The sequence below is a fragment of the Archocentrus centrarchus genome, chromosome 13, assembly GCF_007364275.1.
Source record: "Archocentrus centrarchus isolate MPI-CPG fArcCen1 chromosome 13, fArcCen1, whole genome shotgun sequence".
NCBI classification, from domain to species: Eukaryota; Metazoa; Chordata; class Actinopteri; order Cichliformes; family Cichlidae; genus Archocentrus; species Archocentrus centrarchus.
Genome location: NC_044358.1, coordinates 6,536,344 through 6,607,868, shown reverse-complemented (window position 1 = coordinate 6,607,868; position 71,525 = coordinate 6,536,344). Strand labels below are relative to the sequence as shown.

General features: G+C 42.5%; 3 protein-coding genes across 4 annotated transcripts; all 3 read right to left on the bottom strand.

Moving 5' to 3' along the window:
• Nucleotides 1–30,378: 30,378 nt before the first annotated feature.
• LOC115790659 (protein transport protein SEC31) lies at nt 30,379–42,801 on the bottom strand. The gene is made up of 7 exons (XM_030744529.1): nt 42,699–42,801; nt 40,064–40,333; nt 38,613–38,707; nt 34,820–34,976; nt 33,165–33,344; nt 32,872–32,919; nt 30,379–32,094 (listed from the first exon to the last, which is right to left on the bottom strand). Exons 2-7 carry the CDS (start codon nt 40,203–40,205, stop codon nt 31,205–31,207), a joined length of 1,512 nt encoding a protein of 503 aa, XP_030600389.1. The 5' UTR covers nt 40,206–40,333; nt 42,699–42,801; the 3' UTR covers nt 30,379–31,204.
• A 274-nt stretch (nt 42,802–43,075) lies between these two features.
• On the bottom strand, nt 43,076–58,700 carry LOC115790803 (synaptosomal-associated protein 25). 2 transcript variants are annotated; one of them, XM_030744751.1, is made up of 8 exons: nt 58,608–58,700; nt 55,036–55,188; nt 49,590–49,631; nt 48,807–48,855; nt 48,380–48,497; nt 45,738–45,884; nt 45,352–45,496; nt 43,076–44,404 (listed from the first exon to the last, which is right to left on the bottom strand). In XM_030744751.1, exons 2-8 carry the CDS (start codon nt 55,117–55,119, stop codon nt 44,339–44,341), a joined length of 651 nt encoding a protein of 216 aa, XP_030600611.1. In that variant the 5' UTR covers nt 55,120–55,188; nt 58,608–58,700; the 3' UTR covers nt 43,076–44,338. The 2 variants fall into 2 exon arrangements, with proteins under 2 accessions (XP_030600611.1, XP_030600610.1); XM_030744750.1 differs by lacking the exon at nt 48,380–48,497 and adding an exon at nt 47,116–47,227.
• Nucleotides 58,701–60,937: 2,237 nt separating this feature from the next.
• Nucleotides 60,938–69,936, bottom strand: capns1b (calpain, small subunit 1 b). Its single transcript, XM_030744056.1, has 11 exons — nt 69,799–69,936; nt 68,709–68,767; nt 68,547–68,583; nt 68,055–68,147; nt 64,016–64,073; nt 63,851–63,915; nt 63,633–63,701; nt 63,348–63,426; nt 63,115–63,231; nt 62,382–62,440; nt 60,938–61,246 (listed from the first exon to the last, which is right to left on the bottom strand). The coding sequence occupies exons 2-11, from the start codon at nt 68,753–68,755 to the stop codon at nt 61,220–61,222; spliced, it is 651 nt and encodes a 216-aa protein (XP_030599916.1). The 5' UTR covers nt 68,756–68,767; nt 69,799–69,936; the 3' UTR covers nt 60,938–61,219.
• Nucleotides 69,937–71,525: the final 1,589 nt, after the last annotated feature.

Below are 71,525 nucleotides of genomic sequence, written 5' to 3'. Positions count from 1 at the left end.
GAATCAACTAGTGAATATAAAGTAGAGTGGTGTGTTAAAGGTTTACAGCAAATTACAAATCTTAATGTCCCACGATAACAACAGATGGCGAGAATGAGCAGGGGCGTTCATGTAAATTATATCACCATAGTCCAGGAGGGGTAAAAAAAAGGTGGCAGCAACAAGTCTTTTCCTTGCAATAAAAGAGAAACATGATGTTTCTAAAAAAGAACTCCAACTTCAGCCCAGTGCATTTATGTAAGGCCACAGTTTCCTTGTTTTTTTCTGCATTTAAAACTAACCTGAGCTGAAACAGCTGTGACTGGATACTACCAAAAACCAACTGTAAGTGTTACATAAACCATGTCGATGGTACGAGCACAACAATAAATAATCGTGTCATCTGCATAAAAATGGCCAGATGCATTTAGTGTTTGTTTTTACACAGGCCTGGTTCCTCACATGTAAGAGACCGGCCAGTTCAGAACTAAACCAAACTTTTACTCTGATTTGTCCACAAAGTAGATGAAATAATAGAACCCCAACTAAAATTCATGAAGTCGTAAAGAAAAGCTTGCTCATTAAAAGGTTTTGTTATGATGCAGGGCTTATTGTTGTGTTCTTCACAGCACCAACGACGCACTCAAATTGTTGGGAAACACTATTGATTACAATAAGATCAATAAGAGTAGATATATCTGGGGGGTTGGGATTAAGGGGTGTGGGGCTTTGAATAATTTGTGTTAGATTTAAAAAGAAACTGTGTGGTTAAAATTCAGACAGAAGAAAGCCAGTCCCAATTAAAATCACCTACCAGAAAAATTTCATTAAACTTAAATTCAGATAAACCAAACAGGATAGAGTGTCAGGAGACGCAGACGGGGGCCGACAGCAGCCAGCAACAGCTGAAGACTGGTTTCCAAACAGAATAATACTTAAGGCCAAATTTTTAAATTGCTCAGGTGCAGATCTAAAGAACAAGACCTGAACAGCAAGACAAGCCTTCACATAAACTGTCACACCACCTTTTCTGGGACGGTGTGAGCAATGAATGTTAAATACATCAACTGTCGCATGTTTATTAAATAAGGATTTGGAAAGCCGAGTCTCAGAAACAATTACATCAGCACCAGCTGAACGGGTGAGATTTGAATCATATCCATTTATGAGAAGGATGTGTAACCCAGGCAGCTTTGAAAATGAGCTGCTGTATCACATAAAGCCAGAGGGCCAGGCTTAGGTTAAATACCAGACATCAATAAAACCATCATTATTAGACACTTATGTGTAAATTTTCTGGTAAACAGGCAAATACTAAAACTAGTATTATAGCTGATAACATGTTGAATTTAAATAGACACAGGGAGAAAAACATTTATCTAAAACACAGGCAATAAGACCTAAGAAAAGTGTTGGATTCAGCCACAGTAATAGAGCGAGGCCTGCCAGGAAACTAAGTGTCCAGTGCAGAGGGCCAGTAACGGAAGCCCCACAACAGCTGGAAAGGGAGACAGTCCCCCAAAGAGCGTCAGACTGGGCTCAGCAAGGAGCAGCAGGCCCCAGTAGCAACCAAAACCACAGCCCAACATGCAATGAGGAACAGGGGACCAATGAGGCAAACTCTGGAGACTCCTGGCACCCGCAGCTCAGCTCAACTTTAATTGCCGGTTGTTGCAAAAGAATCCGCTTAATGGTCCAATTAGAGATTCCTGAATTTTGTCTCCTTTTTTTCCCCCCACAAGATCTAAAATGACTTAGCTCCCGGTTTTCTTATATTTGAGATGCAGCTGTGTGTCTCTCAAACAGCAGCAAGGCAGACAATAACATTAGCCAATCAGGACAAAACATGCAATCACCTTGCGATCGACAGCAGAGGTTGTGTGACTGAGCCAGAACAAACAGAAAGAGGTGTGTAGTTCTCAGGGGACTTCTCTAGTAGGTGTGTACTCCCAGGTAGTTGCTAAAAATGATTTTGTTTGAAAGTTATATAAACAGCTTTGCATGTTTGGTTCTCTGCTATCATTGTGTTCAGTGCTAGTCCCACCAGTGAGATTGCTTTCATGTACTGATTTATGCAATCATTCCCCACTTTGGTTTGCATTCAGCATTAGGGCCGGTTTGTGGGCTTTCAGAACATGTTGATGTTGGAAATCCAAATGTTTCTTTCAGAGGCAGCTGAGGGATCTTAATAGTGTTAAATAAATGTTCCAACAAAAGTGCCACAAACAGTCATGCAGCAAAATGACAAAAGAGGGAGAAGTATGTCCTCCTCACAGCTGGCCAATCAGACTGTGAGACAGACACAGCCTCTCCAACTCTGGAAAGGTGTGGGCGGTATGGGTTTGCACAGTTATCCATCATCCAATAAGTTCAGAAATATAAAGCAATCATTATTCACACTCAGAGATCCAAAAAGTAGTTTGTGGATAAATTTGTCATCATTTTCACCAGATTCACACAGACAGTTTTCAGTTTGGAGTTTGACATTTCATATATCAAATAATCTTCTAGCCAGTTACTTTTATTGGGGCCTAAATTTAATCATCAACCAGCTGCAAATTCACTTTTTCTCTTCCTTCAATCTTCCTCAGCTTCTACGTAAAGGGAAGAGAAGATGGTGGTTTAGCAGACACGTGGAGGATGTGGGCTTTGGTAGATCAGGACTATTGTTGCCAAAGTATGTGTTAAGTTTCACTATTAAAATAAGTATTTATTGCTTGGTAGAGTCATCATAGCAGTGTTACTGTCTGAGGTTCAATTTCAAACGTGCGAGAGAAAGACAAAAAAAGGGTGAGCAGTTTTTATAAGAATGCATATCTGCAGGTACAGTATGTGTCCTGTTTCATTCTCACAGCTTACCAAAATTAACGTGCATTTCCTGCACAGGAACCGAGGAGGTTCACTGGAGACCCTGGGAGCATGTTTGGAGCTCACAACACAGAACTGGTCCAGAGGGGGAGCAGTTTCTCTTATCAGTGCAAGGTGACCCTTTGTCTGCCAAGTTGGTGGGTAATGACTCCCGACAGATCCCACAGTTAGTCAAACACACATCATGAGAAGGTGAGGATTGTCTGGCATCTTTACTGACTGCCGTGCCTGACCACTGACTGGAATATGTTAGCATGCAGGCACAAAGCCAAAGCCATCACCAGCTATGGTCAGTGGTCTGAGGTCAGTGGTTTCCTGTATGCTCAGCATATAAAGAAAATAGCAATGCTTCGTTATGTAACTTAAAAGACGATTTGTCCTTTGCAACTCCCATGACATGCACCAAGCAGTTTGTCTATGTTGCTAACATAGCTATAATTCCAACTGCCAAATGTGTTACACTGCAGTTTGTGTTGGTGGTGCAAATTCAACCAAAAAACAGTCTTAAAGGTAAATTAAAAGAGTTTAAAGCCTTTCTGAATGAACTAATGCTATCAACAGAATACAAAGAGACAACATCTACAACATAATGTCCAAAACACCTTTGCATTTTGAAACTGGCACAGAATAACTGAATTCATTTTCAGAGTACACAGTGGACATTTGTGGAACACCAGTTTGTACCATAAGATGGCGATAGAGTCAGTGCAGGGTCATCATGAAAGACGGATGTAGCTTCCATGTCTGAAAAGTGAAGTCAACACAAAGGTGCCTTAAACCCCCATCCTGCATTATTTTTGATGGTCACCAGGGGGCGATGCCTGTGGCTGCAAAACAACTTCTGCCCCCATAAAAACATCCCTCAGCCCTGACCTCAGTAAACACTTTCCCTGTGACTTTATGGTCTCAATCACTCATTCTGAATCATATTGAATAAAACATTGAGTCCATTTTTTAAATTTTGGTCATTCTAAGAGTCAGAAAGGAGGATATGCTCTTTGCCTAATGACAAGTTGTTAGCTAATGCTTCACATCCAGTTCTAAAAACACCAAAAAGGTAATGACAGAAAAGTTTATGTCAAGGGTTCAGAACAGGACTTCACAAACCAATGGGTGACGTCATGGTGACTACATCCATGGTATGTATGCTCTATGGAAACAACAGGTATTCTACTGGACAGCAAACAGTAGCTAAAACCTGTGGAAGCGACTCTTGTGACCACCAGCACAAAAACTCCCAGATAGAAACTATACAGAGTTTTGGGGTGGTGGCTGCTTTGCACCTGATTAATGCAGCCTTAATTACTGAACGTAAGTGGACAGACATCAGCTGAATGGGTGAAAGAGCTTTAAGTAAGTTTCCCAGTATCCTCTTCCTTTTTAAAAATGTATTTATTAGGTTTTTGGGGGACGAAGATGATGTCATAAACAGTAGTTAAAAATTATATTTTTATTAAAAGTTGTAGTTTGTCTATAAAAAAAAAAAAAAAAAGCATTTAGTCAGTGGGGTTAAGTTGCAGTGATAATACCATTGTATATGATTAGCCATCTACCAAACTGTCATCTGAGGGGATTTCAGACCAATCTTAACTGCTTCAGAGCTGAAACTGATCCCAGCTGTCAGAGTGAGAGAGACAGGGTCCTCGTCCATCACAGGACCTTCACAGACGCACTCCTTAGAATCTCCAGTTAACCTAACAAGCATGTCTTTGCTCTGTGGGACATGCAAGCTGCACAGGAAGCTTGAAATCAGACGCTTCCTGCAGTAAATAGTGCTAACTGCTGCACCTACCCAGTCTCAGGGCAAATATTTTATTGTTTCTAACTGCAGGGGCAACTAGACCAACAATTTCTGGTAAAACACTGTCACCTAGTGGTGAAATGATTACTTACATTTTTGAAAAATCTAATTACGCTTCGTCATTTTAAACGTGTGTCATTACCAGGCACCTCCCCAGGGGGCAGTTACCATTAGAGTCTCCCTGGAACTGTCCTGCTGAGAAGCGTTTTAAATAAAGGCCAAACTGGAGAGCCACACATTTCTTGAATCCCTGAGGTGTGCATGCTGGTTTTTAAGCTTCTCTGGCACAGAGTGAAACACACATGCACACAGTGAATCTGCACAACACCTTCTGACCTTCTTGTTAACCCTGAATATTTTCTTCATTTTTGCTCTAACCTAACAAACAAGCTGGATCTCAGAGGTCAGGGGGTCATGTTTTCTTCTGTTCATTTGAATTAATCTGCATCTTTTTTTTCCAGTACAGTTATTTTGCCTCCAGCAAATTCAGCTTTAATGATTCATCTTTTACACAAACATGCGACTATATAAAATTAAACATATGTTGCATTTTCATAAGACTTGTGCTCATCATGAATGAGTGAGCAACAGTTAGGGGCCATTCTGATCTCAAGTGTCATTAATGAGATTATTAGAGTCTATTAAGTGTTTCCACTGAAGACTGCAAATCAAGTTTATAAAATTTTGATAAAGATGCTCCGTGAGGCTGAGTTTTAGCCCTCTGCTGTGTGCATCCCACATGTGTCTAAGTTAAACAGCAGAAGCTGCAGCCACACACAAACACCCTACAGAGAAGACAAACACCCCTGAATCAGATGTTTAAGCCTCAGTTTTCAGCATTTTCACTGCTACCATCTCTGTTTTTTAGAGCAAGTACCACCATAATTACATGACAGGTATCTGCTAATGCTATCAAGCTTATCAACTTGCAAGCATAAACTTTATGGCTCTCCTGCTAATTAACAAAATCCTATATTTTCCCCTCACCAAAACTGAAGCTCAGAGTTCTTGGATGGTTTGTTAGTGCAATGAAGCACACAGCAGTCATATTACTGGTCACATAATTGCATTAAAAATGCTCCAAAAGGCTCTAACAGCACAAACACAGTCCAGAGGTGAAGCCTAGCAGACAGGTAGCAGCTACCTGTCTGCTAGATGCAGCCATGCTCCAAACTTTATGCTTCACCAGCATCCAGTTATAAAATGAATCATCTCCATACAGCTGTTACACAGGAGGAAATTAGCTGCAGAGACCACAACTGTTTCTGTGGGAGGCTGAAAACATGTTTGTTACTGCTGTAAAGGTGGACATTGGACACCACTTTTGGAGCCAGCCTCCTAGTGCTTGACGTTTATTTTGAAATAAATGGATGGATAGATGGATCACAGGCACAGAGTGCAAAACTATACATTTACAACAGTGATAAAACAAAACAAAATATAAAAATGTAGGGAAACAAGAGTAATAGTAAGACTGGCACTGTGCAACAGGGTGGTGCAAATTTCATTCATAAGTAATATGTACAGTAGGAATCTGAAAGACAAGATATAATTTTAAAAAAAGAAACTGTGTGGACCTGGATTTATTGGACGGACAGGCAGTCACAGCTCCGTGAGCTTCCACTCTGTTAACGGGGGAAGCTCAGGGTGCACGCAGCACACAAACCCCTCTGCTTTGGAAAAAGATAATTGAAAACGTTGTGACAGCAAAGCACAGAAAAGTGACACCGTAGTGACAGCAGAGAAGCAAAAGGAGATTGAAACTGAGACCCTCAGATCCACGCGCCTGTTTTTTCTGATCTGACCAGCAGATACAACATTTATTAAGGTCAGGATTTTCCTCCTCGCCTTCATAAAACATTAAATACAAGTTGTTTTTATTGAACCTATCTGGATAAGTGTACTACTACAGACTGTCTGTAGTTGTACACTTATCCAGCATGCTTTTCCTTTCTGCTCTCCACACCTGGCTGCTGTTTGAAGGATGCACAGCAGGCAGCAGCAGCAGCTACGTTTCATCTGTTTTCTTAAATGAATATTCTGTTTAACAGAAATGCATAGAAATGACAGATAAATGATTACAAGTTTTCCCATCTGCTGTTTCTGACTTAAAAAAAAAAAAATGGGGGGAAAGATAGCTCCCCCCAAAACAGTGGTATAGTTTGCTCACTAAGATCTGAATTTGGTCAGAGTACAAAAGAGACGTACAGCAGGGCTTCTTCTGCTGAGATGTGTTTGTCTTTGCAAATAAAAGTTTTTTTTAAAAAAAAGGAAACTAAACACACCTGCCAGCTGGGATGTGAGCCGTAGTCTCTCCTCTCTACCACCTATTTTTCTGCTCTATTTACACAGGTACAGATGCAGCACCTCTGCCTGAAACGGTCGCGGGAACATGTATGAGTGATAACTGTTCTCAGCTTTGCTGAATCACATTAATCGCGGTTTTTGTTGAGACGTGTTCCGGTGCTGTTTCCAGGCTGCGGTCACTGCAGGTGAGTCCTGGGAGTGGCTCATGCTTCCCAGAGTTTGGCGATAAAAACTTGAGTTTCAAGATGAGAAAAGCTGTCGGCGCAGTGCAGCCGCTTGGAAAGAAAAGTGCTGACGGACATGGAAAAAACTCAGGCGCTGTGCTAAAGAACACCTACGATGGAAAAGCGGAAAGGGAACATCCTGGACTGAGACAGACCTGGTGCCATGTTGCAGCAGTGTGAAGGAAGTTAGACAAGAGAGTTAAAAGGCGGGTGTTTATTCACCCACATGCAGCAGAAATAAAGCGCTGCTCGCTTGTTTTAAGACGTCCAGCTGGATGATGAACAGCAGCTAAATGTAATGAGATTTACAAAGTGACGATGACCCCGAAAGGGAAAGTAATTAAAACTGTAATTGGGTTGAACTCTCTCAGATGTGTGTGTTGCATGTGCCAAACCTTCATGTGTGGAAGAGGAGACCCTTCATCAGCAGCTAATGAGCAGATCCTGCTGAGAGATCTGTCTGTAACCCACAATCTGAGGCCCTAGAAATAATCACAAATACATATTCAGCATACGTGCGTGCTTTCATTCGTCACACAGAAACGTGACATGAAACACACATTGCCCTTTTACACATCTATTAAAAATGAATGAAAGGTACTCGGTGGGGTATTTGCATAATAGAAACATTTAGCGTTGGCTGTCTTCCAGATGCTATTAACGCGCGCGCGGCTTCACACAACTGCCGGTGTCACGGCTCAGTTCCGGGTTTGTGTGTAAACCATGTAAAAGCTTTCTTTGATAGACAACATGCATCAGCAGTTGACAGGACTGACGCTAACGGGATGTAAAAAGTCACAGACACACAAACACAAACAGTGCTCAGTGCGTGTGGTATGTGCGCTTGAAGGATAATAGTCTAATTTGTTAGATATATAATAGGCCATTTGCATACTGCATACATAATGCGGTCTACACCTTGCTTCATTTGCAGCACGTGCCACTTTTAATTACATGAAACTGCGGTTAACTAACAAATGACCGCCGGAACAAGAAGACGCGACTGTGACAGTTTGACGTCGTCTTGAGGGATTATTTCCTCGTGAGACTCCCGCTGCATGGCTAAAAAGTATAATAATAAAAAATACATATTGGCAACTTGATTCGTGTCTGATCGGACAGGCTAATACACCGTGTAACACAAAGAGGTGTTTGTACATGTAAATAACCTTCCTCACTGCAGAATGATGGAAGTGGCCTTATAACCGTTCCCAGGCTGATGGACAGCTGATGTTAACACACCTGAATGCCAAAACTTGTGCTTTTACAGAGGAGCTCACATTTCTTCATAATCAGTTCATCAGCTGCGTCTGATTAGCAGCACCTGGCTGCTGCTTAGCCTCTTAATTCCTGTGGAAGCAGCAAAGGTGCGCGTAGTTTTTCACGCACTGCTTCTCCAGTTTGGCTTCGCTTTTTGTTAAATAAATGTTGACAGTGTAACGTGTTGTGTGCTGTTGTTCATTTGAGGTTGTATTTCCCTCATTTGCAGTCTTGTTAAGGACCAAATTATTTTCTCATTATGTCCTGATATGTAAAAGTGTAGAATTTTAACAGGCTGTTTTCTTTTAACTGTAAGACTGTAAGTCTCAGGGAGCCTAGTGACATCACTAATACTTTAACTTGGAATAGTTAGGGTACCACCACAACTGGACATTAAAAAACAAAGAAATGTTTTTTTGTCTACAGTCGCCTACCCAAACACTTTCTGACTGCAGCATGATGCGTCCTGACAATAATCAACATTTAATGAGGTTTGCTTTATAAAAAATGCAGCTTTTTTTGTGTGTGTGTGACACTCTCCTGAACACGTCTGTGCGGGTGAAACGTGTGCTGGTGTTCCTCTGTGTGAGCACACTATCAGGACATGACATCTCAAACAAACTAATAAAAAATGGATGTGATGGCGTTATATAAATGCTTCTGTGCACTGCAAGAGAGCAAACTTGATGTCACTGAGGAATGATGTTTTTCTCACTCAGGTTTACTGAACAGAAATTTTCAAAGAGGAACAAAAGAAAAGAAAAAAAAGGGTTTCTTATTCGTCAGTTCCTTCAAACCAAAGACAGGCTGAGTGCAGTCATGAGGAAACGTTCACTGTGGGACACAAAGAGCAGAGGAACTATAAACAGATTGATCTGGGCCCTTTACCTCCACTAAGTGATAATGTCTAATTTAAAGGTTTATAGTATAATCAGCTGATTTCTGCCCAAGAAGGCTCTGTGAGGGATGTCCATCATACAGCTTGTGTCATGAGACTTGGATGACAGGAGTCAAGAAACACAAAAGAGACACAACGTGAAGAAAAAAGATTAATCAGAGAAAACGAGTAATTAAAAATGTATATTTGTAAATGATATTAGGAATACATTCACAAAGCATCAGTGGCATTACAGAGCTCTCTTCAGCCAATGAGCCGCAGGGCTACTGTGCTTCAACCAAACCATCTGTCATAATACAACCTTGTTGGCTAACTAGCTAACTAGCTATTTAAAGCCATATGTCACACTGGCTCTCTGCTGCTTACTGCGAGGCTTTTATTGACTGACCATATGTGCTGTAAATGGCTCCATTAACTCAGAGTCACAGATTATTTTTCTCTGCTGATGGCAGCTTTTATTTTCAGTCATTTCCAAATCATTTTCCCCCAATAAATCCTTATATCCTGGTATTGTTTCACTTATACACCTCATCTGATTCAATCTCAGGCTAAGTGCTTGGATGATTTCTCAGAAAATCCAGTACTTTGTACTTTGACAATAACAGTGTGTACTTTCAGCATCTTTAAATAACAGGTTGGTGCTCTGAAAGCCTGGAACAGCATTTGACTCTTAAAAACAGCTCATTCAAAAGAAAGCGACCGAATGAATCTGTTATATGGGTTTTCAGTAACAGGCAACAATGCCATGATGTAGTTGCCATTAGTCATTACTTAAAGCACGCTGGTTTAACTGGGGAAGTGAAATTGCAGCCACTTAGCTGTGGGATCATTAAACTGGATCTTGGTGATACAATCCCACACTGCTGGACTTCCTTGAAGGCTTCAGCTAAAGTGACAAGGATGGGGTTGCTTCATTTATTCATTTTGTAAACTATAATATTTCTCTCAGATGATTTTACTAATACTAGACCACAACCAACAGTGACTGTATCCTGCTAACAAGTACTAGTAACACCGTGGCATCCTGGAACTTTTTCCAGAGAAGCAAGTGAGAAAGAAACACTCCCCGCGCCCCCAAAACACCGATCGTCCACCACTTTTTAACACACCAATCAGATAAATCTGACCAGACGAAAACACTGTTTTATAGTTTTGTTCTGCCTGCCTTTGATTATTTGACTGTTTCCTGCATGTTGCTGCACTCTGCCATGATGTCTTCCACACTGTTCTCCCTCCTGCATGAACAGGTTTCATGGTTATTACTTCTGATCATCCATAAGTTTCTGTTAACTTCCAATGACCAGTGGTGGAAGAATTTTTAAAACAATTCCTTTAGTAAAAGTAGCATTAAAGCTCAGTGCTATGTGTTGTTGGCAAACTGTTCTTAAACAATCAAAAGTAAAAGTAATTATTCTGCAGAAAAATGTTCCCCATCAGCACTCAAAGTGCTTTATACAGCATGTCCCATTCACCTGTTCATATAAGTACTTTATGCCACATCTAAGTGCTAACAGTCGCACACAGATTCACACTCTGATGAATGCAGCAGGAGCAACTCAGGTTTCAGTACCCTGTCCAAGGATACTTTGGCATGAAGACAGGAGCAGCCAGGAATTGAACCACCAACCTTCCAATCAGTGGATGACCTGCACTACCTCCTGAGCCAGAGGCACCCGCTAAAGGAGCAGTATTACTGTGTATGTGTAAGGGTGAGCTCATTTTAGATATTTCATATTCTGTTTCATCTGCAGTAATGTATCATATTTTATAAAATCATATGTTTATAGAGCCCAGCACACTGGTCTCCCATCAGAGACTTCAGATTAATCCACAGTGTGAATGACACCAAAAAGATGAAGGAAAAAAAGCAGCTTCCCCCTCAGCTTACACAGTCCAGCTGCTGTTAATGGGACAAGGGAAGTCACAGACGCTATAGATCCCAGAGCCTCCGAGTCAAGCCAGCTCCCAGAGACAGGAGCCAACTGCAGCCACAAGATGGCAGTAATTTACCAGAGAGATGCAGAAGACCGAGAGAGCCTTTAGTGGGCAGAATGCTGCTCCACAATATAAGTGGATGGATTGCTCTCACTTTGTTAGGTTTTAGTTGGTGTCTGTCTTTAGATTTCTGAAGGGAAGTGCTGCTTGCTGTGCCTGCCCTGACCCACACTCACACCTTTACATTTTTCATTCCTCTGAACAGAAATGCTTTGGTTTCCAGAAAATGTAAATGAGAAATAGGAATGCTCCTTGTGAGTGATCTACCAGATGAATGATGAATGTGAGAGAAAAAAATCAGACTTCTCAACCTGTCTAGATGTAAGAAAACACATTTGTCAGATCTGAGCTCATTGTATGGACACGTGTGTATTCATGTGTATATCTGTGAAACGATTGCTGTGAATCGAAACTATATAAATAAGATTCTAATTAAACTGTTTACAACCTTCCATAAGAGAGAGCATGCAGCTTCAGCTGGTGCAGGTGGCTTACAACCAACAGCTGCAACAACTGGATTGTGCCTAAATAAATAATGACTGGTTTAACTTGGTGTGAGCAGCAAGGTTTCAGTGTAAGCACTCAGGGCTCTGTGCTATTACAACAGACAAACAACCAGAGGTGGGAAGTGATGAAGTACAAATACTTTGTTACTGTACTGAAGTAGAAGTTTCAGGTATCTGTACTTTACTTGAGTATTTATTTTTCTGACTACTTTTTACTTTTACTCCCGACATTTTTACACAAATATCTGTACAGTCTACTTTTTACATTTTCAAAACAGACTCGTTACTTTAGGTTTCAGACGTCTGAGAGAAGTTTTTATTTCCAGTCACTGCGCCATCAAGTATCAAACAGATATGAGCCTGAATGAAGGAGCAATAACACATAAGGGACAATCGTGTATCGTATTCTTTTTTTTTTTCAGGTATTGGATCTGTGTATGATGTGAAGTTGTGTTTTTTCATATTGTGAAATGTCCTGCAAAACAAACAGAGGTACATTAACTTAATGTTATTCAAAGATTGCATGAAAATACTGCAGTTTAGTGCAGGACAAACTGGTTGGTTTGCTGTATTGTGGTGAGTTTACAGTATAGCAGGTATAAGCAGTATACTGTCAGTGTGGGTGATGGAAATCAGCTAAGATAGTTTGTGAAACACTGGGTTACATCTTGTTGAATTCAGTTGTGTAAATCCACACAGAGCAGCAGCAGCTGATCACAGCCTGACACAAAGAAAATCTACTGGATCTCACAGTAGAAATTATTTTGAACTGGAATTATTTTCCCCACACTGACTCACTACAACTGATCTTAGGGTCCCTCCCACCTGCTGAGTCCCACTGTGACCTCAGACTGCTCATTTTTCTGTTTAGATGAGGCCTGAAGGCTTTTTTTTTTTAATTCTCTTTTTTCTGCTCACGTTCTACATAACAGTGTTCAAGTTGAGAGCATTCATTAGGATTTAGGTTGAAATAAAGTTTGTATTCTCATGTAATATTGTTTTATTATTACATTAATATGGCACAAGGTTCAGTTATCTTTGCTCAAAAATAGAAAGAAACGTCCTCCAAACAGCTACTTTTACTTTCTTACTCTGAGTACATATCAGAACCTGTACTTTTTAGCTTTTACTTGAGTAAAGAAGTTGAATCAGTACTTACGTTTTTACTAGAGTATTTTTTAACACAAGTATCTGTACTTCTACTTAAGTACAGAGTGTCTGTACATTTGCCACCTCTGCACCCAACATTACTCAGATTTATCCACTTTAAACCCGTGACTGTTCAGTCCCGTGCACACCTCTCTGGTATCTAAGGTCACAGCACTGATGTGTTGGAGCGTTGCTGTGTTGGTCAGTGAAGCGAAAAGTCATCAGTCCTGCCCACAGAGACTAGAGGATGAATCGACAGCATGTTATGTTGCCGTTCTGTGCAAAGATAAGAAATGACGTCAGACCGGCGGAGCAGAGCCGAGGCCATCTGACTGAAGGGACGCCTCATTGTTAGGTCAGCTCATTAAAGCACCTCGTTAGGAAACGTCCTGCATCATTAACTCGGGTGGCCTCCGGACAGAGATAAATGGAAGAAGTTAGCTTTGTTAGAGGAAAGCATGGCTTCCCTCTAACTCTGTTACAGATCTGTGTGTGTGTGTGTGGGTGTGTGTGTGTGCGTGTGTGTGTGTGTGCGCGTTTTGGACCCCATTAGGTGATGCCCGGTGGCGACTGAACAAGTGGAGAGAGAGATAATCAGACCAATTTGACAATCATCTGTTTTGACCTTTGACCTTTGACCAAACAAATGACTCAGACAGCTAATAAACATGGAAGCATCAAAATTTCACTTTAATTTATTCATTCTTACAAATTTATTGGCCATTTTCATAAAATCTTAATTTCTTTTAGTACTAGCTTTTAGTTGTTGTATATACATTAAAAATGATGAAGTTCAAAGACTTTTGCTTAATTACTGTAATTGTGTCATTTAGCTGATTAACTACCTAAATGCAGGTATTCATAGAAAGGGTTGAGCATTGTAACAAAGTAATGATTTTTTTAGACCATCAGACCAACCTACAGCTTGTTTAGACTTCAGGAATACTGGGCATTGGGCCTCAGGCTACTCAGTCCCGGCACAACAAGCAAGCCACATTTGTTCCCAAGGGCTGCCCTTTGTCACTTATTCTGTTCATAATTTTTGTAGGTCCAGCCAAGGGGTGGAGGGTGTCCACTTTGGTGGTCTCGGGCAGCAGAGTGTGAAGCGGTAGGAATGAGATTTAGCACTTCCAAGTCTGAGATGATCGTCCTCTGACATTAAAGGGTGGAGTTCCCACTCTGGGTTGGGAATGAGTTGCTGCCTCAAGTGAAGGAGTTCAAGTATCTAGCAGCTTGTTCTTAAGAGAGGAGTGAGGAGGGAGTGAGAGATTGGCAGTCAGATTACAGCAGCATGTGCAGCAAAGCAGATGTTTAAAAACCATTGTGGTAAAGCAAAAGATGAGCATGAAAGCAAAGCTGTGGACTTATCAACCTTGCGTTCCTACCCTCAGTTATAGCCACAAGCTGTGATTAGTGACCGAAAGAATGAGATCATGAATACAAGCAGTGGAAATGAGCTTCCTCTGAAGAGTGTCAAGTCTCAGCCTTAAGAATGGGATGAGGAACTTGAGCCATCAAAAGGAGCCAGTTCAGGTGGTCTGGGTGTCTGAGCAGGATGCTTCCTGGACAATTCCTAGGTGAGGTTTTTCAGGTGTATCCAACTGAGAGGAAAACCTGGGGCAAACCCAGGACACGCTGGAGAGATTGTGTTTCAGCTGGCTTGAAAACGCCTCAGTGTCCACCCAGAAGAGCTGGAGGAGGTGGCTAGGGAGAGGAAGATCTGAGTATCTCTGCTTAGACTGTTGCCACCACAACATGGACCAGGATAAGCAGCATTGGATGGATGGATGGATGGATGTCTAGTAAGAAACCTTTACTTTTTCCTCCCTGACATGAATGTGTCCTACTGCAAATGAAGATGACAAGGTCTTTATGAGGCACAAAAATTACTCTTCCTCTAATGTCAGGATTCTAATCATGAGAAGAAGAGAGAATAGAGAAGGTAGTGTCTGATAGAATCCTGGGAATGAGTGAAAATCCATGCTCTTCCCTTGAAAGTTCAGCCACTGCCTGTGTAACTGCTGCAGGAGCTGCTGCTACCAGCTGCTGATGACTGTTTAATGTGAACATATCAAAGTGAAGACACGATATGGTAAATCAAACCATCCCCAGATGATACGGACAAAGGATGTTCAAATGTTGGTGGATATGAACCCAAACCATAAGTAACATGCTTTCTGTTACCCAGACTGGAGACTCTGATACATATAAGAGAGCAAAATGACTGGGATGACATTTGAGCTTGACACGTGATGTAAATCAGATGAAGGGATCCTGCAGTTCTGCAGCTTAACATCCTGTATGCCAGTGGAAATATTGCTGGGATAATGAGGAGGGAGGCCTGGGATGTGAGCGCTCAGAGAGCATGAAGAAGAAAAGGAGAAACGATGAACTAAAGGTGGTACGCTTTGCCGTATAATCCAACAAAAACAGAGAAGTCTACCACCAGAAATATATTTTGAGAGTCTTTGCAGTTTCAGCGTAATAGCACACAGTTTGACACAACCTTTAACTCCTGCAGAAGTTCTGATCTGGCTTTCCCTCTGGCACGTGCACATTTGTCAAATCACTGTATGAAGTTGGCATGGCTGGTTAACCTTTCCTGGCTGCCCGCTATTTGGATTGATTTTTGTGTTTTAGGAAAAGCAGCTGTGATACTGAGAGGCCAAAACATACCCTGCACAGTCATATTCCTATGAAATAGCATTGAGCTAAGTTGAGATGGATGAACCCTCAGACTCAGAAAGACATGTCCGGTCATGCAAAGGCTAAATACATTCAGTAAGTCATTATCTTAGTAAACCAGCAGTGAGGTGAGTAAGGTGCAGAAGCAAAGTGCAGCCTCTGAGTTAACTAGGAAAGAAGAGTAATAAGAGTTTTTTAAAGAGCCAAGGTGACAGCTAGAAAGGATTTCTAAAGGGATTATATCAGAATACACTTTATAAATTCTGTCATCCACATGGCTGCTTCCCTTTACATTTGTCATGCTGCTGTTGGCTTGGTTAAAAAAATATCAGGGTTCATTCCACAGGAAGTCATTAGCTGCAACTTATAACATCACCAGATATTACCCAACTTCCTGTTTTTCCATTTTCACTGAGTCAGTGTTTCCTCAGTCACACGTTCTTTGTTTATGACAAAATACAAAATCCTGCTTACAGGAAAGCAGAAGATGTCGTCTTGTTTTCTGTCATATATGTTCTGATGGGGGATGTTCATACTAAAGGTGGCCAACGTTTCAAGCAGTGAGGCTGGAACCTGAGCTAAATTCTCAGCCATCCGCCTGCTCTAAACACTCAGTTTCAGACGTTTTTCCCACTCTTGGCTCTTGATATCATGGAGAGAGGATACGTCTTTAATTGTGGTCATCTCCACTTGAGCCCTGTGCTGTGATGCAAGCTCAGCACGCTGAGGATATCTTTCAGTTACCATGGCAATGTACCATAGTAAGCGGTGAACCACCTTCATAATACTGAAAGCCTCAAAGTTACCCTGATAAGCCCCAAATCCTGCCCTCTAGTCCGGGCATGTGCGGCTCTGCTGTGGCTCTGGTCCTCTGGGAGTGGGGAAGAGGGTGTGACTCTTTTTTGGTTTCCTCTTAAGGGTCCATTCAGTTTGGCTTTAACGCAGTGACCGGCTGCGTGTGCAGACATTTGGCAGTAGGTTTTCATTCTTTGCCTTCTTCTGTCAGATTTTACATGCACAAATAAGTGCAACTCAAATAAATGTACCAGCTATCATTTTTTTTCCTTCCAGCATGTTATTGTGGGCAAACTCCCACCTTGAACAGCCCAGAATTGCTGGTTTATATTCTGATCTGCAAAGATTTGGTTCCATAAACCATCTGAATAAGTGTTAAAGTCGTGTCATTCTGGAGGTTTGTATTTGACTGACTGAATTCAGACTCCAGGACAGGAACCTCTGCAGCTCAACTACAGCTGAAAAAAAGAGGTCACCCTGAAAGAGGATTAGAGGTTTCTTCCATCACTTTCTGATAACAAATGAAAATGAAATGTTAGCCTTTACTTTAAAATTTCCTGCATATAAGCAGGAAATTTAAAAGTAAAGGCTAAATTTGATACGAGGTTTTCCTGTCAGCCAGGAGGGAGGAACTTCGGAGAACTGGGTGACACAGGAGAGTTTGGGGAGGCAGTAAAGGAGGCAGCTTTCTGGATAAGTTGTTGTGACTGAGGTGAGTATTTTAGGACGTGAGTGGGGGAGTACAGCAGTACAACAGATGAGGGTTGGACTGATTCCCCAGGAGAAAGTCTGTTTTTTTTTTTTTTTTGAAGGTTTTCAGCCCTGCAGTGGCTCAGACAAGAGAAGATGATGGAGGGCTGGTGCTGTATAATGCATGCTCTCCTAAAACAGGTCATGGAGTGTCTCATCTCAACTCAGCCGCCCTCTTGTGAGGGTTCATCACCCACCTCTTGCATAATGCAGTAACTCTGCCCCCCAAACAACAACACACACAAACAGATAAGATCCTGCAGAGAGATGGAAACTCATTCTCTCTCCTCTCTGATGTCTTGAATACCAGTTTGAAAACACAAAGGGGATGTTAGGAGTGTCTGCATATGCTCGTATAATGAATTATCTTAGGTGACCTCCAGACCTCTGTTTGGTTCTAGAAGCCAATTATGTAGAAGAAAAGCACAGGTTCATGTGGAGCCACAACTCGGGCAGTGATTTCTATGGTGTCTGGTTACAGAGTGAGGTTGTCTCTCTTTTTCCTCACTTTCATTTCTCTCTCTTCCCTCATTGGACCCGGTGCATGAAGCTCTGTAGAAACCTCTGAAAGGACTCATTAAATGGTTATGTATAAGATATATTTCTCGAGGTGTCGGCTGAGAAAGATTGCTTACTCTAACCAGCTGCAGATGAGACATGTCAACACCAAGGCCACTCCCATGGCAAAATCTGAAATATCACTGGTACATTTTTTTGTACGGGCACATGACACAAAAATGTCTCTTTTTCAACTAATGTGTTTCACTAAGGGGAGATCATTTGAAAGACCTGAACACTAAAGTGCAGGGTTTGATTAATGAACTATTAGTTCAATACAGCAGCAGAGCCGAGTTCAACAATGGTAGGAAGTAGCACAGGATGCTGGTGGCAGTGGAGATGAAGCAGGTGGAGACTTGGATCAGGATCTCTGAGTGATTAGGTGGAGATGTGGGAGGAGGCGAGTCACATCAATGAGTCTGAAAAGCAGAAGGGCAGAAGTGCACTGAGATTTACAGAGCCCCTGACTAACAAGTGCTCAGCAACAGACTAATAAAAGAATTTCAGTCACCAAAACTGAAGCACAGACTTCATGGATGGTCATGATGTTAGATAACTGAAAATAAATAACTGCTTGAAAAGACTTCAAGAGAACAAATGTGGCTGAGACGTCCAGTTTAGTGAGGTGAGGCCTAGCAGATGCTTCTCCAGCTCCCTGTGCCAGGATACCTGTCAGTCAAAACTACAGTATCCAGACGAGTTATATAAAAATACACCCTGCTCAGAGTTTTAATCAAGGGGGAACGGTCCATGCAGGCCAAAGCTGCTTTTGTAGCAGCTCAAAACATGTTTGTATTCGCTGTAAAGTCTGTGGGGACTGCCTCACTTTTGCATTCAGCCTGAAGTGGACATCAGAAGAACTGCAGTCACTTCCCTGCTGGCTTCATTCTTCAGCTCTGGAGGTTGCTGTCTGGTTCCTTCCTTCTGCGAGTTCAGCTGAGGCAGCACCCTCATTTGAAACAGGGTTTTCAGTAGTGTGAACTGGTCTGATGCAAACTCTCTCCTGCTCTGGACTGCATGTGATAAAGGACAAATTTGGGCAACAGCCCAGCCTAACTCCCCATATTCTCCTCTGTGAAAACATCTATAATGTGCACAGCCAACACATACTTCAGTGCAGCATACATGTTTGCTTTTAAATGAGGAAGGTAATAATTACATAATTACAGCAGTCATAATAAAAATGGAAAATAAGATTGAAATGAAAACAACATAAACACAAGGAAAGAAACTGGTGCCCCCAATCTAAGTAAAACAACTGGGACTGCAAAAGTAATTAAGTTCAGAAATGAACTTAATTATAGATTCATGTAAAGCAGCAGGAAAAACACAACTACTGAAGCTGGCAAAAAAATCTAAACTACTCTGTTGTGTATGTTTGACAAGGGTACATACTTTGATTTTATTTAGCTTTGAAGCGACAAATTTAGTTTTACCCAGTGGGAGATCTGTGTGTGTGTGTGTGTGTGTGTGTGTGTGTGTGTGTGTGTGTGTGTGTGTGTGTGTGTGTGTGTGTGTGTGTGTGTGTGTGTGTGTGTGTGTTTTGTTTTGCCTTGTACACATATTATGAAGTCATTTTGTTTCTCTTTGTGTCAGTGGAGATAAAATACTCACAGCAAAATGATGACTCTCAATTTCACAGGTATTGACTTTACAACAAGCTGCCTGCAGGCAACAACCTGCTAGTTGATTGTTGTTTGTTCAGTGGCAATCCAACCTGTACACACACACACACACACACACACACACGCAGAAGGTGGGTGTACAAAGATTCAGCCTAAAGGAATTGAATATTTGCAATCTCAAGTGGGAGGTTTCTATCTGTCTCAGGACCCCCTAGCAGAGTGATTGGGCTGTGTCTACTTTAACTTCACACCAGTGCTCATTTCTTTTAATATGCACCTGCACTCAGTGGGAATGTTTTTTGGGGGGCAATTTTGTCTCCAACACCCCACAGCCTCCCTGTAGTAGTTTCTGATGCCTCGGTTGCCACCTTGGTGGCTCTGCACCCACAGGTCCCTGTGAGTGTTGGTCCTGCAGAGGGACTGGCCTGCAAACTTTGTGGATCCCACTCACTGGGCTTGCACTTTATTCACAACCTTTTGCTTTGGCGTTCTTCCATTAGCTCAGCTGACACTTCCTCTCACTGGCCTCCTCAGTAAGCTTTAAGAGAGTGATCTGCTTGGATGCTAAGTTCCATTGTCTGCTCTGTTTTGTTGCCGCAGCAGTGTCTCTGAACTGCAGTTGCTTTCCCAAGTCAACACTCAGCTCCCAGTGTCGTGCAGTTGCTTGTTTGTCAGAGGTAGTCCCGCCAGCGGGTGTTAGCTACCCCTAAAAAAAGAAAAAAAAAAAAAAAAAAAAAGCAATTGTCTTCTTCATATGGCGGCGGTGCTTTAGTTGTGCTGCTGATTGTGTCCGCTGTGGCCTTCAGGACTTGGTCGTGGCATTAGCAGTACTCATCCATCTCCGGGGGTTTTTGGACTGCCAAGCCACCATTGTGTGATATCCATGGGTGCCAAGCTGTGGCACCAATGTCACAGGGCACCCATGGATATCACACAAAGGTGCCCTGTGATATTGGTGCCAAGCTGTGGCAGCAATCACCTCCAACTCTTCACATATGGATGGTTGTAAAAGCACCCCTTGACCTCACAGTAAAATAAGGGGTTGATGTTGTGAAAGGGTGTATTAGGAAACTAATCAACAAGTGATGAAAAGCAGACCGAAGCTCCAAAGGGGATAAAAACCACAGTCTCCTGACTGACAGACCTGTGACTAACTCCATCCACAACCCTCCAATCTCCTAACATTCACTTTAAAGGAGCACAGCTGTATCACAGCTTCTCATAATGCAACGACCGATGCCTTAAGCCACGATACATATCACTGCACTGCCAGCAGCATCTGACAAAACAGCAATATTTGATGCACAGGGATGAGAGCATGTTTTCTCATCTCTCCCCAGCACCTTCTCCCAGCAGAACAAATTGGATGAACTTGGCAAAACACAGTAGATGGCCTGGATTAAGAATTTAGTTGAGTGGGTCTCTGTTTTGAAAGCTCAGCCCATGAGACCCAAACCCTAACCTTATTAGCTCAGAATGCATAGACATCACACGCCTTGAAATGTGCTTGAAGCAAAGAGCTATTTATTTCCAATCCCGTGATATCCCATTCATTAAAGACAACAGCTGTGCTGTGTAATGGACTACATTAAGATTTAAAACTGGTGATCACAGAGAAAGTTAGAGGTGACGTTTTTATCTGAATGAACAGTTACAGGGTCCCTGCTACCACAGCCGAATGGACATGTGCATTGATTCTGCTTGTAAAACATAAAAAATACTGACTATTCAATTAGAAACTAAATTAAAAGTAAAATGGTCAACAGTTCAATAGAATTCAGTTTTATTTATATAGCACCCATTCAGCAGCAGTGGCCTGTGAACACATGGGGAGTGGAGTACAAGGGCTCAGTGCATCATGGGAACCCCCCCAGCAGTCTAGGCCTATTGCAGCAAAACTCAGGGATGGTTCAGGGTCACCTGATCCAGCCCTAACTATAAGCTTGATCATAAAGGAAAGTTTTAAGCCTAATCTTAAAAATAGAGAGGGTGTCTGTCTCCTGAATCCAAGCTGGGAGCTGGTTCCACAGAAGAGGGGCCTGAAAGCTGAAGGCTCTGCCTCCCAGTCTACTTTTAGAAACTCCGGGAACCACAGAAGCAAAGTGAGAATAATCATTCAGGACCTTGTATGTGAGGAAAAGAATTTTAAATAAAATTTTGGATTTAACAGGGAGCAAATGAAGAGAAGTTAGTATAGGAGAAATGTCAGAACTCTAGCTTAACAAATTGAAATCCTAGTCCAAAATGACCAAGTAATGCCATCCAGAGTATCTGGTTAGACACATTTCAGAGATTTTTAGGACCTCAGCTTAGTTTGGATTTAGAAAATTCAGAAAATTTTAGGTCATCCAGGCGGCTGCTTGGGTTTCCACCCACAGTCTAAAGGTGTGCATGTTTCTAAATTGGCCATGAATGTGAGGGAGAGAGTTAAATATGGCTTGTAGTCTAAAGCACTTTGAGTGGTCAGTTAGATTAGCTAAAGCACTATAGAAATGCCAGGCTGTTCCCATTATGTATTGCAGCTTTTGCATTTGTGGCATCTTGTGTCAGTGGAGCTCCCACTCTACTGGATACTGATGTGACGGAGCTCTGAGTGAGCCTGAGCACAGCAACAAAGAGACAAATCTGGACCTAATGAGATTTGTTAAAGTCTGAAACCATAAAGCTCTGAGCGACATGCACACAGTGTACTGGTTTGAAGCCTGAGCTGAGGCTGAGTTTTGGAAATGACTGTAAGAATCAGCGTCTTCTTTCCCAGATCCAGCTGAAGAGTTCATTTTGTAAATGCTACACAGCATATTGATTTTGGTCTGAACAATAATCAAGTTAATTATTTGATGTTGTAAAATAACAAGAATCATACGAGTTGTGTTATCAGAAACTCACAAAGTTACTCACCAACCTCGAATGAGTTTCATTTTGTATTATCAGTGGTTTGTTGAGGGAGGTGTCACTGGTGGATATGACGGCTTTAAAGAAAAAAAATCTCATTACCGCTTGTCTTTTCTCTCTCATCCAAATATAGAAAGTGAAGACAATAAGGAGCAAACAGAGGCAGGAGGAAGAGAAAGAAACAATGTGAATTATGAAAACAAGAAGTCTGTAAGTGAGCCAGTGAAGAATTCAAGAGGAAAAGATTCTTTTTGTTTGTTCATTCTTAACATTTCAAAGAGGAAAGCAGGAGACTGTTTATCACTGTCAGAGCAGAGAGGGACACAAACCCTGCTTATCCTTTTGGAAGATGAGAGAGACGAGTAGAGGGATTGATTATTAGCATTCCTGTTGAAAGAGAAGGTTTATCAGTGATCCAGATAAGGCAAGTTAATCGGCACCTTAAAATACACAAAAACTGAGTTATCTGTTTAAGAAGAGGCGAAAGGACGAGTGCTGGTTTTATCTGTTTTTTTCCAAATAGAAGGGAACACAAAGGTTGAGAGGCAGGAGATGGGGAAAGCCGGAGATCGGAGGGTCGATTTAAAAATAAAAATATTGGATTTTACGTGTCAGCAACAAAAAAAAAACAACAAAAAAAAGGCAAATTATGAAGTGCAATCATCTTTGTTTCACAGTTGTTTTCAACCTCAGTAAAAATGATAAAATCAGGAGACATTCATTAAGCTTTTTACTTTGCAGCAAAAAAAATAATCATAAAACTTCTCTTTAAGAGCTGGACATTCATAAAACATACTTCATACAAATTAAACACAATTACTTTAATTAATGGGATATTTTTCCTGCACCTGCACTAATCTAAATACAGTATATCCCTACAAAGACAGTGCTTATAAAATCATATCAGTGTAGCTGTGCATGATTCCCAGTTCAGACTAATCCTATGCTGACCCTTGGCATCTGAAACAAGCTGTTGTTTCTCTGGGGTTACTGGAGCACACCGTGACCTCTTGTCTGAAACTGTGGCCATGTTTAATGTGAACATCCAGCACTGAAACAGGAGAACGTGAAAAAGGCTCAATTCAATCAAGGATGTGTAAAATTTGTCCTGGTGTTCAAAAGCAATTTTAATACAAATATATGTGACCAAATCACTGAGCAGCTGAAAGGGTATTTTCAGATTGACTGATTGGTTCATCCTGTGATATTTTATCCTGAATGAGGACTGCGAGCATCTCCTTTTTCCATCTTGAGGAGGGATTCCCAAACTGTACCATACCAGGCCCCGAATCCAGAGCCAGAGAGGGGCTGGGACTGACCTCACATCCAGAAAATACTGAGTACTTCTTGTTAATGCAGCTGCCAGTTAAATAATACAAGCAGCAGAGGGGGAAAGGGCCTGCTTGGGATCTTGCCTTGAGTGTGAAAGCAGTGACAGAGAATTGCTAAGAAGCTGTGTAATTTACAGCCTGCGCTGTGCTGTTGTTAGCCAGCTAGTCGCATGATCTGGCACATTTTCCTCACAACCCTCGCCACGCAATTTCCTGCCCTGTTTGCTTTTTACATTAGCACAAAATCAGATTCCTGCCACATAAAATCCTGTGTGGCTGCAGCTTTAATCAGTACAGCTGTGGTGGCTCTATGTCACACCTCAGCAGGTGTAAAAATCCACCAGATGAGCTCTCATTTCAACTGGATCAGTACTTGGAAGGTAGAGACTCCCCATCTGCTGCCTCTGACACTCCTGAATAGCAGGAGGAGCATCCATATGTTTCATGGTTCTTATTTCTCAATAAACACCTACTGCAAGTTTCCTGTGAACCTCCAACTACCCAAATTAGAGTTATTCATTTCAGGAATAAAACAATCTTCCTCCTATCTCAGCCGCAGCTCACACCGGTTTGCTCTCAACAGTTTCCTCGGGCACTGAAATGGGTCCCATGATGAAAGATATGCTGACCCTTCTACACAAGCATCAATCTGCCTTGTTATCTCGACCGCTGTGTGCCTCCTGAAGGAAAAGTAATATCTAACTGCTCGTATTGAAAAAGCTGCTGCTAAAGCACTTTTCTGTTCATCTGCCTCAATACTCATACTCCCAGCACTGACTTCTGGGCCCCTATTTTCCAAAAATACTCATCTGCAGGGAGCTCATTTGAACAACTTTGCAGAAAACAGGAAAGAAGAAACTGAATCTGTCACCAAGTTTAAAGAACAGAACTTGGACCACTTTCCTACACTTTTCACCAATCAAATAAGTAGTACATCATGTTTGTGCATTAAAGAAAAATAATGTAGTTCTAACCCAGTACAGCCTGGGCTTCAAGAGATTATTTCTCTTCGATGCCCTTTGGGATTTCTTGAGGTGATGCAGCATTTCAGAGTGCTTTAAAATAGTTGTATGTCTTCTATATAATGTCTGAATGATAGTCAACCACACCACTCAGATGGTATTGATCGTACAGGGACAGGTCCCCAGCACTCTTGACTGCTCAACTATTCTTAGCAGTAATTATGGTCTAAACATTAAAATACAGCCACTGTGGTGTTAGCGTTTTGTCAGTAGATTCAATTGTGAGTCCTCCCACCCCAACATCCAACTGGGGCTTCAGTGGGAAATCTGCAAAGAAGTGGGAAAACTAGAGGGACAAATATGTTTGCAACTAAAAAAACAAACAAACTGACCACTACAAAGAGCGAAGACCCAGGAGGGGAAAAAAGTCCCAGCATTTTATTAGTTTCTATCAGCCGGCACCACATATAAAACACAGGACACACGAGGTAATTAACACATAATGCACCTAACACGAGCATAAATGCCGGCAATGACGTCAGCGACTTATATAGGTTATGTCACAGGCCTCAGTTATACAAACCTAGATACTGATTGGCAAGTGCCCGGTAACCACCAGTCACTAGGGAATGATGCACCTGACTGGATGGCGAGTGGTGGCTGGCTGTCACAGGGTAAAAGAGCGTGCTGGACTGAAACCCTTCCTGTGATTGCTTCGGTCACAAGCAGACTGTCGTGGTCACCAGTAGTTTGCATGGAAGATGTCAACTCGTCTGCAAACACTCACCAAGTAAATCCCAAGTGGTATGACCCAACTACAAAGCAAACCAGAAATGGAGATGTTCACCTTCAAAGTAAAAGTTGTGCCTTCTGTTTTTACTTTAAAAGTAGACAGTTTGACTGGTACTGTATTTGCAGACAAGCTGGGGTCTTCTTTACAATCAACAGGCAAGAACAGCAACCTGCTGGCAACCAATTTCACACTAGTGACAGCCAGCAACCACTCACCAACTGGTGGTTGCCGGGAGGTCACAGACTGGTCTCTAGGCCTGAGCGAATGGGGCTTTAGCAATCAATTTCACAGCAACTTCCATCAAGATCGAGCAACCAGGAATCTTGGCCATAATCTCTCCAGCAAGTGCCCCCGGGTTTCCTACTGTTAGGACATACCTGAAACATCCTGGGCAAATGCCTGAGACACTTTAGCCGGCTCCTTTCAGTGTGTTGTTTGCAGAGATGTATAGTAACGAAGTAGAACTACTTAAGTACTGTACTTAAGTACTAAAATGCAGTATCTGTACTTTATTGGAGTACATATTTTCCCCCCTACTTTCACTTTTACTCCACTATATATTTTTGATCAATTTAATACTTTTACTCCGATACATTTTTCACGTGCTGAATCGTTACTCGTTACTATTATGAAAACATTATTAATCATCCCCAAGCCATAGTATCAATGCCAGAGCGGTAGATGGCGCTGTCACGGTTTATGAAGCTGGCTCATCATTGGGCGATTTGAGTGATCAAGCCTATAAAAAAACGCAGGCTTCGTCTCCGCCTTTTGCGCTGTTGCTTGCAAGTATTAAGGACAGAACGCGTCAGCTTACTGTCCGATATCGAGATGGACGTCCCAGGAACACGTTGTCCAGGTTTGTCTTTTAGCTGCTCTGTGGACTGCCCCTCTGGCCTTTTGAGATGTTTTATTTGTGTTTGTTTTTTTGTAAACACTTTTATGGCCTTTTATCATTGTACTCCAGCTTCAGCCAAATACATTGTGCCTTTCAAATGTTTGAAATAATATAAACAATGATAATCAAACTTTTGACTGCCTTTCTTTAATATACACAGTACTTGTACTTTTACTTGTACTTGTACTTTCGGTACTTGAGTAGCAATTTTTGAAATACGTCTACTTGCAATACTTAAGTACCAAAAAAATTGAGTACTTCTGTACTTCCACTTGAGTATGGTGTTGAAAGAACACTTCAACTTTTACTCAAGTCAATTTTTTTATATAGTACTTGTACTTCTACTCCACTCCTCTACTCCAGTACTTTATACATCTCTGGTAGTTTGTGTATTCTAAAATCACAAATATGTGGAGCACATCCTGCCTGCCATACACAACACTGACTTAAGATTACACCCCTCTCTCACTTGCTAATGTGAGAGGTTTTTGCTACATCAAAAGTGCCAGTTTCTGTTGGTACTGTTCCATTTAAAGGGTCGGTTCAGCCCCCTGCTTCCAAATTACCTCTGGTAGTACACAAAAGGCCATAGAAAAATGAAATGGCTGTCCTTTCTGTAAGTGCTCATCAGGAAAAGCCAAATAGTTTTGCCAGCCTCTGCATTCCTTAGAAACCCTTTCACATTCTTCCATCCAGCTCCATGGGATCTTCTACAATCGGTGAGGCCATTTTCCAAGGAAGCTGATGGATCATTCTTCTGTTAAGATAACCTAACCAGACCAGGTTAAGTGTTAGTATACCCCTGTAAGAAGTAACCTACAGCTGTCACCGTGAAACATAAATTCTGCTGCATGGTCGAGGCTGTATGCCTGTGCACACACTGTGAGGAACTCCCTGCATCAATTCCTGAAGATAAAACAGAGCCAAGAACTGCTGTGGCAGGAAAAATCAACTCAGGAGCCAGCTGTGAATAAATTGTCACCATCGTAAGAGTCACCGATTTCAAAGAATCTGGTGATTGCAGTCACATCTTCCAGTTACTAACGTGTGCTGTAAGGTCTGTACTGGTGCCACCGATCGAGCCTTCTTTGATGCTCACAGCTGTCTGCTGACTCTGCTTCTCTGCTGTGAACTGTAACACGAAAAAAGGCAGCAGGAGTGTATAAATTTCCTCACTGCAAATGTAACGCTGTGCCTGGCTACTTTTTCCAGCTGTTTTTCTGCATGTGACAAAAGCATAGCCACCACCTGTATGCACAACGTGAGCGACCAAATATTCAGGCTCTAGCAGACAAACTGCTGAAGAAAAAACAGGAGGATGGCAGCAGTCCACACTAGGAGACACGTGCAATGGAGGAAACAAAAAACAGGGTCAGAATGAGCTGACATAAGATCAGACGTTTAAAATCATCCTGTCATCAGGGACTTTGGTTTTCAGTGTAATGTCACCTCAAACTTAAACTTTTTTGCACAAGTCTGTATTCACACATTTATTTCTGTTTGAAATTCTTTTCAGTCCTCCTGCAACAAATAATCTGTTATGTCTTCTCTTATTTAATAACCTCGTCCTTCGTCATCAAGCATACAGCAGCAGACCGCTGAAGGGTCCAATCCATTGGATGGCACTGGAAAATTGAAATCCCAAAGAAGGGGATACATCTTACTCAGTTGGTCAGTTCTTGCTGACAAAGATGTCACTGACAGCCTGCCACACACTGAAGTAAATACTAGATTTAAAAAATACCTGTTTGTAATGAAATGGTTTATTGATATTATCTCATTAAATAAAAAAATGCTCCTGTTTTTTTTTTTTTTTCACCATTTGCTAAAGAATTTTCTCTTTCTTGCAGCAGGTCCACAGTGTTTAAAAAATAAATAAAAATTCTGTAAATTAACCTCCACATTTTGAAGCCATGTAGGTTTTTTTGGAGCTAGAAGTGATCAGATATGGATGCTAATGGTGCTAAGTTATCAGATAACTAGCAAGCGCCATTCATAAACTGTACAGGCACAGACAAACATCAGCCACTTAGCGCTGAAGAACACTAATTAGCTTTTAGGAATTTCACTGGATGGTCTACTCCACACAGCGAGCTATTTTAGTGGTCAGATAACTAAAAATGTTTCAAAAGGCAATTTTTTCATAGCCATCTGCAAGCATGTTTATTTCTGCTGTAAAGTTGCACATTTTAACAGCATGGTGCACTTTGATTTTGTATATTTTTAGTTCACAGGTTCTGTTGGAGGTTTCTTGAATTTATTCTTTTCCTCTTATTTAGTTTGGATTTTGTTAGTTTCGGTCTTCCATACTTCAGTTCTACTCCAAGCCACTGAAAAGCCACAGTGGTTGTTTTGAACATGGAAAACTCAGTGACCACTAGAATAAACCAAAATCATATGGAGATGGAAAATGGGCAGAAGCTGTTTGCAGGGATTAGACTGTTTCCTGCAGATTAGTCCACAATTAAATGTCTCACAGACCACAGTGACTGACGAGTCTGAAGATTCACCAAAGACGTTTAACCAGAGGAAACATTCATGATGTTGCACATACACTCAGTCTTGGTCTGTGACTGGACCCATCATCCTTGTTTTAAAGTGGATTCGTAGTTAAGGTGGAAGCCCTGGATTTATTTTCCAGGCAAGTTTCCATCAAATGTACTGCAGTGATATGACAGTATAAAACTAGTTCTTCTGCTCAGTCAGGTTATTAACATCGCTCATCTTTTTAACTCTCTTCACTGGTTTATGCCAGAAAGGAAAAAGGTGAAATGTTTGAATGGTCCTTTAAACTTTAGGAATGCAAAGTAAAAAATAAAAGCTACAGTAAATAAGATATACACAGTCTACACAGCCAGTAGTGTCATTTAAATCTGTACAGCTGGGATTTCAGGCCACATTAACTCCACTGGAAACGTCCAAATACTGGGCACTGTAGAGGTCACCGCTGTGCTGTTGTCTAAATTAAATCTGGCACATCCCAAAATAAACACACAATAGGAAGTGAGCTTTGGCACGAGGGGGGGTGAGATTTTAACACCTGTTTAGGCTGCAGCTTTATCTTCTGCACGTCAGGCAGAGGTGAGAACTACCACTCTGTAGGTGCTGCGTTTACCTGCCATGAGACAGGAAGTGAAGCCTTCTCAAAAACAAGTATTTTAGCAGAACCTCTCACACATCTGATTAAACTTTCCATCAAAAGTGGGAATTTTCCCAGTGAACAGAAGCAAGCACAGGTGATCCTGAACTTTAAATCGGGAGCAGCTGATCAGGAAGGCAACTACAGGCTGATTAGTTATCTGCTATTTTTTTTTAAAGTCATGGGAAAAAAAAAAAAATCAAAGTCCACCAGCAGCACATGTGCACTGTGGCTCCTGAGCAAACAGACAAAGTAAAAAACACGAGAGCAATCCAGTGGAAAGTGTTTTCGAAAAGTAACGGAAACATAAAAATGATGGCCGATCACACGGAGACGCTGTAAATGCTGTAGTTCCCGTGCTTGGCCACAAGCAGGCGGTGTGTGTATAGGAGCAGGTACCGATCAACAGTCTTTGAAAGAAGTTAAAGATGAATGTGTGATCCACAGAACTCGTTTCAGAGGTCAAAGATCGCTGCCTCACTTTAGAGTCCTATCTATAAATTTGAGAAGCGCACTGAAAAGGTGTCCGAGGCCACAGAAGCAAACGTTTTTCCAGCTCACGGTGAAAATACTTCTACACACTGACCCCCCCCACCAAAAAAAAAAATACATTTTGGATATGAAGCCAATAAGGCTTCACATTTCAGATTTTCATAGTTAGGTAATCTTAAAGCTGTGAGGCGAGTAACTGGTGGAGCATCTATTGGAAGCTTCATGGCTGCTTAGAGCCTGACTGGGTTCATTTCACAATTAAAGTTTTTAAAGTCATGAAGGATCTGCTGCCTATTGTTTTAAGGTTCTTTAATCTGCAGTCTGTCTATATTTCGCTGTTTGTGTTAATGTATTTATTGTTCGCGGGTTTTCCCCCTTTTCCTGTGTGTACAGTGAAGTTAATCTGATTTCAGGCTGAATGGAGCGTGCAGAGCACTCTTGAGGCCAAACATGAATGCACCTGTAAGCAGATTACCAAAAGAGAACAGTTTGTCTTTAATGAGGACAAAGGACTCAGTTCGTCCACTGGTCAATTACAGCTAAAGTTTCATCAGCAGCAGCAGCGAAATTCAGCAGTAACCCAAACAAAACAGGTTCATTCTGCTCAATTTATTCTAATTGACTAAAGTTCTGGTTGTTGCATCATAGATAGAAACCACCACTACCACCTGTCCACAGGTGTTACCCCACTGGCGTTTCAGATTAGTGGAAAGGACAGGAGCTGGTCCGAGTCGAGCTGATTGAGTTTAACAGCACTTGGTACCGCCACTCTGAGCTCGCCCGGGAGATCGAACGCATCGTCCGTCTTCTGTATTCTCCTGAAACCTTCGTGTCTTTGTTCATTTCCTCTCGTGCTCCACTGCACTCAGGAAGTTAAATAATCAAATCAAACTCGTGCCTTTGCACCATGTAGTGTATCGTCTTCTGTAATTCCACTCAGTCGCTCTGGGTTTGTGTGGAAATGTCCACGGCAGTCGTGAGATTACAGCAGCTCAGCACCATCTTTCATAAATGCTGATTATTACAGTGTGGAAAACATTTAGTATTTGACACAAATAAAATTAGAAAAGAAAAACAAACAGGATTTAGGCACATAAATAAAATCTGAGCTCTGAGCCGAATTCTGCGTGTGCTCGTGTCACCAGTGGAAAGCAGCTTTTGTGTCCAGCAGCCTCAGCGGCTGAGAATATCAAATATCTTTCATCTCGTGATTCAACCAGGAAGACTAATCAGAACGACTCCTGACTGATGAGAAGGTCCTCGTACTGCTAAAACCTGACATTTCTCCCTCAGGTTTTCAGAAGTGCGAGGCGGGATGATGTCGGGGGTGGTGATGGTGGCCCAGCTGCCCACTGCTGGCCTTGTCTCTCAGCATGGTAAGCGCAGTGTTCGAGAAATCCCTCAGGATGTCCACGGTCTCCCTCTGGAGCTGCAAGGACTCCTGCACAAACTCCTGCTGGCTCTCCACAAGCAGCTGGACCGACTGAGCTAACGTCTCCAGAGACTGAGACACTGAGGTCAGGAGCATCCTGCTGGCCCGCTGCTGCTGCAGGCTCTGAGAAGCCACCTGGGCCACCTGGTCCCGTGACCTGCATGAGGATGCTCCAGCTGGGAGGGGTTCAGATGGGTTTGAGCCTGAGGTGGAGAGAGGACTGGGTGGAAAGACTGAGGAGGATGGAGGAGGCCGGCTGCTGGAAGAGATGGGGGCAGAGGTGACAGTGGGGGATTGAAAAGTGGAGGAAGCTGGTGGGGGGACTGAGGTAGAGAAGCGCGGAGGGTGAGAAGCAGCACCATTGGCTGCAGCAGGTGTAGAGGAAGATGATGGAGGAAGGAATGAAGAGGGAGCAGGAAGGGTGGACGCTGGCCTGTTGGAGGCGGTGGGGGACTGTGATGGTGGGGGAGCAGCAGAGCACGAAGCAGCTTCTGAATTAGATGCTGAACGGAAACCAGAGGATGTGGAAGCCACAGAGGAGGAGGAAGGTCCAGGTGGAGGTCTGTTGGAGGGGGAAGAGTTGTTCTGGATGAGGGTTTGGCTCTGGCCATTGTTGCTTCGGGAGTACGTGTAGACGGGCTTGACCCTCGTCAGGGCGTCATCGGGCAGGGGTTCGAGGGAGGTGGAGGGTGGCGGGAGAACGGAAGGGTATGAGAACATGGAGTCATCGTTTTCATCAAAATCCATCATGTGTTCTGTAAATGGACACAAACACAGGAATGATGTTTTTGTAGTTTATTCTTTCCAGAAGCAGCACTCTGAAACATCCAGGGTCAATCAGGTCATGTCTGTAAATGAGAACTGGCTCTCAAACACTTTACCTGGTAAAAGACTAAAACCTCTTTAACCCTAACCTGTCGCCGGTGATAGAACGTACTTCAAAAGTGCCGCCGTTCGCCGACTTCTGGCAACAATTACCGTAATAACTCTATATTGGCTGTGAAGTGCAATTTCTAAGCTTTCTGAAACTGTTTGAATTTTTCGCGTAATTCCTTTGATCAGCCGCCTCAGCGGTGATCCGCTCCGTGTTGACCAGCTGTTCACAGCAAGTAAGGGCAGTTAACGGGTGCTTCGCCGCTGTTATGGGGTTAATTAATGCCGGGTCACTAAACCATCAGCATGTTTTCCAGTTTACGCTTAAAATGAGCAGCAGAAACCAGTGGGAACATGCTTAGACAGGAAGCAAAATCAGTTTCTTGTAGGGATGCACAAATATAGACGAATGCTTTTTTTCCTCCTTCCCATTTCTTTGTTCCTCACTTCACTGGCCTGATGAGATTATTCCTGAGACTTCATTCACCTGCATCCACGCTTGTGCCAATTCAAATCAGGAGGTTTACAGGAGCTCATAAAATTATCACTCGACTTTTCATAGTTTAAAACTCTTACGTTCTGGCACCAAAAAAAAAAAAAAAAAATCCATCTTGTGTTTATTTCATCTGAATTTATCTAAAAAATAATGCTGTTCTTACCTCCATCATCACCCAGGTCAAAGTCAGAGGAGGAGTGAAAAGGATCTCCTGCAAAGAACATGAACATCATGGAAAATGTGTAAGAACACCTCAAACTTAAAGGACTTTGCTAATTTTACAGACTTAAGAAGCAGTCACCGAGTCATTCCTTCTCTATTGAAACAACGTCTGTGAGATCAATCTGTCCGTCTTATAACCCAAGTTCTTCATATTTATATTAGAAATGTAAAACAGGATTTACACGTGAGCCTTCATCACTTCAGATTTAGTGTGGGTGTAACAGTGCTACTCACCACCAAGTTCCTTCTCAGGTGAAGAGAGGGGTGAAAGGTCAAAGGAGGGTCCTCCCGGTAAAGTGTGGGTGCCGTCTGTCAAGCTGAGGTAGGAGTAGGGGGAAGTGTTTGAGGGCAGGCCTTTACTGTACATCTTTGAGAAATTATCATCTTCTCCAAAGTCCAGATCACTGTCGCCATCTGAGAACCAACACATTTCATCTCAGTGAATTCACACTGGGCTCGACAGATGATCCTAGATGGACATATTTGACTCTAATATTCTACTGCTTTCACACAGTCTGCATGCTAACAGTACAGAGCGGTGCAGCTGTATCTTGTGCAGTTTTTGTGCCTTGAAACTCATGATCGAGTTCTTCACTCTTGCCCAGCTCATAGCTGCTAACTAGCCTTTACTATAGCAGCAGCTCTACAGTGCTGAGTGTCTGCATTCCCCTTCTTGACTGTCAGTAATGTGATGTAATGTAAATGTAACCATTTACACTAGCAGCACAGAACGCGTCACTTCTGCATCATCTTCGAAGCGATGCTCACTCACTGCACCACCTGTCCAAGCTGCAGTGACAGATTCCTTCAATTATTCCAGTTCAGGAAATGCTGTTTGTTTCAGTTTTAAATGAGTGACATGTTTTAATGTGAAAATGAAGTTCAGTCCACTCTTAGCTCAGGTTATCACATCATGTAAGGTGTGCAATAATGCTCGCTGTGCACAGCTTCTCATATACCGCTCACTCTTTTTGAGCGGTGTACCAATTCACACATGCATCCTTTACTTTAGGGGCATGCTGAGTACAACACTTCTGTGGACTCTCTGACAGGCTGTTAAAAGCACTTTTCTGACCAAAGACGGCACAGACAGAAGAAATTAAGCAATATTAAACATACAGCAGTGTTAGTGATAAACACTATAGGCCAGCTTGAGTCCACAGTACTAACTATAAAACTACTGATGTTCTTATTAAGACCAGGGCACATTTTCTCCTGATTTTACTGGCACCTGGTAAGATGCAGAGCATCTCTACTGCCAGGAGGTGGCATTAATGCACCTAGAAGCTGTTTGCATGTCACCAATAAACATCAGCTGGGCTACATAAGATCCCGGTGCTGAATCAATGAAACACGAGTGGCATGGTGAGATCAGGTCTGGTACAAACAGGAGAAACATGTAAAAACAAACGAACAAACGAAAACGAGGTCCAGAGCAAACGCCAGCACGAGTCAGCAGCAGCGTGCAGTGACTCGCGTGCGGTGTGGGGCGAGGCTGCTCTCTGGAGAACAGACTGCAGTAACACGAGGCTGCTTAACGTGATGAAGATGCTGTCGACATGAGTCTGCTGCTGCCAAAGGTGGGCCACAAAAACTCATCTTACGTAACTGTTTTATATGACCTGCGTGAAACAACACGATATTCAGGCTGTAAGAGAACTTCATTACCGAGTTTATCAAAAATGAATACAGCTTCAAAAGATCAAGTTGTTGAGATAGAAAAGAACTGTTTGCATGAACGTGGGACGGCAGTATCTCATTTCCCAAGGGATGAGCCAGCAGTGAAGCACCTTTCCTGAGGATTTGGAGGGTTCGAACAGCTCTTATCATGGCTGCAACGCAGATACTTCTGGGTCACTTCACTCAGAAACCTTTCTAACTTGCCTCACCTCCTCTGGGACTCATCATCAGTATCTTGTGGACCATCTTCTCCACTGGGCCCAGTTTCTTCTTCCTCAGGGTGGCGCCGTTGGGACCCCGCATGGCTGCAATGCGTCGCTTCCCATCACATTTGAGGTCCGCCCATTTCTTCATGATCTGACGCACCTGACAGAGAAGGAAACCTTTGAGGACTGCTGTGTGAGGAGATCCAGGAGATCCCACCCACAGCACTGCTGCAACTGATGCTTTAAATTACAGTCAAAATATCAACTGATCATTTATGAAGCACAAACAGCAAAAAATGCTCACATCCTAAAGTGAATATATTCAGGTTATGTGATGGATATGCTTTGGTCACGTCTGTGGTTTAATGTAGTGTAATATATATTTGGTATGGATTTAAGCCACAAAGGCTTCATGTTTAAAGTATCTGTTGTGTTCAGACAGCAGGAGGCAGCACAGAGACGGACTGAAAACTGCTGACGCGGACGTTTCCTGCTCATTGTTACACATTTCACACAAAGCTGGACTAAACAAACAAAGTGGTCGTCATTCTTTGTTTCCAAAATTGTCTACAAGAAAATCATTTTTGACCTTTGACTTAGTGTTATGCTGAAATGTTCTACAGCCTGAATAATTGATTCTTGTAAATGTTGTAGAGCACAAACCTCCCCCGAGGCAGCTCGCTCTGAGCAGCATTTACTCTGAAGGGAAATCTATTACATTTTAAATATATTTGTTTTGTTTTCTTTCTTCTTTATAAAATGCTGCCAGTACAAAAAAAGGCAGATTTTTAAAGATAAAAGACACTTTATGAAGGTTTGACCTTATTTGACCTTGAAGGTCAGCGGTCCAAAGTAACATGATATTTAGAATCCCCATATTTATTTCTCTATTTGCCTATATGCTGTCAATACAAGCAATAGCAGTGAGAACCACAGTTTTAAATCGCTCTTTATAGCATCACATCAATTTACTGACCTTGAAGGAGAGGTCAGAGGTCAAATGTGACATATTTTAAATGTTTATATTAGGGATGTTCCTGGTGACTAATTTCTTAGTCGACTAAAGCAGTGGTCCCCAACCTTTTTTGAGCCGCGGACCGGTTTAGTGTTAGAAAATATTTCCACAGACCGGCTTTTAAGGTGTGGCGAATAAATACGTCAAAATAAATGATACGACCATAACCAAGTGTGATATTTTCTACGTATAATAATAAAAAACGGGAATCCACTTTGTATTCGTATGCAACTCTATCAGCAGCGTTCTCGTAACATCCCGCCTCAACATGAATAACAGGCTCTCTGCCCACAGCGCTCCCTGGTCAGCTGTTAGAGCCATGGTAAAACATGCCTTCAAAATAAGATACACCGCAAAAACAAATACAGTAGAAATCACCTCAGTCGGATTCAAATGGCCCAGTTTGGGGTCTATTATCGAATTTCACTGCAATGGCTTCTGCTTCATCTATGAATTTGCTTCTGCAAATTTTATAATCTCAAATTTTACTCGTAAGTGCAAGTTTGTAGCTTACACTTGCCACGATTGTCCCCGGTGAAATGAACTGATATAAACACTAAAACAATTTCCAGGCGTTGTTAGTGTGTGTGTAGTTGTGCACGAACGAGCCGATGCATGGAAGTGGGCGGACAGGAGCTGAGGAGGGTTTTAGCGCTAAACTCATCCAGTTTATGCGATCACATTTAACTGGAAATTTATTACAATGGGACCAGATTTTTCATCCGAGGTAGGTGAATATCCGACGGATTTATGTGATGATTTTATTGGAATTAATGTTAGGAAAAATCAGGACCTGCAGATGCCATCCAACTAGAGCGAAACCCCGATTTGTGCGACTTCGACTTAGGTGATTTTTACTGTATAAAGCGCATGAAAAATACAACTCACCATAACACTGAATCAGTGTAAGCCCCCTGAGCTTGTTTCTCTGATACTCATTTTGCTGGCTTCTGGTTTGACTGGGTTCGGCCGATTTCACATGGAGCGTGGCTGCAGAGCCGCGGTGTCAAGCGCTGGAGAGTCAGTTTGATGGCTGGGTCTACCTCACTGCTATCCCCGGTGTTGATAAATAAAATGGTAAATGGACTAGTTCTTACATAGCGCTTTTCTACTCTTGTTGAGCACTCAAAAATTTAAAGAAGCGTTATGTAGGTCAACCAACCGATTTCGTTAGACAGGCCTGAAGCTTCTGGGTTTAATTTTAGCGGTGACGTATCATGTGAGCAGAAACGTCTTGACACGTCAAGAGGAAGTCATGGAAGGAAGTAATGGAGCGAATCCGCCCATTTTTCAAAATAAAATATAGTTTAGGCGCAGATAATAAGTAAAACGGAAATAATTTAAGTTATTTATTCTTTATGTGCGGCCCGGTACCAAATGTCCCACAGCCCGGTACCGGTCCACGGCCCGGGGGTTGGGGACCTCTGGACTAAAGGAAGAAACACTCAGATATCAGGTTCAGTTGTGTTCTTCTATTAAATGCTGCTGAACTGTGCGGCATCGTGCATTATGAACACTGCATGTTACACTCCAAACAGACAACCAAGAAATAAACACTTAAAATCAACTGATGTTAAATATATGAAAACGAGTTACTGCAAACGATGTTCACGCATCATTAAAATATGAGTAAATAACAAACTGCGACTTTAAAGTGTGGCGCACTGTGCCGCGCATTATGAACGATGCTCATTCTACAATTCATGACACACATCAAAACAATACAGACATCCATCCATTTTCTTCCGCTTATCCGGGGCCGGGTCACGGGGTCGCAGCCTGAGCGGTGAAGCCCAGACCTCCTCCTCCAGCTCACCCCTGACTCAGACTTCAGCGCTGGGTCTTTGCAGAGCTACGACTTAATCTACGTACGTGGCCGATGTTGCTGGCATTTACACCTGTGCAGGTGTGTTAAGTACCTTTCGGTCGTGTCCCGGTGTTTTACATGCAGTGCCGGCCGACAGAAACATAAAATGCCGGGACTTTTTTTTCCTCCTGGGTCCTCCTCGTTGCTGTGGTCAGCTTTTTTTAAGGTGCAAACACATTTGTCCCTCTAGTTGTTTTTTTTTTCACTTTTTTGTACAAACTCAGGGGAAGTAGCCGGAAATGCACACAAGGAAATGACGGTGTTTCTCCGGAGGTGCGCTTCAGGTTACGTTGTAAAACTTCAAAAATAACTAACAATATGAGACTTAATAAAAATATCAGGCCAAGATTAACAGAGTTATGGCATTTTTCTATAATGATGTCGGGGCTGCAGGTCTGTGTGGTGGCAGATGGCTGCGTAACATTTAGGACAACAATTTACGGCACCGGGCATCAATTAAAATCTTAATAATTAGGCTAACCGACTACTACGTCTGGTATCGACTAGTGACAATAGTGACGATGAATTGTGTAGTCGTGCACATCCCTAGTTTATATAATACTTTCTATATGTTGACAATACACACCACACCTGTAAAAATCATAGGTTCTAAGTTAAAAGGCTTTTTGACAGTTTTGGACCAAAAAAAACATGAAGTTGAGCCTGAAGACCTCGATGGATGTGAGGCAAATTTTAATGGATTGTTAACATGACCCGACTCTACACCCCTACACAGTTTCATCAGAATTCATTTAAAGCTTTTTGAGCTATTGTGTTTAAATATAATGCAGAAAAAAGCAAATCTATGAAAGAGAGATGAGCCTCTTCCTGATCTTTTTACAGCAGTTCCAACTTTATAAATCTTCTCTTAAAGGAGTTTCTCTAATTAATAATGAAGTACAACAACAACAAACCTCTCTGTGATTCTCTCCCAGACCGTTGATCTGATTGGTGATTTCAGCCCACGTCTGTTTCTTGGTTTCAGCCGACACACCCTGGTTAAACTTCCCTACAGAGAGAAAGAGATAAGTTTTAATCTGGGTGATGTGAGAGAAATCAGTCTCAAAAAGTCTTAATCACAGTGGTATTGTAATGTGACTCAGACGCGCCCTCTGCTGGTAAAGATCTTTAAAAGCACACAGTACATTAAATCCAGTGAAACTGCCTCCACTCACTTTATCACACTAGTTTGTTTAAGACAGACCAGTAAAATAACCTGTGACTTCACAGTAAAATGTTATATTTGACATCTGAGGCTGTACTTTGCTTTAAGTTCACCGACACCATAATCATTACTCAGCTTCACTTCCAGCTTCCCGTCCTGAGCATACAAAAAATACAAACTTTACTATTTCATTCAAACTTTCCTGCAGGAAATAACTTATTCAGTGAGACCAGTGTTTCAGTGGCTCATGTGTGCACTCAGGAAGAACCACATGAACTAAACATCATTAAAACAAGGTGCTCCTGCACCACTATTTTAACTGTCAAGTACATGATGACAAAGAAGTATGGATGGACTGATTCCAACTGCAGCTGGCAGTCGTTCACTGCTGAGCTCACTGCAGCAGCATCAGAAGCAGTTCTCCACCTGCTGCCAGTTCTGGTTGGAGCGGCTTTCACAGCAGAACAGGGATTACCATCACCAAATGCAGTCCAAGGCAGTGAAGCTGGAGCCCATCAGCCCATATGACAAGAGATTTGAGCCGCTCAGTGACTGAACACCACCACAACAGCAACGTGACCAATGAGCCAATCAGCAGGGGAACACCAGATGGGCTAGCAGGACTAACAGGTTAGCAGTAACTACTAGGGAATCAAGCATGGATGGTGTAGTTCTCTTGGATGAATAAATAAATCTATCAACCATCCATTTTCTCCCAGTTATCCAGGTCTGGGTTGGGGGACAGCAGTCTAAGGAGGTGTCCAGCACAGCTCGTGATCACGGGTGAGGGTACAATTCGAGATCAGCCAGTCAATCCACAGCTTCAATTACACTCTCAGCTTTCTCTTCACCACAACAGACCAGGACGTCATCTGTATTCCTGCACGCTGCACCCATCCGTGTCAGTCTCCCGCTCCTTTCTTCCCTCACTCGAGCCCAAGAATCCACGTAAAAATGTCACTTGATATGCTTGTGTGGGCATTACTCCACCAAAGCTTAAAGCCCTGCATTGAATCCTCACAGATGCTGAGCTGCAGCGCGCGCCGTCTGCATTGATGTTGTGTGTTGGTGTGTCTCTGCTGCTCTGAACTCACGAGTCAAATTGAGCCCGCTGGATTTGGAGCTGATAAATGAGATATTTCAGAACAGACAGTCTGAATATGGACTGTCATTACCATCTGCTTTTCTACTCTTACTCACTGAGGATGATGTATCTGTTCCTCTTCACCGCCTCCAGCAGCAGTTTGACCTCGGTGAAGGAGAACCTTGGTTTGGCTTTCAATCCTCCTTTTACTCCTCCCAACTTCAACTCCTCATCATCCTCATGCCACGTGGCTGACATGGCTCCACCGCCGCTTCGGACCGCCCACTAAAAGAGAGACCGAGTCCAAATTCAACGCCCTCCACGACTAGCCAATCCTGATCCAGCTCCCAGTTGGGACTCGAGATGCCTGGCTGACTGCACAGGATCTGCAAAATAGAAACCAGTGAAAGAGAGGCAATACAGAGGCAAGAGTGGCCCACTCTGTGACAAAATTAATTATAAGTAGGCAGAAATAACATCAGTTCATTAAGCGTGCCAAGTATTTCACTCTATCTGAAACCTATTACTTATTATTGCATTAAATAAGTTCCTTAATAAGCGTTTGTGCAGTTCAATCTCAAGTTTCCATCTTTTAATTTTAAACAAAATAGCTTTTTATATATTTTTTCTGGGGTTTAATATAGGATACATTCTTGAGTACATTTTGAATAATTTGGATGCTGATCTGCAACCTTTTTTAGGTTGTGTGACAATAATTTTAAGCGTCTCTAACAAGGTAAAAATGCTGGACAAATTTACTGCAGATTAAATGACAGCTGATGAAGACATTTAGAGGTTATGCATCACCGCGTGTCCCATGTGCAGTCTGTACTTGGCTGGGATGCCCAGATGTAGAGTTTTTTTTAAATCTGTGTGAGATAACAATGCGAATGATTCTTTTAACAGTCTCCTAGCCCTCGCTCCTCCTCTGAAAGTTCAGTCATTGCTAACCAGCTAGTTGTGGTGCTTCCTGTCTCGTGTTTTCCTGCACTGTGATGGAGGTCAGCAGGTCCCCCCCCGCATCAGACGGACTCAAACTGCTGTCTTGGACCACTGGAGGAGTGACAGCAGTCTCATTACTCCCATTTACATATATTAACGGCCAACCAAGTATACCAGCAGACTGTTTCTGCTGTCACTATTTAGAGAATCTGTACACCCTGCAGGCTCCTCAAGTGTAATATTAAATACCACAAGCTACCAATCACAGCTGTGGACATCACTCTCCTACAGAAAGACGGCAAACTATGTATTTTCTTTCCTAACATGAGTTCTTGTAAAAGTCTAAACTAATTTTCTGGTGGCATAAATACATCCATTTACACAAATATTTTTTAATAATTAATATAAAATGTGGTGGTTTTTTTCGCCCCGTCGATCATCCTATTCAACACATGGTGGCAGCATAAAAAACATCCTGTAAGTGAACAGCAGTGGGACACAAGTTTTCTCCATACTGTTAAATAAATGCAAGCTTCTTGACGACACGTTTCCAGTAGCAAAAATGACTACAGAAGCAGGGAGCATGTGCTGTTACTCACCGACACTTTCAATGTACCTGCTGTACAACTGTTCCTACCTATGATGCAAATCGCATTCAAATTTAGTAACGCTGATTAATAAAAATAAATAATAAAGAGATATTATCAGCTGAGTCATAGCTGTTCACTAACACTCCAAGAGTGGCAGTGATGAGTGTCACTATCGCCTCCTTTCAAGCACAATTTTCTGAGAACTGATTTTAATTTTGTTTGAATTTTGATTTCCAACACAGACAAAAATGTTGCACACACAGCAGAAAGTCTCCATGTCTCAGTTTAAACCTGAATCATAAACAGACATGAAACTGCAGATTTCAAGAAAAATCATCTGCAGTGTTGGCCGAGAACAGCTGGCTTTTCTTTAGCTCGTGTCCCTCTGCTGCCCCCTCCTGGCTGGATTTTGAATGACACTGTTGTGATTGGCTGTCCATCTTAACCAAATCACCAAAATCTCTGACACTTTTTCTGCTTTCTAAAGAGACCATGTGCACAAATGTTATTCATAAACGCCTTCTATAGTGTTACGCAAGCTACATCAACACACACATTATGTATATTTAATCATCATCAACTGGTTGCAAATAATGAGTAAGTCTTCTTCCTCAAACCGTTTTTAGTTACTTTGTTTCCTTGGGTCGAACTGTTGACGTCACAGAGCTCTAACACGCTTCTGATTCTGTCAACACGCACGGAACGCGCACTTGGAGCGTATTAACGTTCCAGAACTCATTAAATAACTGATAAATAAACATTGCGTTCTGTCGGACACGTGGCCCGTGGGAGCCAATCAGCTGCGCCCCTGTTGTGTCTTTGTTGGGCTCATGCTCCTGCCTGATGGTTCACAGGGAGCTGCCCACTGCCGTCTCTGCCGTGTCCGTTAGCTGCGTCGATCTGACCGGTCACTGCGTTAAAACGACAAAACGTGTGAATTCCGTGAATTTCCGTAATCACGAGTGGGATTATCATAGACATTAAACGCGGAGCAGCGTGCGGTATTTTTGCGCTGCGCCAAGCACAGCTACGCGACTCTCGGTGGCCGAGCTGGAGGACGAAATGCCTGCTAGCTGCGGCGCTGCGATCTTTCATTTCGCACCGTAGCTTTGCACTGTTTTTCTGTGCTATAACGCCGCCGTTCGCGTTGTTACTGCGAATTAGTCGTGATGTGCAGTGTAAAAAAAAAAAAAAAGCTGAATATGCAGTAAATAATTACCAGGAAAATGGCGCTGTTCTCCCCTCCTTCCTCCGTGGTTCTCCCGAAAGTTCGGAGTGACGAGAACAACCGAATTGCGCAGACTCTATTCACGCAGCGCGTGTGTTTTTTTCCTTCTTCCTTGAACGCGCAACATTTTTAGGCCGCCGCGCGCCCCCATCTGCCACAGCTACAGTATGCACCACTCACTCATTCCCAAACACATCCGTCACGAAACTCACGAACTCTGTACGTGGAAAGTAATACTGTGAATATTTAATGAGTGAAAGTGTTGATGAGGGTCCCCACGACAGCCCCCCCCCCCTCCTGTTCCACGTAGTTAATTAGTACAAAAGCCACGCACGCCATATTCTTGCGCACATCTTTTATTCATGACGTTCATATTATAACATTTTATCAAAGCAAACACACATAAGTGATCCTTAGTTGTAGTAGTTACCTTGTAGCTGCGCACATGAAGGCCCTTTTTAGGTCAACAAAGGTCAGCATCATCTGTGCTGCTGTTATTTCTACTATATTGCTCACCAGCACCCCATTAAACTAATAACAGCTTCTAAATTCCAAAATGACTCAATGAACACAGTGGATGACGTTCAAACTTAGCGGCCAATTAAACTGCAGTACAGGTTCACTTAAAATATTTTCCTAATTAGCTAATCTTACAAACACAAAAAGCACTCATTACAAATAATCTCCAACAAATGCTGTTACAGTGACTTTTGGCATTGTCAGCAACTCCTTGATGAGAACAACTGAGTGGTGGGATCATAAAAACACCACCAACTCATCGTCATTGCGTTTCACCACCATTTTATGTCGGCATGGAGAAAGCAGGAAGATGGGAGGCCAGGAAGCGTGTATGTTCCGCGGTCGTCCGCTTGGTGTCGCCAGAGATCCTCCTATCTGGGTAAATACGTGTTTCCTTCTTCTGGGCAATACCCGCCTGCGCCTACAGAGGGCGCCGTCACACACGTGCTTCATCCACAGTGGAAGATTTGGAGAAAGTGGAAGAGGAGGGATGTACAACTTGGGACTGAACCGGTTGCTTTTCTGGATATTGTGCTGCACAGATGCCGTTATTACCCTTTCTGTCCGGGAGATGGAAAAGGCGACTTATGGGCTCAAGATTCACAATGCCTCAGCCCAGGGAGAGCCGCTCTTCACACAAATTGACATATTTGTGTGATTGTGCTCTATGCTGCTGCTGCTGGTGGTGATGGGGTTGCTGCAGTGACCCACTTTCTCCACAGGGACCATTACAGGTTCCCATGGGCTAAGAGGGGCCACTCTGAGGGGTAACACAGAGTGTAAAATGTTGATCGCAGAGAAATTTCCATAAAAAAAACAAAAAAAAAAAACAGATTTTTAATCATAGGTCACATTTTATACAAGTCAACAAAACTACGACTTCCTATGAGGATATTTTGTGAGCAAACAGGAGTGTTCAAACACAGGTTAAGAAATAAAGAACTCCACTTTAAACCCAATACTAAGAATAATGGACTTATGGCCCCTAGAAGAGTTTTTTATAGGATATTTCATGGTCAAAAGTGAGAAATGCGAGGCTTAAATAACAGCGTCAGCACACTGGCACAGCACGCACAAGCACAGATAAGTAGAAAAGGGCTGGAAGAGCTCTCCTATCGTTTCATGAGGTTGTTAGCCTTCTGGTTGGCAGTGCTGATGCGGTTTACGTTGAGATTAGCCTGCAGAGAGAGAGAGAGAAAAAAAATGGGACGAAAAGAAAGAAAACGGAAGCGTCAACAAGAATCTGGCAGGCAGGCACAACCAGTTGAGATCTCCATCTATCTTTGGCTCTCGGGTTTGCTTTACTGCACAGGATAATCGTATGAAGCCCTTTGAAAGCAGGCAGTGTGAGCTTAGCAACACACTGTGGGGTAAATACAATCAAACACTTGGTTCTGAGAATAAACTATTAATAAATAATAATTCGTAGCTTTTCTGTTCATGGGGAAAAAAAAAAAAAGATCTTTACGCAGCTGTTACCACGAGCTCCGGTGCTGCTTTCATCTCTGACTCAAAGGCAAGAGCACCTACTGCTTCTGTCAAAAATAAAAAGTCACATTATTGATTTTATTCATCTCCTTTTTCAGGCACTACAAGCCTGAGTCGAACTGCAATAATTCCCCTTTTGTCTCTTTCCTAAGATCCCAAAGAGATCAGTCTGAAAGTGAAGTAACTCTTCCTTCTCCTCAGAAATGCAGACGTCTCAAAACTAAGATTTGGTGGCATGTCCTCGGGTGTGGGTTTGGTGAAAGTCCACACGTTTCTACAGAGCTGTCTGGAACATCCCAAAGGAAAAGCTTTTATGTAATGTTCTCTAGTTTTGTCAAATTTGTATCTTCAGCGTGCTGAAACTAAACCTGGTGGATGTTCAGAGGTTTTCTTGGGTTCTTATACTTCAGAAACCGTACCTGAGCCTACAAGAAGGTACTTTAATAGTTTAGTTGAGGTAATCATCAAAGGCTCAGTGGTTTTATAAAAATGACAGGTGGCCTGCCACAGTCATTGACTGCATACAGAAGATGGGAACATCATCAGTTAGCTCAGTCTCATTGTGGAGCCTCAGGTTGAGTGTTTGAAGCGCCACCTTTGAAGGGTTCTCTGACACACGGTAACAGGACAGCGGTACCTTTCCCTGTATGCGGATGATCTGGTCGTTCTGTGTTTCGAGCTCATTGCCGATGTCCAGGGCCATGCTCTTCAGATTTCCAATGATGCTGCCCACATGAGTCAGGTTCTCCTCCATCTCGTCCTCTCGGGCATCATTAGTCACCCTGACACAGGCGGGAACAAAGCAGGAGAACATAAACACTGCAAAGATATATGTACATTTTTGTGTGTGTCTGTGTTTGACCAGCTGCCTGTGTGTGATGACTGGCATTATTACATGTCAGTCTGCTGTAAAAAAAGAGCAAACACACACAGTCTCACACTCACTGTGCATGCAGCTGCCTCCTCTCAGCACACACAATAACACACTCCATTAAACTCTCCTGTGTATCACTCTCTCGCTACCTTCGTATGTATCCTCCGCTCATGATCATCTGCTCTCTCTCATCCACAACTCGAGACGATGGCGGCTGATTGGATACAACGCCATCCTGACTGGAGGCTCCGCCCCAAACTGCCTTGTATGCCCCACTCTCCTCAAAAGCCTTCAGTCTGGGAGAAAAGGGACAACGACCACATGATGTCTATTTTATTAAGCCTGTTAAATATGAAACATGAGAACCAGAGTGTACCCATACTGATCCTGCAGGTGCAGTGTGGGTACACCAGGGGTCCATTTATACCATAAATATGACAAACATGACGCTGGACTACTCTAGCTAAAAATCAGAGCAGCAAAGCAAGCCGACAACAACATCTCAAAGCTACTGAATCTGAAGAGTTTGCTCCTGTTAATGCCTCTGAAAACAAGATTCCTTTCTTCAAATTAATGAAGTTGAAATCAATATGCTGATTTTATAATGTAAATATGTTTCCATTTAGATATCTATTTTATGTCAGTACTCACTGGTATCACCTGGTGATCATCATGATCAATAAGTTTGAGATCTCCACCCATAAAGAGCAAGAAATATTTGACTTTGCTCACTACGCACGGCAGAGTGCTTTCCCTGAGAAACACACTGAGTTCCCGCCCTGCTGTTATGTTGGGATCCCCCCTGAGTGTAACATCTGGGATGAAAAAGGAAGTCAACACGGACTTGCCAAAAACTGCTATCAGCTGTGTTGGTGCCTTGTGGAGCATTTTTTTAAATACAGTTATCTAAAAAATGATTATGACCTGCTGTGATGGTGCAGACACTCAAAGATGCTCCAGATTTAGAACACTGTTAGTCTGTTAACAAGCACTATGAGGCAGGTATGTGTGCACACATACAGTTTATGTGCACCTTGCTAATCAAGATTATGACCACTGGCTGATAATTTGGCACGTCATACTTTTGTACCAATATGGTCACTTCTGGTTCCCAAAAAACCAACATGGCAGCTGCTGTGTGAAAACTGTGATGTGTGATAGCACACACCCCAGGCTTCAGCACGGAGAGGACGGTATGACCTCATTAGACTAAATGAACTGTAGGGATAAAAATAACTTAAACATGACTGACCTGATGGATCGCCTTGATAAGGTGGACACTTGTACTGAAAAATTTTAAGGTTTGTAGTGAAATTTCACACACAGTTTAAGCCTGAACGGGACGTTTAAAATAAAGCTGCTGTGGTAAAAGTGACCCAGAGGTGCATTAGAAGTCAAGCACATGTCAATCAGGTATAGTTTTTACTTTTTATGGGTCGCGTTCCATAACTTTATGACTATATTTCATATACTTACCTCAAAATAAACAGACAAAACACACACAGACACACACACACCTCCACCTACTTATCACAGGCGCAGAGACCACAGCACTTGCCCAGGTCAGTCAGGTTTTTCTCTGCCTCCCTCATATCAGAGTTGATCTGATCCAAACCCTCCTCTATTCGATCGAACTGCTCTATGAGAGGAGGAGGTGGAGCAGGATGAAGGAAGGAAGGGAGAGCAAAGGCGAAAGAGAAAAGTCGTTGCAGGCGAAGGAGAAGCCAAAAGGAGCGAAAGGTGACAGAACGCAGGAAAGAATCGGTGGGATGAGAGGAAGGTTGAAAGTAACACAGGAAGGATGGAGGAAGGTAGAATAAAAACAAAAAATGACCAAAAAAAAATCACACAGTATTTCCACATGGCTGCACGGATGAACTGAAAAACCAGCCACCAGCAACCCAACGTGAAATCTAAAAACAAAAACAGTACGAGCAAACCAGAAATACACAAATCACTTTGCACTAACTACTGCAACACACTATGAGCTCATATACCAGCTGATGCCCTCTGACCTCAGTGCCCACCTCCATCAGGTATAAGGAAGAGTGGTTTCTGCATGTGCGCTTCTTTTGTTTCCATTATGTGATTCTAAATGCTACTTTATTTTTTTTATTTATTTCATTTATCCAGATGAGTGCATCTGCAGTTAAACACCTTTTTACCACATTACTGTAAACATCATTTTAGGAAAAAACTGCTTTGATATCAGTAGTTAATTTTGAAAGTTTTCACTGATTTCTATTAGATATGGAGTTTACCCATTATTGCTAGGTTCCAATAAAAACTGAGTTATAGAATTCATCTTTAAAGGAATTTTTTTCTATAAATTAGATTTTTCTGATCCTCTGATCCAGAAATCTCCACTTCAAAAACACGAAACATTTTAGATTTAGATTTATTTACATGCTGAAGGTTTTTGCATCTCATTCACATCATGGTTTATAGAACATTTTATTTGGTAGAACATGCAGAAATTGTCTTTTGACAACATTTTCTTCTTAACGGAGCAATTAAACGAGACATTCAAACAAAAAAGCTTTGATGTGGACAAAATGAAACAAGCAATTCAGGCAGAGACGGCTCATCAAGTTACTGAAGCTGCCGCTGCTGCTGCTGATGATGATGATGATGATGGGATTGTGAAGATTAATAATTCTGTCATTGCTGGAAAAGCAAATCTGACAAACAGCGCAACCAATTTACACTTCATTTAATGGAACTGGGCACCAGTACGAGTTTCTTAGGCCCCATTTGGATAACGGTGCAGATTCCCGGAAACTAGACCTACTTCCTGAGTGGCCAGATACACAAACCACAGCACTGGGCCATGTCTGTCAGATTCTTCTCTGCCTCTCTCATGTCCCTGTTGATGGAGTCCATGCCCTCCTCAATACGCTCCAACTGCTCTGTTAGGAACAGGAGTTTTATAGTGGCGGGTTTATGGTGTTGTCACAGCAGGAGCAGAAACGAGTAGTGGATAATAGATGATTCCTGATTGGTCAAGGGTTTGTTTAGACAATGTGTACTGGCAATCCCTCAAAATCAAAAGCTCAAATCAGAGATAATCAGACTTATAAGAAAAAATGGCAAATTTAGGAGAAAAAATATTAACTTCTTGCCTTCTTACTTGAAGAAAAAAAATTTTCATTTACACTCAAGAACACTTTGCAGAAGTCTTTACAAAGCTGGAATTTAGATGAAGTAGAACTGATTACCTCCTTGCTCATCCAACATCACCACAGTTCTGATCCCAACATCTTTACTCTGGAGGAGGGAGCACATGAAAACCCATTACTGACAGCAACCCACTGCCACACATCGTTTCCAAACAGGTTTTTATTTCAGATATGGAAATCAACTTTAAGAAGCTTGCTGCAGATAAATAACATATGACTGCCATGAGGCCATGCAGCTGTGAGAAAAACAACTGTTTCATCAGAGCATCACTGAACACAACCGGCAAGAAATATGCAATCAGCTCCTGCTCACGTCTTCACTTCCTCTGGATTTTAGATTTTTGGCAAAAAAGGCAACAAGGTGAGCATGTTACAGACTGTTTATGTGCAGCAAGATCAAAAGATTTTTTTTATAAAATAAACCCATGGCTGTTAGGGTGAAAGATCATAAAAACACTTGACATGAATGATGTGCTTTGAAAAATATCTTTCTTGCTTTCCTCACTGTTCTGTACATGTGCTCTGCTCTCACAGCTGCTGTTTGTCCAAAATCACTTTCCAGCAGCTTAAAATTAATCACAATATTGCATCCATCTTTGTTAACGTCATTCTGAGATGCATCTGTGGCCATTTCCTCTTGTGGGAAACACAGAGGGCTAATTACACATGATGATCATAATGCTCATGGTGAGGTTTGTGCACTCCATCATGTGCACTCACTATGAGCTGCAGCATTCAACTACCAAAGGTACAGCCTGTTAAAGTGAGCATAGCGTGTGTGTGTGTGTGTGTGTGTGTGTGTGTGTGTGTGTGTGTGTGTACCTCCTCAACGAACTGAACCATCCGCCGTGTGCTCTCCAGTGACTGAAAGACACACAAAAATAGCTGCTTCAATATTCACTCGCTTAAGATTCAGCACATAAACTCATGAAATGCCCGTTCATGAAAACTTATTATTGTAGCTTCAAATTAGTTCGAGTTTTTATTTGTCACATGCAGAGTTTTACAAGTATAATGTACAGCGAGATGCTTAAATGTACATGTGCAAGTGACTCTTTGAGTACTGGAGGATGTCTTTAAGTCTCATTTAACAGTTTGATAGTGTGAAGGTAAAAGCTCCTCATTCTCTCTGTCGTAGCCATCAGCAGGTGTCTCCCTGCTGGCAGGAGGGAAAGCAGTCTGTTGTAGGGGTGGCTCAGGTCCTCTTGGCTATTGTTCTGTTTGCTGTAGATGTCCTGCAGGTCGAGGAGGGTGTCCTCTCAGCAGAATGGACCACCATTCTACCGGCCAAGTGGTCCTATCCATGTGGTGATACTCCCACTCAGGATGCTTTCTATTGTGCAGATGTAGAAGCTCCTGAGCACCCTGAGTGGGAGTTTGAGTCTGTCAAGGCCGGGGAGGAAACGGACGAGGGAGGGCAAACACGCAGGACTCCGGAGATTGGCATAACGTAAAGACATTTATTTATATAGGGAAAAAATAAATACAAACACCGTAGAAGGGGGACGAAGGGCAGACACAGGGAGCACAGGAACACACGGGCACACAACGTCAATGACGCGACAAAGAACACATGGAAACTGAGGGCTTAAATAAACAATGGGTAATGAGGGGAAGAGGAAACAGTAGGGCACAGCAGGTGAGGCAAATAAAACTAATAACACGGAAGAAGCCAACTAAATGCAAAGCACAGGGAAAATCACACTTGCAAATTAAAACAGGAAGTGATAAACCAAGGAACACGCAGACGAGTCACAACACGGGGAACAAGACAAACATACTGGGAGGAGAAGCTCAGGAAATAAACTAAACACAAAACGCTGGGCAAACGGCCCAGGACGTGACAGAGTCCCTTAGTCATCTCAGATAGTGGAAGTGCTGTTTGTCTTTAATCTATGGCGCTGGTTTGATTTACTGATATTAAATGCATCTCAAACAGACAATCATTAAAAGTACAGTAAATTTGTTTTAGATCATTTAATAGAAAAAATAATGTACTCATAAATATACACTGATTAGTGTGTAATTACATGTGCCAACACACTGATGCAGTGTCATAAACTTAGACTTAATCCATTAAAAATGCATAGGAGTGGGTGCTGGGTTATGGAAGCTGCCGTGCCTAATACAGTGACTGACGGGTAGGCTCGAGGGTCCTAAAAATCCCACTTTCCTCTGATAAACAGTTTGATTAGATTCTCGCATTTTATGAGAGTTTATTGGCTCAGCCTCAGAGTCCAGCAATGTTACAATGTCCACTTCAAAGACAGTTTCACTGTCGCCAGCTAACAGCAGCAAAAACAGCAGCGCTAATCCACCGAACAGTTCTGGATAATTTACACAAGCTAACTTTAAGTTAGTATTTTGGAATGAAGTGAACTGTAAGGACGCACACATTCCAGCATTTTTGGCTTCATAAGAACAGGAGAAATCCACGAGATTTTCACTGGTTACACGTTCCAATCAAACCAATCTTACACATGCTTGCTGCTTGTTTATCTACTGTGTGTGTGTGTGTGTGTGTGTGTGTGTGTGTGTGTGTGTGTGTGTGTGTGTGTGTGTGTGTGTGTGTGTGTGTGTGTGTGTGTGTGTGTGTGTGTTATGTAAATATGTCAGTCCCCGGGGATTTCCCCACTGATGGGATGATGAGGTGACAAATGTCTCTGACCTGCAGCAGCCTTTAAATGCCAGGCATTGTGTGCTTGTGTTCAACACCACCCCCACTGAGTGTATGAGCTCATCTGTGCCAGATGGTTGCACTGGGACACGAGCTGTCTCTATGGCAACCAGGTGAGCCAGGTGCCCTTAAAGGGGCCCTCCCCTCAGTCAGAGCTGTGCCCTCTGTGGCTCACAATATTGTGTAGTAGTTCATGTGATTCTTCTTGCCACTGTGCTTATTTTGAACCTTCTGTTTTTTGCTGAGATGTTCTAATTTTAATTATTCTCATTTGGTTTCTCTGACTGACACACGGAGAGTCTGAGGTGCTCTCTGGGGAAACGGTAATGAAGGCATGACAAGTCCCGAGGGTTTAAGCTGAAGGTGCTGTTATGACGTACTTCCTGATGTCTTTATAACCACTTTTAGATTTTTCAAGCCAGAAAATAGACCAGGCGCAGGTGAGGGCTCCATACTGCCCATAGTAAGTCAAATTCACTGCCAAATTTTTTGGCCTGGTCATATTACACTCGGCCATGGAAATACATTTAATGAAGCTCTCTACACACAGTTCTTGAGCTAATCTGAAGGCCACATGAAGTTTGGAGATCTGTAGCAGAAAGTTGGTGACCTCTGCACACTATGCACCTCAACATCTGCTGACCCCAATCTCTTCCACTTTGTTATAATCCCACTAACAGCTGACTGTGGAATATTTAGTGGTGAGGAAATTTCACGACTGGACTTACTGCACAGGAATCATCCTATCATGGTACCACGCTGGAATTCTCTGAGCTCCTGAGAGTGACCAATTCTTTCACTAATGTTTGTAGAAGCAGTCTGCATGCCTAGGTGCTTGGTTTATACACCTGTGGCCATGGATGTGATTGGATCACCTGGATTCAATGATGTGAATACTTTTGGCAATATAGTTTGTGTACACTGACCCTAAAGTTCACTTTATTAGGAGTGTCAAACTGATTTTTGTTCATGGTCCACATACAGAACAATTTGATATTTATGAGGCCAAACCACAAAAACTTTTACCAAACAACCTATAAAACTAAAGACTGCATACAATGAATCCATATGGATACTGGAAAAAAAGAAAAGGTCCACGGAGGACACTATTTCCTCTGTGGTTCACGCTGCCCTCACCTGTCCTGAGTGTGAGGACTCCTATCTCCATACGCACTTTGTGAACTTCATGTCAGCCTTCAAAAGCATCTTTCCACAGAACCTTGTGCACAAACGGCTCACACTTGGACTGAGCTCTTCCCTCTGCAACTGGGTCCTGGACTTCCTGATGAACAGGCTGCAATCTGTAAGGATCTATGACGTCCCCCCCAGGGCTGTCTGCTGAGCCCCCTTCTGTTCACCCTGCTCACATATGATGGCACAGCAGAACACCCAGGCTGTCATATTGTGAAGTTTGCGGATGACACAGCAGTGGTCGGATGCATCGCTAACAACGATGATTCCGGTGGAACACCTGGAGGGTTGGTGCAGACAGAAACAAAGGAGATGATCCTGGACTTCAGAAGAGTCAGACACCCCCTCCTCCCCCTGCACATTTGAGGATCTGCAGTGGAAGTGGTCCCCAGCTACAGGTTCTTGGGTGTTCGCCTAAGTAACAACCTCACCTGGGGCAACAACATTTCCAGTCTGGTCAGGAAGACACACCAGCGCCTCTACTTTCTCAGGAGGCTGAGGCGCGCTGGACTCTGAAGCTCAGTCCTCTCCTCATTCCACAGATGTGTGGTGGAGAGCGTCCTGGGCTCCTGCATCACTGTGTGGCACAGAAGCTGCTCTGCAGCAGAGAAGGAAGCTCTGCAGAAGGTGGTGAAGGCTGCACAGAAGACTGTTGGAGTCAGCTTCTCCACCTCCACGGACATTTACACCTCCAGATGCAGAAAAAGGGCCACCTGCATCTGAAGGACCCCACACACCCAGCACACACCCTCTTTGTTCCACTCCCCTCAGGCAGGAGGCTGAGGAGCATCAAGAGCAGGACCACCAGACTGAGGAACAGCTTCTTCCCTGAAGCTGTGAGACTGCTGAACTCTGGTGGGGCTGTGTAGCTGCACTGCTCTCCCTCCATCAATCCTTGCACACACGCTCATGCTGCTGTCATTGCACAATTATCACTGCTGTGGCACCATGTGTCACTAGCTTTACTCCACATCTTAAACTGTTTTATATTGTTTATTTTTATATTTATTCAGTGTCTTTTTCTTTTTAAATTATTGTTACTTACATTTATATTTATTCTTCTTTAATATATTTGAAAGGGCAACACTGGGACCTGGGACAGAAATTTCGTTCAACTGCATGTAAATGTGATGCAAATGACAATAAAGAATCTTTGAATTCTTGAGTCATATGAACTAAGCAGCGTCCATGTACACAAAATTAATATTTTCCACCCTTAACAGGTGGAAAAGTCCATATTTGAAGGTTGGTGGTGAAGAGAATAATTTTGCCAATAATTTCCAGACCATAGTTCAAGTTATCCATCCATCCATCATTCTCTTCCGCTCATCCAGTTCAGGGTTGCAGGGGGGCTGGAGCCTATCCCAGTGCTGCGACCTTTGTGAACGTTGCCTAAATATACTTGTCATGAGTTCCTTATAATCTAATCATTCACAGAGGCGAGCATGCAGTCCAACTCTATTTACTCAGCTGTTTGAACATAAATGATGCAACAACACAGGAGACAGTAATCGATCACCGAACATGGTGCTCTAGACATTTTTTTAAAATTTCACAGCCGAATGTTAAACAGTTGTGAAAAAGTAATCGATTTGTTTGTGTATGTGATTTTTGACATAACAGCACAAATGTGTAAGTACTGTACTCCAGCAGTGAGTATATTTGCAGCACATAATTTGTCCATACAAAGCAGTGATGTGTCACCACAGCAAGAAAGAGAAGTGACACGTGTTTCATTTTAGCCCAAACCGTGAGCTTTATTTTAAATTCCTGATCTCAACCAAATTGTTGTTAATCCATAATCTCAACCAAGTCAGGTCAAAAATGCTTCATGCCAGAACTGTGTAAATCTCCCCAAAAATTTCTTCATCTTTTCATCCAGCTGTGACCTGACTTCCATGGCCGCAAGACACAACAAGCTAACTGGCCTTCCAAACTAGGAATTTAAACCCTTCCTTACTAGCTTAAAACTCGGCCATAGTTGGTCCCAAGCCCAGATGAGAAAGGATGAGGACTGTATGCAGGCCTAGCAAACCTACCCCGTAAAACTCAAACTGCTACAGAAACGTTGACAAGAGACAACGAGACTTGGTTTTGGAAGAAGGATCTTCAAAGTGTTGTGCGGTGAAAGCCAGGAGTGCGTGGGAACCAGCATTTTGGAGGACTCTTGTTGGCGGCTTATACCCCAGGAGGGGTGTTAGGCATAAGTAAAGTAAGTCGAGTTTAAACAGGTGACCCACTGGCTGTTATCGGGTACGTGTACATTGGATATTTCCAGAACACAGGAAAGGAGGTGAAATAAGTGTTTTGTCATGTGATTTTTATTCTAACAAGGTGAATAAACAACCATTTTGATAGGATGGGTTGTTAATAATAAAGAAATAATAAAGGTGTTCTTACCTCATCTGTGACCTGATTGGCTCTTCTCTGCAACTCCTGCTGCTCTGTGAGGACGGGCTGGTCTGAAGGTGTGTTCGCAGCCATGTGTGTGTTTTTGTGTGTGTTCAGTCCCAGGTGACCGGATCAGGCTGCAGCATCAGGTGCTTTTGACAGCTGGAGAGGGTGAGATTATTTATGACTGACAAAAGACTCGACCAGAGACCACCTGGCAGACTGACACATAGAAGAATTTAAAACACATAAACATGCTTTGTTCTAATTTATGTTTTAGAAGCAGTTAAAACATAAGCATAAAACATAAGATGGGGAGTTTGTTTTTATCCAGATATGTGGGAATTTATGACAAACAGTTATGAGTTCCTATGTGTGTAGCTTATGGTAGAATTTTCTAAAGACAACTTGAGCTTGTTGTCTAAAGACAACGAGCTCCAGAAAAATCACACCAATTACTGTAACAATCAACCAGTTAGCATTCAAAATGTCAGTTAGTGCAGCCTGTTTCACACATGAACATGATGCTTCAAGGTCAAGGGGACCAATAAAGCTCATATCTAGCTCTTAGACTCTAAAAGATTAATTTAGCAAGATTCATAGTACAGAATGAGCCTTTTAAATCTCATATGTGCCTGATTCAGCCTCTCGTGTCTAGAACAAGGTATTTTATTTCCTTTCCCCAGCCTTTAAGCCCAGCTTCCTTGTGATTCACTGCTAATAAGGATCCTAATAAACTAAACTAGTCTAAACTCATCTTCAGACAAAGTCTCAAGCAACTAAAATCACCAAACTGGAAGAGGGATGAGCTCTCAGGTTAAGCTTAGTCTGAATTAGGATGCCTCCTATTTGAGGTGTTTTAGGCATGCCCTACTGGGAGGAGGCCTTAGGGAAGACCAAGGACATCCATGGAGAGATTATATCTCTCAGTTGGCTTGGGAACATCTGTGTCCCCCTGGACCAACTGTAGGAGGAGGCTGGGGAGAGCAAGGGCTGAGTGTCTCTGCTTAGATTGCAGTGGCAAAAAAAAAAAAAATTGTTGGATGGATGTAAAAAGAACAACAAAAAGGAACTTAACAGTGTGCTTCAGTGCTTTTTATTGGCACACATTAAATGACCACTACTCAGATGTCCAAACCACCTCAGCTGGCTCCTTTCACTGTGGAGGATTAGCGACTCTACTCTGAGACAGAACTCTTCATCACTGCATCTCTAAGGGAGAGCCCAGCCATCCTTTGAGGAAACCCATTTCTGCTGTTTGTATCCATGATCTCATTCTTTCAGTCACTACAGAAAATCCATACGAAGAGGATAGAACCGAGTGATCAGTTTACTCTCCTCAGGATAAGATTACCAGGGTCCATGAGGCCCAGCCAGCCGCAGCCTGAAAGAGTGACACAGGGGGCGCCACAGTGCCCAAGCAGAAAATTAATTCAGTGTTCAAACTGGGCACAAAGCTTCAGTTTGATGAGTGATTCTGTGTTTTCTTTTTCCATAGATTTTTTTTTGTTGTTGTTTATTAAAAAGCTGGGTTTTTCCCTGCAGAGTGATGACATCGTCCACTCTGAGCTGCATGGAGATTATTCGCTTTCCTATGGTTTCATGCTCAGATCTTTCACGCTGCACGTATGCTTCAAATATCAAATGTAGCCATTTTTGCCCTTTTTCCCCTTGATGTTACCCCCCCCCCCGTGACCACTTCCCCAGAATAAACACTGGAATATTATTTATAATTATATTTTTTCTTACACAAAGTAAGTACACTTTAGTTACTATTACTTTACTATTTATTGTTAATATAAAGTGTTACAATATCTGCATGAATCTATATAATCGCTTACAACAACCACCTTCTCTGTAATTAGGTGTCCACAAACCAGGTGCTGAGTACACACACACACACACACACACACACACACACACACACACACACACACACACACACACACACACACACGCACTTCTCTTTGTGTTATCAGGCTGCAGCATCATAATTAGGTCTAAGCACTAATTACCACCTGCTGGAATAAATAAGAGGAAGAAAAGACAAGAAGGAAAAATGAGCCATGATGTTCTTCAGTGCAAAGAGGAGGTACCTGAAATTTTAAAATGGTCACACATCTTTTAAGCTACAGACTGAAGCATCTTAAATGAACAGATCAAAAGTTCGGAGAAGAAAACAACTCTGTGTTTGGTCATTTTCATTGAGGGGCAGTTTTACTGTAAACGGTATTTTGTGTAGCATCTTAGTGCTAACCTCCTTTAGTTCGACCACCTTCACCTTCATCTTCTTCAGCTGAAACATTAAACTGATGCACACTTGATGCTAAAGCTGACCAGAAACCAGCAGAGTTAGTGAGGGATGATGAGAGGGTTCTCATAAGAACAAACACACAGAAAGCATGCAGGTTCCACTCCTAGTTATAATGAGCATAAACACCAGTTAGTTTATGGTCTATAGAGCATTACAATAGATTAAGCCACCCAGCACTGTTTAAGTAATTAAATCTTCTCCAGCTGCAACACATTAATGAATAAATAACTATGATCCATATTTGATGTTAAAACCTTTTCTACTATTATTTAAGTAGGATTGTGAATTTTACTGAAGTAAAGAGTCCAGATGTTTGAACAGGTGTTCAGCACAAACTGCTTTCATGTAATAAATGCGTCAGGGTACGGCGCTCCAGGGGAGCCCGAAAACCACTGTTTACTCTGCCAGATTTCTGCATTATTTGTATTATTATTTAGATATTTTGTGCACTGTATATTTTGTAATTTTGTAATATTGTGCTATAGTTATAGCTCTAATATCTCTGTATATTTGCAATTTGTATACTTGTATATTGTCTTATAGTTTTTATACTTATTTGTTTCTTTCTGTAAGCACGAAGTACCGCAGCAATTTCCTAATGCTGTGAACCTGTTCACCCATATGGCAATAAAAACCTTCTGATTCTGATTCTGATTCTGATTCTGATATCGGGTCATTCCCTGAAACCTCAGTGCTGCCCACATGACCTGTCAAAATCAGCTTTTTTTGTACAATAACTTTAACATATTTAATGAAACTGTGTAATATTTGTTTTCAGGGTTTTGGGCCCTCAGAGGACATGGGGTGGGTGCTTTTTGGTGCTTTTTAATAATTTTTCCGGCATTTCTGAGCCCTTATAGCTCCTTTAATCAGTTTTACTCCCACTCACAATTTAAAGCCAAATTCTGCTTTTCTTCAGCACGATTTTTTTTTCTCACTGGTCAGTTTTGAGCATTAATTCATAAATATTTTTCATGACTCGATTATTTTGCCTGGTATAAAATATAGGTAGGAAAAACGAGACCTTAAATTATGAGAAAACATCAAAGATCCACTGATAAGACCTTGAAAACGCCCCCGGTACAGCACGGCACAAAGCCGGCTCAATGTTGCTGAAAATCTTTTCTCCACTTGTTTAAATCATGAAATTATACTCTAACCCTTTGCCGCTTCTTTAAAGTCCAGCTTCTCAGCGGAACTACAAGCTGAGCTTTAGTCTAATCGCACACTTTGAAAGTTGAAATGAAAAAAGCAGCAGTCCTCCTACCTCTCACTCGTTCCTCTTTAAATGCTCGTGTTTTGTCGTGGTTTTCCACAGCAGACCATCAGCAGCGCAGACCTGCTCTTCCTGCCCGGTTAGTCCTCCTCAGCATCCCCGCTCCCCTCCTCCACACAGGCCCCGCCCCTCAGCAAACAGCAGCCCAAACTTCCTCCGAACATCAACATGATGTCAGAGCTGCAGGTCAGGACGCAGCAGCGGCTTAATATTACAGAAAAAAGATATTTTCAAGGGTAGAGGATTTAGATTTAGCGTCGTCAGCGTTTGTGTCCTTAAAGTTTAGCTAACATAACAGAAGCGCTTCCTTCTTTATGAATAATTTTATTTTTAAGTTTGAATCATACAGTGATTATTTTGAGGCGGCCGCCGTGCGTCCTCTTTCCCGCCTTTGCTGCGTTTCATAGCGCATCATTGCCCCCACCTGCTGATCTGTTAATACTCCACCTTTAAAGGAACTTTGTGGGTTTGTGCTCTGGAGCCGCTTGATTTTTCAGCATTTTCATTTTCTGAGGTTTAAGCCTTGATTTCCGTGAGGAAGCTTTATAACTCAAAGGTTTCTTCACAGCTTCGTGCCATCACAAGTACCGTGTCTTATACTACAGCCTATGAGCAAATAACTAAAACACACACACAATCCTGATGTGTACGTGGTCAAACAAGATCACTAAAAAGGGCAGATCTTATCTTCAAAGTGCGTCTTGATCTTTCAGCTGGTTAATGCGCTCCTTCCTAGAGAGCGGCAGGCTTGTCCTGTAATGTTATATTAATGTTAAATTACAGAAAATAAAATGTTCGTGCTGGATAATCTCACCATAGACCACTCGTTATTTTTCAAAGTCCAGCTTGTCTGTCTTGTGCATTAATTAGTTATTAAGAAGTTCTCAGATGACCTTCTTGGTCATTTTTTGCGTAGATATTATTTGTTTGGTGTTTTAGGCCTCTGACCTCTGGACCCCACCGGTTTAACAAAGCCTGTTTAAGATAAATGAGAAACTCAGGTTTTATTACAGGGTCATTATTTAAAGTGTTGTAAACGACTTGTTGGCCTGTGATCTGACACACAGCTTAAACATGTCTCTCATCAGTGTTATCAAGTCATTGTGAGCCAGAAGAGGGTTTCCTACCACAAAGTAGAAGCTGCAAACAGTTTTTGGTGAAATTCCCTTTATGTAGCCTTTGCTCATTGGGTTAAAAACATCTCATTGATTTTAAAAATGTCTTTCTCAAGAGAGACCAGGCTGAGAGGGCCGCAGACGCTGCACCAAATACAACATCACAGTCTAGCAAGAGATTTTAAGTGTCCAAAAATGACTGGAGTGTTCATACAAAAGAATCATGAAAATACTTACAAAACAGGTCATTTTTTCATTTTATATATAAGCCCTTCATGAATTCAGTTGACGACAGTTTATTTACCAATATAAGCAAACATATTAGACATAAAATAAAATAAATAAAAACATAGAAATGCCAGAAATCACTTGTTGCACTGGGATCCTGATGGCTGCTGATCTGAGGCGTTGCTCAGGTGTTGAGGACTGACCCTTCACCTATCAACCAAATTCAAAGAAAAAATGTCAACATAAAGCGACAGGTTTATGGATGATGTTCAGCCTTTAATGTCTTTTCAATGACCTTTCCAGGGTGAGGTGACCTTGGATGAGTGAAATTTCCAAATTGTGGGCTGAGGCCCCCTGGTGGCCCATGCAGGGACTGCATGTGGGCCACGAGCGCTTGTAAACACCTCAATTTTTTTTTTTTCTTGAAATTTTAAAAGTTGTACCGTTTGAACTTTATACATCCCACAGTTACAGGTTAAGTTGCACTAATAGGATCAATAAACTGATAATCCTTTAGGCTTGTTCTAGGGTCAAACAAAAGACTCTTGACTCAAGGTTCATAACTTACTTTAAAATTGCCATGAAATATTCACATTTTTTTCAAAGAACGTGAACTAATGAAAGAATGCAATGGGCTTTTTAAATGACTCCCCCCCCCCCCAGTTGCCCCAGAGACTGAATTTTGCTGCATGCATGTGTGAAATGTGTGACAAGTAGCGCTGATCTGTTCCGAATACTGTCTTGTCAATGATGATCAGAGGTGTTACTGCAGGTTTGGGGAGGCTGCAGATTTTCTCGTCAGCCCTCTGCAGGCTCCGGTTTGGCTGAGCTCAGTCAAACTGCACTTTAAAACTAGAAAATATTCATGTTTACAGCTCTGGAAGAATCCCTCTAATATCATTTGCCACCATAGCTGTGAATGATGAGCATGAAAACCCAGGAAAAAAAAAGAAAAAAAAAGAAACAACTCAGCAACACTTTACTGGCAGCTGTTTATTCTTTTAAACATTCAGAGTCACTTTCATAAACATTTCAACCTTATAGAAATAAATTCCTTTCAGAGATCAAATAGATGCTGTGCTATCTGTGCAACACCAACATCAGCTGTCCCACGACTTCAAAGCTGAGATTTTGGTCCTGTTAGAACAGAGATAAAGACGACACAGCCGCAAGAAGCTCACGAGTGCAGTGAGTGGAAGGAGAAGGTGCAGAGCGTAAGAGGTGAGAAAAGAAGCTGCGGGGCGGCTTTCCTCCATCGCCTCATGAATACATGGTCAGCTGAAGCCACTGTGGGGAGAGAAGAGAGTCACAGTGTTTATTTGTGACCAGCACCGTCCCTCCATCCTCCTCAGCTTCACAGTTTTAACCTCAGATTGCCTTTGCTGTGTAAAGCTTCCGGAATACAAGCAGCAGGAATCAACTGCGCTCTAGGTTTAGGTTCACATCATTTCCTGTTTTATTTTGTAATTCCTGGTTTCTTTACACTGTGGTCAGTGTGAGAAACTGTGGACTGCACCATCACCAATTTATCATCATCATCATCAGGGTTTAACCAAGGGTCTTAACTTACAGTCTGATTTTTGAACCCTGCAGCTGAAGTTTCACCATCGCAGCTCTTTGAACTTTAATTTATGGGACCATAATGTACAAAACCAAATAAGATGAACCCAGCAGCTGGGATTCTGATGTGTTTACTGAGGTTGTAAAGCAAAGGAGCTGAGGGATGTTTTCCTTCACATTTCTATGCAATTGGAAGTCTTTTTGCAACCGGAGGAGACCGCGTCACTGCTTAGCGACGTTCTGCTACGAAGCTGCAAGCTGAGCATTTATGCCACTGCCATCATGGCGGTGAGGGAGACTGTGCCTGCACTGGCTCGCAGTAAGGAGTCCTAACGGGGCCATAATTCACAAAATCAAGATGATGTTTGCTTCAATCAGACTTGAAACTAGTGAGTGAGACCATAAAGTAATCATTAAAGTTGTTACTGAGGTAAGAAATCAGGTGAGCTTCAGGGTCACTTCCCTCATACACCACCAGACTTCTGTCTGCGGGGAGGGGCCGCCCCCTAGTGGACATTAGGGGAAAAGCAGGCTTAAGCCACTTCAGGCTGGCTTCATTTCTTTTTTCTGTGATTCCTGATCAGTTAATTCCTTTTCACCTGAAAACGGTTTTCCTGCTCCAGTCAAGCTTTCAAGCCATCTCCAAATATTAATCAAGTTCTCTTCTCCTGGTTCAGATTTTTTGTTTCCTTGTGTTCCTGTAAGGCCTTTTACCTGCACCATTGGTGGATTTGATGACCTGTTAATGACTTTTGACTTGCTGAATTTAAGATTTGGACTTTAATCCTGGTCTCCTGTGAATTTATCAGCAGGGAAAATGGGAATTGGAAAACATACTGAAGTGAACCGATCTGTGTTTTACCTCCTTGATGTCCAGATCAATGGTGCCGCTGTTGTCCTTATCCAGAGTCTTGAATGCTCCTGCAGAACACAGACACACACAGACACACACAGACACACACAGACACACTTTAACGTGCCTGACAATTCAGTTGAAAGCCATTTTGACACTGAAAGAAAGAACAACAACAAACCTCTGAAAAGATTTAAGGACCAGAATCTGAACAGTTTTTTGTGCTTTTTGAATTGATGTAAAGATTTTTCGAGCTTTTTGTTTCCTGGATGTCGACGGAGGAGCAGCTTGTCCTTGAGCATTGGATGCTTTTAGCTGCTCCCTTGTTTCCCAGGGATCGCCACAGCTGACGAATCCATGGGTCTGGCAGCGATTTTTACTCCGGATCCCATCCTGACACAACCCTTCCTGTCTATCTGGGATTGGGATTCTGGCTACACTAGCTCGTCACCTCCTGAGGCTGGGTTTGTGTCTCCTCCAGGAATTGACCCGGCCTTTTAACACATCACTACAAGCACTAAAGACTTAATTATGTAATATTTTGCAGGCTCAAAGAATGCAAATAAAATACCAGAATTTTAAGTACATGTATATAAAACGCCCAATGTCCGTACTACAAACAACAACATGAGCACATGACGTGGAGAATAAAGTTTGGAAGAGCTCAAATCGAGATCTGAGTGTGCACGTATCAGTTTACAGGGTCTCAAACCGAGGCTGAGGAAGGTGAAGAGAGACTCACTGCACATGCAGTCCAGTCGCACCAGGCAGCCAATGAAATTGTCGAAGTCCATATCACCATTCTCATCGCTATAGCGACGGATAATCAGCTTGAAGAGCTCGTCATTCAGCGGGAATCCTACAAAATACACAAAATTAATGTGAAACGAACGAGGATTTCCATGATTATTCACACACACACACACACACACACACACACACACACACACACACACACACACACACACCTCTCACCTGCATCCTTGAAGGCATTAGGCAGCTCATTAGAGCTGATTGCACCAGAGCGATCGGCATCGTGTTTAATATAGACACCCTGAAAACAAAACACAAATAATCACAAAACTATAAACCACCACGAAAACTGTCAAATGAATCCTCACACAGCCGAAGAAGAAGAATGTAAAGGAGAAGAACAAGAGGAAGAAATAAAAGGAGGAGAATAAGAGGAAGGGTAGAAGAACCGGAGCGAACCAGAAGAAGAGGCAGAAAGGTGTCTGAGTGTGTTTTCTGTGAACTGACCTGCCATCTCTTGATGTTGTTCCAGAGGTACTTGAACTCATCGAAGCCCAGTTTTCCTGTGCTGTCACACTGATGAAAGCCAGGTTAAAGGTCAAACTCAGTAACAAGAGCAGAACTCACTGAGAACTGTGACAGTTTGTTTGATCTCCTGCTACTAATTCTGCCACCACCAAGGTTACCACTGCACTTTGTGTGCACTATTTTTTGTGGAAGGATACATCCATCACAGCAACCATACTCCTGCAGGACTCAATGCTGAAACCATCAGTCTTCAGGTTTCCATCTAAGCAAGAGATCCACAGCTTCAGTCCAGCTCAGTTAAAATGTAGTTAATGCAAACAGACATGAACATAAACTTTAACAGGAACATAAACCAGACTCACGTTTGCAAACCACTTTATTCAAGATGTTCATCAGTTCATTGGGGCTCACCTCCATGTCCTGTTAAAACAAACACACACACACACACACACACACACACACACACACACACACACACACACACACACACATATATGAGTTTTCCACACAGGATGCTCCCTTGAAAACTGAGTGAGTCACAGCTGATCAGAGTGTGACTCAAACTAAACCTCTTCCGCTCTTTTTTCAGCGTCTGACTCACTGCAGTCACTGTTGCCAACAACACGCTGCCAAAACACTGAGAAGCGCCACCAGCAGTCTCTGCACGTTGCTTCCTCAGAGCAGTTTCATGACTTACTTTTAATTCTGTTCAACAGAAAACTGTTTTTATGTGATGAAACCTCGTAGCCCTGTGAGCAAAGCTGAACTCAAAGCCACAGCGTGAGCGCTCAAGACTGATTTTCATATGATCAGGATCAACTCAAACTTTGCCTTCATGATCATCTGAAAATGAGCTGCACTGTTTCCCGAGCTTAATCACTCTTGAAGATACTGACTTTTCTGCTTATTTGCAAAGCCATCCACAGGACTGATCCAGGTAAAAGGAAACTTCCAGAAAATACTCCACCTTTCCCCGCCTCCTGACACCACCAGCCTGAACTGCAGCCAGGTGGGAGGAACATACGTCACTACAACCTTCTTCAACAATCTGTTACAGCTGTTGGTTGAGTTCTGGTCTAACTGGTGCACACACCCCTCTGATGAGTAGAGGAAAAACCACACACACACACACACACACACACACACACACACACACACACACACGCACACACACACACACACACACACACACACACGCACACACACACACACGACTTCTGCTCTCCCAAACAATGGTAGGAATGCAGAGAGGGAGCTCGCTGTGTGACACGCCCTGCACCAAACTGCATTTTCCACATGTTTGTCAGAGGATTCAATAAATGGGTTCACTGTTTATGTCTGTGATCCCCACGCTGTATTTAAAAATAGAAAAAAAAAAAAAAAAACTACGTTTGGCTGCTCCCTTATTCACAAAGGGGGTAGCTGCTCCGTGTTTGATTCGGCAGTGTCTTACACCGGAGAAGGATTTGTGTCTCTTCCCAGAATCAAAGCAGAGACATTTCACTTGCGAAGGAAATGTGTAAACTGCTGCACTGTGGACACTAATCAACAGTAAGCAAAGAAAACACGTCTCAGAGTGTAACTGTGGACTGTATCACATCGGTTAGGAATTTAGTTTACTGAAATGGAGTCAGGAAGAAGCACAGTAAAGCTAATCTATACAATTACTCTGCAACTCTTCTCCGGAGGTTTCTCTGCTCTCTAACTTAATTTCACAAACCTGCCAATCATATTTAACGCTTTCTGAATGGGATAAGATGCGGCCAGTGGCTGGAAACACACTAACTAAATACTCTCCACATACTTTTGAAGGCTGCGTTGTTGAGCAGTCAGTTCCTGTTTCCTCCAGCTCGTTTGGTTTTTTTTGGTTTCACTCACACATCTGTTTCTTTGACAGATGTTTCAAGACAGCGCCGAGAATGGCAGAACATTTCTAAAAACCTGAAAACCTCCAGAAATGAAGTCATAGATTCCCAGGTTACGTGCACACCTTTACAACAGAAATCAACATGATTACAGCTAGCCAAAAAAGCACTGCTTTAGTCTCTAGAGCTAATTTCTGCTTCATAACATTGTACAGAGGGTGAATGTTTTTATAACTCATCTGTCTAAATTGGGCTGACAGCTGGATGGCGACACAGGCAGCTGTAGCTGCCTGCTGGGCTTCAACTCAGCTAATTGGAGCCCCTGAACTGGACTTCTGGTCTCCTCTGGTTGGCTGTAATAACAAACGGAGGTTTGTTCCATGGTTTTAGGTGCAGCATATCTAACATCCGAGCACATCTGCTCCTGGTTTACAGTCAGAACCACAGGACTGACACACAAACAACCACACAGACTTTGGGCTGGTCTGCAGTTCCAGCACAATTAGTTGTTCGCATCGTTTCTCCTGCAAGATTGGTTTCTTCTAACAGTTCAAAGAAATGGCACAAAGTCATAACCTCAATAATTCTGATTTATTTTGCACGAGGCTTTGGTGCAGCTGGTTTGGCTCTTGAAGACCGCTTACTTCATGTTCCTGAGATGACCACCATATTAGGGATTATTGACCTACTCTGCTCACTTCAAGTTGTGCATTTTCATTTCTGGACAATACAAGAGCAGCTTTATATAATTAACAGTTCAAAATAATCCTTCTTTAAACTGGGCCTTGGTGCAAACAAGCTGTTTTATCTCCTAATTGGCTGCCCCTCAGGAACACTGTCTGGACAGTAGCTGAGTGGAGGCTGTGTTCCTGAGGTGACCATATAATGACAAACTGCATCCTTGTACCTGCATCATCATATTACTTTAAAATGACCAAGCAGCAATTCTTGTGTTACTTTCGCACGTTTCACCAGATGTTTGAGATTTTAACTAAACTGATATATTAAAGCATGCAGGAACTTAAAAATATGTCCTTCCAACTCCATGAGGAAATGAGTGCTGTTATTTTACTAAAAAAAAAAAAAGCTTGGCTTCTGGTGACCCTGCTGGGTGAGTTTCAGACACTTAGTCATAAAGTTTGTTTTTTTTTAGCAAAACTGAGAACATTTTGAAAAATTCCAGTGTTTCCTGATATTGTAGTTTTCCCCCTTCTTCTATGCTAAGATGGAAACATTATAAGTGCAGTCACTATCTTTATAGTGTGAACGGACTGCATACACAAAGCACTTTTGTAGTCTTATAAAACCCACAGCCACCCATTTACTCGCTTTTATTGTAAACGCCTCGCTCGAGATCCTAAGACGCCCAGTACATAAAACACATGTAGGACTTTATTGTGAGGGGTGATGTTTCAGCAGGCCCCACCCTGATACAGGAGTTTCTTGTTTCACTCAGTGAAAAACAGGCTGGGTGAAGTTTATGTGCAGGCTGACAATTATCAGAGCTGCTGAGCTAGTTTGGCTGCACACAGTTTTTTAAAGGTCCCATATCCTGAAAAATCATGAATTCATTCCTTTTATAGCGTCATGAGATTTTTATCAACTCTGAGGTGTATAAAAAAAAAAAAAAAAAAAAAAAAAGAACAATGACTTTCTTCCAGCAAGACCGCCTCTACAAGCCAGTCAGATTATTCCCCTCTGTCTGTGTACTAACCAATAGGAGCTGAGCTGAACGTAACCACAGTGCTGCCCCACTGCTGCACACTTCATCCTGAGTCAGTGCAAGCCGCACATCATAGCATGCTGCTAATATAGATCCTAAACATACTGCTGTGCACAGTCAGCAGCAGAGCATATTTTTGCTGCCTACAGTTTCGCTGTAGACGGTCTCTGTGTCTGTGTTTTGCACCTGGGACTCCACCACACCTGTCTGCCTGCTTTTCATACTCCGAACCCCACCCTCCACTATCCAATCACCTCCTTCATTTAGTTATCCTGCAACATTCAGGTTTGCTAGCTTTTCTTCTTTCTCCTGCTCTTTCGGCTGCTCTCGTTAAGGGTCGCCACAGCAGATCATCTGCTTCCCAATCCCAGCATCCTCTTCTGTCACACCAACCTTCCAACCACCCAATCCAAAAATGCTCCAAAAGGAACCAGCAGCACAAACATGGTACAGAGTTTGAGTTTAGGGTTATTACTGGCAGCATTAAGGGGTGTTTGCAGCAGCCCACCTTGGTTCAGGCATGCCAGTTAGCTCAATGAATTAGCTGCTGTCCCAGCTGGTTGCAACCATATTCATTAAAATTATGCTACAACATGTAGGAAATAACTTAAATGTTGGCATGTATGTCACTGCTGTGCTGAAGCTTCGCAGACAGCCAAAAGCTACAGCTGTCAGTCAAAGAGGCCACGCCCCACACAATGCAAACCTTAAGCCCTTTGGAGGCCACTTTAAAGAGAATAACATCAGTTTAAAAAGACTCGGGACACAGGCGGGAGAACATTCAGGATTCAAACGGGAATATCGTGCACTCACGTCTCCGGCCAGCTGCTGGAAAACATTCCGAAAGCGTTTCTCCTCTTCGCTCTCATTGGCCTGGGCGAAATTCAGCGGTCTGCGAGGAGGAGGCTGCACACAGAAAAAGAAGCTTCTGTCACCCTCACACACATTCCTCCGCCTAACTGCAGTTACACACTTCATGTGTTTGCGCAGAAAATCTTCCACAGGGAGAGAGTGCTGACTCAGTCTCTCACACAGGTCAAAGTTCAAGTGGAGCTGCACAGAATTTCTTCGATGATTTATGGATAATTTGTAAGAATTTGTTTAAAGGAACAAACAAAAAGTCTTAATTAAACTTCCCTCCAGGTTCTGTTTAAAAGCACAAAATGCCTGGGTTACATGTGCTCCAAGTGATCCGTCTGTTTCAAAGCACATCATTTAGTCATTAAACCAAATCTAGCTGTGTTTTTCCATTATAAATGTTTGGATCTGAAGGGGGTGTATCATGAAAGAAGAGTTTGGACTTACAGGGTCTGAAGGCCTGAAATCAGCAGGGTCAATGTTGCTGTTGGAGCAAAGAACAGGATGGACAGTTAGCCGAACTGAGCAGAAATACCTCGAGCAGAGGGAAACTGACAGAAAAAGAGGAGAAAGGAAATCAGTCTGGTGTGTGTCCGTGTGTGTGCTCACCTCACAACTTTAATGAGGCCTCCAATTAGACTTTTTGCCAGAAACATTTTGTCGTCGGTCTGATAAAGAACAACAGAGACAAAGACTTCAATCAGCATGAACACGTGAAACCTGTAAAGACATGACTCTTTCACTGAAGCTCTGATAACTCATTCAGAAGTTCGACACATGATGCACAACATTTCATTACAACTGACACAATTAGCTGATTGTGTCAATTGTAATTAAAGATGGACCTACAGTACTCTCCTTTTCCTTCCTTCCTGTCATACATCTCCTGATCCAGTGGCGGTTGTTCGTGGTCCAAGTTTCAAATGATGAGCTCGGTAAATAACCAGTATGTACAGTAAGTAGTATCAGTGATGGCCCGATATTTGTATTGGATTACATTTGGCCCACGGGCTGATATCAGGAAATAAGACTGCATTTGCTGAGGTCACTGGCCGATATTTATCAGTTATTTAAAAAACATTAAATCATGTGAGGAAAGTGCTAAAAGAGCTTGAAACACATCTGTTAATTTTGTACACTTTCATGCAGTTCTTTGTTTCCCTGAAAAAGAACAGATATTGATTATTTTAAAGCTTTTCTTACTTCTTACTTTGCAGATCTGACAGCGTGTCACAGTCTGTCAGTGTGAATCTTCCAAACACGCTGCTGTGTTTTTATAACTGACTCATTCAAACAGGAGTTACTAATTATGAGACACCAGTAACATCCAGAACATCTGCACACAGTCAGAGGCCTCATTTTAGGCCATTTTTTCTTAGTATAAAGCCAGCAGTGTAATGAGGTTCGGTGACTGCGCTCCACCTCAGGCTGCTGTTTACGCATCAGTGCAGCAGCATTAACGATGACCGCTCTCTCGCTCTCTCTCACTCTTTTTCACTTATTTAATTTTCAGTCCTCATTTGCTTTAAATTCCCTGACGCTGTGAAACCGCTGGCTCGGTTCTCCTCTTTGACCTGGTTCTGCTTGTTTGTGGGCCAGCATGCCAAACTCTGTAGGACACGAACTTCACATAGCTCAGATCTGCATTCACAGAGGAAACAGAGAAAACAGGACACGGAGGGACTGTTCTGGTACTCACGGAAGCTTCAGCTGAGGACAGACGCAGGCAGAGAGACGAGGACCGACTGAAGAGAGACAAACACGGGCAGAAACGGAGCCTGCAGGCCGCTCCCTCTGTCCGAGATCTTTGTCAATGCGTCATCAACCACGCCTCTCTCTCTCTCTCTCTCTCTCTCTCTCTCTCTCTCTCTCACACACACACACACACACACACACACACACACACACACACACACACCCTACCGCCCTCTAGGTTCCAAAGCAGAAAAAAAAATTGTGGTGCGTTCAGGAACCCACAGGTCACATTACTCGCGAAGAAGAGCACGCAAATATCTAATCAGCCAATCACATGGCGGCAGTTCAGTGCGTTTAGGCATGTAGTCAAGGTCAAGAGGAGCATCAGAATGAAAGGTGATGTAAGAGACTTTGAACGTCGCGTGGTTGTTGGTGCCAGACGGGCTGGTCTGAGTATTTTAGAAACTGCTGATCTGCTGGGATTTTCCAGCACAACCATCTCTGGGTTTACACAGAACGGCCCAAAAAAGAGAAAATACCCAGTAAGCAGTGCTGGGAGAAAGTGTCTTGTTGATGTGGGAGGTCAGAAGTCAATGGTTGAACTGTTTCAAGCTGATATGAAGGCAACAGTAACTCAAATAACAGTCAAGGTGCGCAGAAAACTCCAGGGACAAGTCCCTATGACTATCAGAGGGGTCCCTGCGATACATATGCTGGATACTCATGTTTACGGGCTTACAGTAAAGTGGACACATTTTAAGAGTTCAATCACGGTTCTAAAAAAGCCAAAGTTATCTATGCAATATTCATTTTCCTTTTGAACTGAGAGCAGGATGACTCTCATCGCCCATCAGACGAAGCTCTGATGGGTGAGTAGTTTGTGTTTTTGTAAAGGACTGAAAATGTGCACATACTATAATATGCACGTCATATATCTAGAAGCTGGCCCACTAGGAATGATTGTTGAATGAGGCCTGTCACAGAGCTGTTATGACTGTGTAAAGTATATCTTATCACTCAGAGGAACACGTGGTGGGTGGATTATTATTCTCTGAAACTCTGATTATCTGTGTATTTGAGGATGGATGATTCAGTGCCTGCACACCAAATCTACGTCTGAATAAAGGGACCTGAACTGGACCCTTTTGGATTATTGAAACCAAAAAAAAAAATGAAAAACTGTATTGATCAGCTGTTAGAAACTTTTCAAAGGTGGCACCAAGGTTTGAGCAGCAGGGGAAAAACAAACCTTGTGTTTTAGAAACTAAAACTGTGTTCCCAGCTGAGGAGCGTCACCTGATAGAAGGTAAGCAGTAAAAGCAAAGTTCCAGCCAGCTGATTACTGACAGAAATATTTCAAACATGAACGATCTGTCCTGTTTTGCTGGGTGTGTCTGTAAAGCAGCGAGCTGACTGACCTGTTTCATGTCCCACCGCCTTTAAACGCCTCCTCCAACAGCGCCATCCTCTGGGTGGAGCTCAGTTTGCTTCTCAGCTTCAAAAACAGCGCTGAAGGTTCAACACCTCCAATTTCAATTCGGTTCAATTCAATTCAACTTTCAATTCAATTTTATTTATATAGCGCCAAATCACAACAAACAGTCGCCTCAAGGCGCTTTGTATTGTGGCTAAAGACCCTACAATAATACAGAGAAAACCCAACAGTCAAAACGACCCCCTATGAGCAGCACTTGGTGACAGTGGGAAGGAAAAACTCCCTTTTAACAGGAA

What these genes read in the sequence shown, in the direction of transcription:
- capns1b (XM_030744056.1), bottom strand. Translation starts at nt 68,755, where the DNA reads ATGTTTCTGGCAAAAAGTCTAATTGGAGGCCTCATTAAAGTTGTGAG. An exon ending in GTATGGTTGCTGTGATGGAT is followed by an intron (nt 63,702 to 63,850) that starts GTATCCTTCCAC and finishes GGCTTTCATCAG; the next exon opens with TGTGACAGCACAGGAAAACT. An exon ending in TAATGCCTTCAAGGATGCAG is followed by an intron (nt 63,232 to 63,347) that starts GTGAGAGGTGTG and finishes TGTATTTTGTAG; the next exon opens with GATTCCCGCTGAATGACGAG.
- LOC115790803 (XM_030744751.1), bottom strand. Translation starts at nt 55,119, where the DNA reads ATGGCTGCGAACACACCTTCAGACCAGCCCGTCCTCACAGAGCAGCAG. An exon ending in TGGTTCAGTTCGTTGAGGAG is followed by an intron (nt 48,856 to 49,589) that starts GTACACACACAC and finishes TCCCTCCTCCAG; the next exon opens with AGTAAAGATGTTGGGATCAG. An exon ending in TCATCCGCATACAGGGAAAG is followed by an intron (nt 44,405 to 45,351) that starts GTACCGCTGTCC and finishes CTCTCTCTGCAG; the next exon opens with GCTAATCTCAACGTAAACCG.
- LOC115790659 (XM_030744529.1), bottom strand. Translation starts at nt 40,205, where the DNA reads ATGTCAGCCACGTGGCATGAGGATGATGAGGAGTTGAAGTTGGGAGGA. An exon ending in ACCTGAGAAGGAACTTGGTG is followed by an intron (nt 32,920 to 33,164) that starts GTGAGTAGCACT and finishes TGTTCTTTGCAG; the next exon opens with GAGATCCTTTTCACTCCTCC. An exon ending in TGACCTGGGTGATGATGGAG is followed by an intron (nt 32,095 to 32,871) that starts GTAAGAACAGCA and finishes GTCCATTTACAG; the next exon opens with AACACATGATGGATTTTGAT.